The sequence below is a fragment of the Helianthus annuus genome, chromosome 7 (assembly GCF_002127325.2).
Source record: "Helianthus annuus cultivar XRQ/B chromosome 7, HanXRQr2.0-SUNRISE, whole genome shotgun sequence".
NCBI lineage: Eukaryota > Viridiplantae > Streptophyta > Magnoliopsida > Asterales > Asteraceae > Helianthus > Helianthus annuus.
Window position 1 is genome coordinate 1,368,186 of NC_035439.2, and position 72,089 is coordinate 1,440,274.

General features: G+C 40.2%; 1 protein-coding gene and 1 long non-coding RNA gene across 2 annotated transcripts; one reads left to right on the forward strand and one right to left on the reverse strand.

Moving 5' to 3' along the window:
• Window positions 1-23,468: 23,468 nt before the first annotated feature.
• On the reverse strand, window positions 23,469-25,090 carry LOC110867569 (F-box/kelch-repeat protein At2g43270). Its single transcript, XM_022116543.2, has 2 exons — window positions 24,980-25,090; window positions 23,469-24,884 (listed from the first exon to the last, which is right to left on the reverse strand). Exon 2 carries the CDS (start codon window positions 24,874-24,876, stop codon window positions 23,740-23,742), a length of 1,137 nt encoding a protein of 378 aa, XP_021972235.2. The 5' UTR covers window positions 24,877-24,884; window positions 24,980-25,090; the 3' UTR covers window positions 23,469-23,739.
• An 8,517-nt stretch (window positions 25,091-33,607) lies between these two features.
• Window positions 33,608-33,997, forward strand: LOC110866134. Its single transcript, XR_004861782.1, has 2 exons — window positions 33,608-33,695; window positions 33,771-33,997. It is a non-coding gene; the product is annotated as an uncharacterized LOC110866134 (long non-coding RNA).
• The last annotated feature ends 38,092 nt before the right edge of the window (window positions 33,998-72,089 follow it).

Genomic DNA, 72,089 nt, shown 5'->3' on the forward strand with positions numbered 1-72,089 from the left:
ATGCTAAGAAGTGTGATCCTTGTCAAAGACACAGCAATATCCTTCATCAGCCGGCTGAATTTCTACATCCTATACCATCCTCTTGGCCATTCATGAGATGGGGGATGGATATAGTTGGCAAGCTCCCTAAGGCACCTGGTGGAAAAGTATTCATGCTGGCTATGACTGACTACTTCTCCAAATGGATAGAGGCTGAAGCTTTTGCCCAAGTCAGAGAGAAGGAAGTTGTATCCTTTATTAAGAGAAATATTATAACTAGATTTGGCATTCCTTCTGAAATTGTATGTGATAATGGTTCCCAATTTTTTAGGAGTAGGACTACTAACTTTTGTGACAGTTGGGGGATTAAGATGATAACATCAACACCAGTCCACCCACAAGCTAATGGTCAAGAAGAATCATCCAACAAGATCATCATCAAAAATCTGAAGAAGAAACTTGGATCCAAGAAGGGGAAATGGGCAGAGGAATTGCCTTATGTGCTTTGGGCTGATAGGACAACTCCCAAGAATGCTACTGGTCAAACACCCTTCTCTTTGGTGTTTGGGGCAGAATTAGTGATCCCAACAGAAATGGTAGTTCCAACTGCTAGAACAAGTAACCGTGATCCTGAGGAAAATGATGCAAACCTGGCTCAAGACTTGGATACTATTGAAGAAATCAGGGATCTGGCTAGGATAAGGATGGCTAGCTACCAACAAAGAATGGCTGGTGCTTACAACAAAAATGTCAGGATAAGGAAATTCCAAGTTGGAGATATGGTATTGAGAAAAGCATTCCAAAATACCACCAATCCTGCTGATGGGAAACTGGCACCAAAATGGGAAGGCCCTTATTTGATCGAAGCCGAAGCAGGAAAGGGGGCATATAGATTGCTTACCATGGAAGGTAATCTGTTACCAAGAGCCTGGAATGCTGTCCACTTGAAAGAATATTTCATGTAAGCAGGATCCTTCTGGCATGAGTGATCCTCACATTGGAAGTATCCTTCAAGGATCCCTGAAGCATCAATGATCCTTACTATGGTAATGTCCTAAGCCTGAACTCTTATTTACATATCTTCTTATTTAAGGATAAGGATCATGTATCCTTCATCCTTCTCTCACGAGATTTTGAGTTCTGATAAGTTCAGGTATCCTTAGCATAATGTCAACAATCTTCAGAAGCAACTCAGATCCTTGGGCTTGTCCCCAGTTATCCTTGAGCTTGTCCCCAGTTTTCGCCTGTAGCGCACGATGATCCTGGTACAGTTCACGTCTTTGGGACCAACACTCGCTTTAGGGGCTGATAACCTCATCGTACTGGCTATACCTAGGATCCTACGTATAATGGTAGACGTACCATACATCCGTTCCTAAGGTTTCTAACCTTTTTCACGTTAGCTAAGGTTTTGGCATTTTCATGTCACTAAGTTTGGATAGTCGCCAGTGAGGGCCATACTCCAGTTTACATACGATCCTTGGGCTTGTCCCCAGTTATCCTTCGGGCTTGTCCCCAGTTATCCTTCAGGCTTGTCCCCAGTGATCCTTTGGGCATGTCCCCAGTTACTAACTTATCTTTTATATTGGCTTAGTCCCAAGTTATGTTCTATTTTTCAGGTTTTCGAAGTTAAACAATTAAGGATCCGTAATCCTTATTATCCATTAAAGTTTCATTTATGGTTATCCTGATTAAAGGTTAGGATCCTAACTTGGATCCTCAGGTATGATCCTTAATTATTTTCAATTTCATTCATTATTTGTTTGAATAACCCATAGACTTTGACAACTGAACCTATGATCCTTAAAATAAACTACTTTGAAAATTTTCGATTATAGGATATTTGATCCAGGATCATGTATCAAATATCCTGAGCCTCCATAGCCATCTGCAGCTGGATCTTATACATGGTTATTGCAGCAGAGACCTTGGCATCCTGGGTGATCTCATGCTTCTCATAATCAAAGTTGATCAGCATTTTGGCAGCATCATCCTTGGTGGCCCGCAGCTCCTTCTCAAGATCAGCAATCTTAAGATCCTTCAGCACACCCATTTGTTGGAGGTCAGCGATTTAGCGGTCTTGATCCTCGACGTGGCCAACATAAGTCTCTATCTCAGCAAATTTCTGCAAGGAAGACAAGGCATAACATCATAAACAAGTAATCCTCAAACACCAAAGGATACACAAACAGGGGCAGTGATCCTTACCTCGTTGACGTAATCCAGAAACTGTTGGCGGAGCAGGGGCAGACCTTGGAGATCCTCGGCTTCAGAGGCCTTCCTCTTCTTTCCTTTACCCCTGATAGGTGCTTTAGGGGCTGAAGCAGTTGGGCTAGCAATAGGAGTCTTCTTCCTTGAGGATTTGACATTTGTAAGATCATCAATGCCAAACTTTGAAGCAGACTTAGAGGATTTCCCAGCATCTACACAACCAAAATAAGATAAGTATTCTAATTAAACTTGAAAATCCTACATAGAATTACTTTTCAAATGAGGATACTTACTTGACATTGTGACAGAGGCAGAGGATACTTCTTGAGAATCCTGGATGGCAACCTGAAAAATTCTTGTCTCCGGATCAAGCTTCCTAAAGGCCAAGAGTCTCTCTTTTGCAGCAGGAGTCAACCTAAGATGAGCAACGGATATAGCTGCACAATAAACAAGAAAGTGTTAGTGATCCTTATCCTAAGGAAAAAGTTCTATGGTGATCCTTCCAGGATCCTCTATCCTACCATGGGTAGCCCACTCCTTGGGCAAATCCTTCCCATTAGGGATGGAATCTCTCCTAACAAAAAAGAATCGCCGCTTCCAGTTCGTGTCGTTTTTTGTCACTTTGAAAACAGGGTGATCCTCTCCAGCTTTTCGCTTGAATAAATATCGGTGGGATCCAAAAGTTGTAAGATCATACATCTCACCCAACTCTGCCATACCGAGGTCAATACCCTCTTGCTCAATGATCTTCTCAAGGGTGTATAACACCCTCCAGATCATCGGCATAGCCTGGATGTAGCAGATGCCGGTAAGGGAGAAAAAAATTGGGTGAATTGAGGAAAAGGATACGAGTATCCTATCAAGAAAGGAGTGACCGGGAAAGCTACCCAAGTCTCAGAGATACAATCACTCAAAGCGGTAGGACTAAAAGACTTTAAAAGGGTTTCCGCCGGGAAACAACGACGGATTTTATCGATTTGAGGGTCGGTGAAGCAACACCTCTCGGAGGGGGAATCTTTGATGATCCCTTGACCCTTTAAGGGGCTGTTCTTCTTAGGATCCTTGCAGGGGGAGTTCCGGAGCAACATCTTTTACAGAAGAATAGAAGAAGAAGAAGAAAAACAGAGCAAGAGAGAAGAAGACGAAAAGGAGAATACCTGGTTGATCTTCTGAATACGGTTATAAAGAGAGTTGCTTCGAATTTAAATGCATTCGATCCTATCCCTATTTCTATTTATAATCATGATTGTGCAGGGCTGTCACCTCCATGACGTCAGACCATAACGGATAGTTCCACCTTAACGGCTATGTATCCGTTGAGTTAGTTAGAGATAAGATTCAGCAAAATATAACTCGTTTATATTACATAAATACTCCTTATATTTTGGGGGCAATTGTTAGGGCTGGATTTTTATGACCTGTGATCCTCACATATGATCCTAACATGTGATCCTAACAAGTGATCCTTGTTTCTTTGGCAGATAGTGATCCTCAGAGGAGCTCCAGGATCAGGATCACGGATCATTCCAAGGATCCTCATACTAACGACTGTTCTCTTTGGACTTAATATTATCTTGCAGGAATTACGAGTTGGATCCGGTCTTAGCAACGTAAACAAGGAATCTGTCACGATAATCTCGCACATGCATAATCAAAGATGGACGTTATGGCAAATAAGGAAACTCAGCACAATTCAAGGGCGATTATTTAGGCTAAATTTACTTCTATTTCTAAAGGGGTAACGAGCTAGTAGTTAGGTGATTTGCCTAAAATAGAACCACACACACTTGTATAAATGGCACTCTTGAACATTCGGAAGACACAACACACTTCTCACACGCTTTAGCATACGATACTATAGTGATCCTCGTACCTAGCTCATTACCATCCGAAGTTGTAACCATTATTTGTTATATTAAAGTTTTGTGATCGGTAGTTTCCATCACCCGAGGTTTTTTATGCCGGAGATCCTTCATTGATCAAGGGCTTTTTCCTTGTATAAATCCCTGTGTCACTTGTGCATTTTACATTTGAGTGATCCTTCATTTTGTTCATCATACCAAGCATCATTCCCCGTTTACATAAAGTTTGGTTGCATTATCTTTAAGTGATTTTTGACCAAAACACTACATACTGACGGATCCTCAAATGTTAAAGGCACGGGGCTTGGTATACTACTAAAATCGCCACAAGGGGACATAATACCCCACTCCATAGCTTGTGAGTTGCAAGCCACTAATAATGAGGCTGAATATGAAGCCTTAATTGCTGGTTTGCAAATTGCTAAGCATATGGGGGTCAGGTATCTTGAGGTATACGTGGATTCATTGTTAATCACTAATCACTTTAATGGATCCTATGCTGTTAAAGGTGAAAAACTAACCAAATATTTAGAGATAGTCAAAGAATTGGCACTCTCCTTTGCTTTCTTCAGTTTGACACAGGTACCAAGGGAAGAAAATACAGAAGCTGATGCACTGGCCAATCTAGGATCATCTTTGAAGATCCCAGAGGAGATAAGTATCCCCATCATCCATATCCTGGCTCCTGCTATTGAAAATCAGGTGGCCATGGAAATAGAAGAGGATTCTGCAATGATCCCTAGTGAGGATACTCAATCTTGTTCAGGATCATGGATCTCACCAATCATGAGATACTTACAACACGGAGAGATTCCTATGGGAGAAAATCCTAGGGCTTTCAGAATTAAGGTATCTCAATTCACAATCTTAAATAACATGCTGTATAAGCGATCTCTTGCATGACCATATTTAAGATGTATCGAGGATCCTGAAGTTCAAGAAGTGTTAAAAGATTTCCATGAAGGAGATTGTGGAAACCACACTGGGGAAGGGCATTGTTCTCAAGGATCTTAAAGACAGGATACTACTGGCCAACTATGAAAAGGGATGTTGTGGAGTATGCTAAGAAGTGTGATCCTTGTCAAAGACACAGCAATATCCTTCATCAGCCGGCTGAATTTCTACATCCTATACCATCCTCTTGGCCATTTATGAGATGGGGAATGGATATAGTCGGCAAGCTCCCTAAGGCACCTGGTGGAAAAGTGTTCATGCTTGCTATGACTGACTACTTCTCCAAGTGGATAGAGGCTGAAGCTTTTGCCCAAGTCAGAGAAAAGGAAGTTATATCCTTTATTAAGAGAAATATTATAACTAGATTTGGCATTCCTTCTGAAATTGTATGTGATAATGGTTCCCAATTTATTGGGAGCAGAACTACTAACTTTTGTGACAGCTGGGGGATTAAGATGATAACATCAACACCTGTCCACCCACAAACTAATGGTCAAGCAGAATCATCCAACAAGATCATCATCAACAATCTGAAGAAGAAACTTGGATCCAAGAAAGGGAAGTGGGCAGAGGAATTGCCTTATGTGCTTTTGGCTGATAGGACAACTCCCAAGAATGCTACTGGTCAAACACCCTTCTCTTTGGTGTTTGGGGCAGAATCAGTGATCCCAACAGAAATGGTGGTTCCAACTGGTAGAACAAGTACCCGTGATCCTGAAGAAAATGATCAGAACTTGGTTCAAGACTTGGATACTATTGAGGAAATCAGAGACTTGGCTAGGATAAGGATGGCTAGCTACCAACAAAGAATGGCTGGCGCTTATAACAAAAATGTCAGGATAAGGAAATTCCAAGTTGGGGATATGGTCTTGAGAAAAGCATTCCAGAATACCACCAATCCTGCTGATGGGAAATTGGCACCAAAATGGGAAGGCCCTTATTTGATCGAAGCCGAAGCAGGAAAGGGGGCATATAGACTACTGACCATGGAGGGTAATTTGTTACCAAGAGCCTGGAATGCTGTTCACTTGAAGAAATATTTCATGTGAGCATGATCCTTCTGGCACATATGATCCTTACATTAGAAGTATCCTTCAAGGATCCCTGAAGAATCGACGATCCTTACTCTGGTAATGTCCTAAGCTTGAACTCTTATTTACATATTTTCTCATTTAAGGATAAGGATCATGTATCCTTCATCCTTCTCTCACAAGATTTTGAGTTCTGATAGTCCAGGTATCCTTAGCATATTGTCGACAATCTTCAGAAGCAACTCAGATCCTTGGGTTCAACCCCAGTTTACACACGATCCTTGGGCTTGTCCCCAGTTTTCGCCTGTAGCGCACGATGATCCTGGTATAGTTCACGTCTTTGGGACCAGTACTCGCTTTAGGGGTTGATAATTCCATCGTACTGGCTATACCTAGGATCCTACGTATAATGGTAGACGTACCATACATCCGTTCCTAAGGTTTCTAACGTTTTCACGTTAGCTAAGGTTTTGGCATTTTCATGTCACTAAGTTTGGATAGTCGCCAGTGAGGGCCATACTCCAGTTTACATACGATCCTTGGGCTTGTCCCCAGTTATCCTTCGGGCTTGTCCCCAGTAATCCTTTGGGCTTGTCCCCAGTTACTAACTTATCTATGATATTGGCTTAGTCCCAAGTTATATTCTATTTTCAGGTTTTCAAAGATAAACAATTAAGGATCCTCAATCCTTATTACCCATTAAAGTTCTTCCTATGGTTATCCTGGTTAAAGGTTAGGATCCTAACTTGGATTCTCAGGTATGATCCTTAACTGTTTTGATTACATTCATTATTTTGAATAACCCTTACACTTTGACAACTGAACCTATGATCCTTAAAATAAACTACTTTGAAAATTTTCGATTATAGGATATTTGATCCAGGATCATATCCTAAATTTCTTAAACATAATTTGCTTAACCTTTCTTACTTAGACAAGTATAAATCAAAACAATTGAAAGTCCAAAAGATATACAAGGATAACATCACAGGATAAGTCAAAAGTTAAAAGTTTTATTCATTAAATAACCCCTTTTTAAGTTGTCAAAATTGCCAACCCACATTTCTACCAGCAAAACGTGGCCCGTCCACATGGGTTGGCAAAGGGTGTCCATGGTTTATGCGGCCATAGCAAGTGCAGGAAATTAAAAGCGGCAGGATCACAATGGCTTCATCCCCCCAACAGAGGATCCCTCCACCATATGTAATCCTACCTATTGTTCACAGGATCCTAGATCCTCTACCCTAAACCTATTGTTCAAATACAGACCATAATTGTTTGAAAACATCACAACCACCAAACAAAAAAATTGGGCTCCGGCTAAGTCTCGAAATTTCCATCATTGCCCAATCCTGCAGCTCAATCCTTCGCTGCACCATCAGCACCGGCTCCACTTGCCTCTCCACCCTGATCCTTGCCAATGTCTCCACCCTCAAGCATCGGGATCTCCTCAGCCTCCTCATCATCCTCCAGTTCTGCCAGCCTAGCCTTCCAGCCTTCGACATCCCAGGTGCTCTTGTCAAAAGCAGGATCCTGAGCCTCCGTAGCCATTTGCAGCTGGATCTTGTACATAGTTATCGCGGCAGAGACCTTGGCATCCTGGGTGATCTCGTGCCTTTCATAGTCGAAGTTGATCAGCATCTTGGCAGCATCGTTCTTGGTGGCCTGGAGCTCCTTCTGAAGATCGGCTATCTTGAGATCCTTCAACACCCCAACCTGTTGAAGGTCAGCAATCTGGCGATCCTGATCCTCAACATGGCCAACATATGTCTCTACTTCAGCAAATTTCTACAAGGAAGACAAGGAATGATGTCAGAAACCAAGTGATCCTTAGACCAGCAGGATACTCAAGCAGGACAGTGATCCTTACCTCGTTGATGTAATCCAGACACTGTTGGCGGAGCAGGGGCAGACCTTGCAAATCCTCAGAGGCCTTTCTCTTCTTGCTTCCTTTTCCCCTGATAGGTGCTTTAGGGGCTGAAGCAGTTGGGCTAGCAGCAGGAGTCTTCTTCCTTGCGGATTTGACATTGGTAAGATCATCAATGCCGAACTTCGAAGCAGACTTAGAGGATTTTCCAGCACCTACACAACCAAAATAAGATAAGTATTTTAACTTAATTCGAATTCCCACATAGAATTACTTCTTAATAAGGATACTTACTTGACATTGTGGCAGAGGCAGAGGATACTTCCTGAGAATCCTGGGTGGTAACCTGGAAAGTTCTTATTTCAGGATCAAGTTTCTTAAAGGCCAGGAGTCTCTCTTTTGCAGCAGGAGTTAACCTAAGATGAGAAATGGATATAGCTGCACAATAAGGAAACAGAAAAAAGTCAGTGATCCTTATGCTAAGGAATAAGTTCTATGGTGATCCTTCCAGGATCCTCTATCCTACCATGAGTAGCCCACTTCTTGGGCAAATCCTTCCCATCAGGGATGGTATCTCTCCTCACAAAAAAGAACCGCCGCTTCCAGTTCATATCATTTTTGGTAAACTTGAGAACAGGGTGCTCCTCTCCAGCATTTCGTTTGAACAAGTATCGGTGGGATCCAAAAGTTGTAAGATCATACATCTCAGCCAACTCCGCCATACCCAGATCAATCCCTTCTTGTACGATGATCCTTTCAAGGGTGTATAAAACCCTCCAGATCATCGTCATAGCCTGGATATAGCAGATGCCGGTGAGGGAGAAAAAGGACTCGGTGAACTGAGGGAAAGGATACGAGTATCCTATCATAAAAGGAGTGACCGGGAAAGCTACCCAAGTCTCAGAGATATAATCGCTCAGAGCGGTAGGCTTAAAAGATTTAAAGAGGGTATTCGCCGGAAAACAATGACGGATTTTGTCAATTTGAGGATCAGTAAAACAACACCTCTCGGTGGGAGAATCCTTGATGATCCCTTGACCCTTCAAGGAACTGTCCTTCTTAAGATCCTTGCTAGGAGAGTTCCGGAGCAACATTTTTTACAGAAGGATGGAAAGAGAAAGAAAAACAGAGCAAGCAAGAGAGAAGATAAAGGGGAATACCTGTTCAATCCTCTGGTCGCGATTATAAAGGGAAGAGTTCTTGAATTTAAATGCAAACGATCCTATCCCTATTTCTATTTATAATGATGATTTGTGCAGGGCTGTCATCTCCATGACGTCAGATCGCAACGGATAGTCCATTCTTAACGGCTATATATCCGTTGAGTTAGTTATAGATAAGATTCGGCAAAATAAAACTCGTTAATATTACATAATTACTCCTTATATTTTGGGGGCAATTGTTAGGGCAGGATTTTAATGACCTGTGATCCTTACATAATATCCTAACAAGTGATCCTTGTTTCTTTGGCAGATAGTGATCCTCAGAAGAGCTTCAGGATCAGGATCATGGATCATCCTAAGGATACTCATACTAACGATTACTCTCTTTGAATTTAATATTGTTTTGCAGGAATTACGAGTTGGATCTGGTCTTAGCAACGTTATCAAGGAATCTGTCACGCTGATTTCGCACATGCATAACCAAGAATAGACGTTATGAAGAATACGACCACACACACTTATATAAAGGGCATTCTTCAGCATTTGGAGGACACAACACATTTCTCACACGCTCTAGCATACGATACTATAGTGATCCTTGTACCTAGCTCGTTACCATCCAAAGTTGTAAACATTGTTTGTTATATTGATGTTTGGTGATCGGTAGTTTCCATCACCCGAGGTTTTTTATGCCGGAGATCATTCATTGATCAAGGGCTTTTTCCTCGTATAAATCCTTGTGTCACTTGTGCAATTTTCATCTAAGTGATCCTTATCTTTGTTCATCATACCAAGCATCTTTCCCCGTTTACAAAGAGTTTGGTTGCATTATCCTTGTGTGATTTTTAACCAAAACATACCTCAAGGTACCTGATCCCCATATGCTTAGCAATTTGTAAACCAGCAATCAAGGCTTCATACTCAGCCTCATTGTTAGTGGTTTGGAACTCACAAGCTATGGAGTGGGGTATTATGTCCCCCTGTGGCGATTTTAGTAGTATACCAAGCCCTGTGCCTTTAACGTTTGAGGATCCATCAGTATAGAGTATCTAAGGATCCTTGGTCTCTTTTAGTTGCTGGACTTCTAACTCAGCTTCTTTTTGTAAATCACTACTGAAATCAGCCACAAAGTCGGCCAATGCTTCGGATTTGATGGCTGTCCTGGGCTCATATCTTATATCATAGGCACTAAGCTTCACTACCCACTTAGCTATCCTTCCTGACATCTCTGGTTTCCTGAGGACATTCTTAATTGGAAAATTAGTTTTAACAACGATAACATGAGTTTCAAAATAATGTCTCAACTTCGTGGATGCCATAATTAATGCAAGAATAAGCTTTTCAAGGTGTGAATACCTGGATTCGGCATCAAGTAAACTCTTACTTACATAATAGACAGGACAAGGACTGCACTTACTGCTTTTGAGGATACTGCAAGATATAAGGATAACACATCTCCTTTCTCTGGTTTCATCAAGGCTGGGGCTGAGGATAGGTAATCTTTGAGAGCTCGTAAAGCACTCTCATGCTTCTCAGTCCACTCAAATTTCTTGTTCTTCCTTAGGATATCATAGAATTCTTTGCACTTTTCGGAGGATTTAGATATAAATCTGTTCAAAGCTGCTATCCTGCCTGTTAGTCTTTGGACATCCTTAGCATTGGCAGGAGATTTGATATTCACTAAGGCTTTGATTTGTTCCGGGCTAGCTTCAATGCCTCTCTTGGTCACCATATATCCTAAGAATTTACCTGCTTTAACACCAAAGTGACATTTTAAAGGATTAAGTTTCATATTATATTTGTCAAGGATATCAAATGCTTCCTCCAAGTCCCTTAGGTGATCCTCAGCTTTTATGGATTTTACCACCATATCGTCTATGTAAACCTCCATTGTTTGTCCAATCTGATCCTTGAACATCATATTCACCAGCCTTTGATATGTTGCACCTGCATTCCTTAATCCAAACGGCATAGCAATATAACAATATATACCGGTTGGAGTCATAAAAGCCGTATCCTCTTGATCAGATGGTTCCATCTGAATTTGTTGGAATCCAGATGAAGCATCCATAAAAGTCAACAGTTCATGACCCGCCATTGCATCCACCATGGAGTCAATGTGGGGTAATGGGAAAGGATCCTTGGGACATGCCTTATTTAAATCTGTAAAATCGACACATACCCTCCACTTTCCATTTTTCTTTTGAACAACAACCACATTGGCCAACCATCTTGGATACTTGACCTCTCTAATCATACCTGCCCGGAGCAATTTCTCTACCTCTTCCTGGATAATGGCATTTCTTTCCGGTGCGAACTTCCTCCTTTTTTGATGGATCGGTTTGAATGACCTGTCAATGCCAAGTTTATGAGTTATAATATCCTTAGATATACCTGTCATATCCTCATGCTTCCATGCAAAAGTAATCTTTCTTCTTTTGAGGAAGGATACAAGATCTTCTTTCATTTTGCCAAGGATCCCTGATCCGATATAGATTTTGGATTCAGGATCATCAGGATCCATGAGGATTTCTACCACATCCTGCTCTCTTGCCTCCAAGACATCCCTTGGAGGATACTTTGATTGCTATTGCTCCCTTGATTTCGAGGCTGGTTTCATTGATGAAGTGTAGCAATCCTTAGCCTCCTGTTGATCACTATCAGTCTTGACTATTCTCCAAGGACTAGGAAGCTTCACACATTGATGGTAAGTAGATGGGGCTGCCTTCATATCGTGTATCCAGGGCCTGCCAAGGATAACATTACAACAAGATAAACAGTCAATAACACAAAATTTTTGATAATTATGTAATCCTTCAACATAAACTGGGAGTTTAATGTCCCCCAGGGTGTTCTTGGTTTCGCCACTAAATCCTACGAGCACGGAGGATCTTGGTATGATATCTGATTCAGGGATACCCATTTTCTTCAGAACATCTAGCTAGATAATGTTCACTGAGCTTCCTCTGTCAATAAGGATCCTGCGGACAAAATGGTTAGAAATAAAAAGAGTAATAACTAAACCATCGTGATGAGGATCCTGGATGTCAACACGATCATCCTCATCAAAGGTTATGACTTTTCCTTCAGAGACACTTGATGTTCGAATGGGTCTTTCTCCATTATCCATTTTAGCTTCCTTTGCATACCTTTTAGCTGCTGAGAAGGATGTACCACAGATGTCTGATCATCCAGAAATAAAGTTTATCACTTGTGCATCTGCTGGAGGGGCCGGAGCTTTTTCAGGGATCCTTTCAGGATCTTGAGTCCTTGACTTTTTTCTACCCAGCAATTCTTTTAAATTCCCCTTGCTCAATAAGTATCCAATTTCCTTTCTCAATGCAATGCATTCCTCTGTTAAATGCCCAAAATCCTCATGGTATGCACACCACTTTGATTTGTCTTTGGTTGCAGCCGGTCTGTCATTTTTTCTAGGCCATCTGGCTTTATCTCCTAGATTCTGCATCGCAAGAATTAGTTCATTGTTATCAACGGAAAAACAATATTCAGAAATTGGAGGATAATCCTCATCATCCTCTTCTTGATCAATAGCATGCACGTTCTGGTTATCAGATCTGTTATAGGATTTGAATTTATTGTTCTTGAACGAGGATCCTTGATTTTCTTGTTTTGAGGATCCTGCTAATCTCTCCTGGATCCTTTTGTCATCCTCTAGCCTGATGAACCTGAGTGCCCGGGTTCTTACCTCATCTAGGTTCCTGCATGGTGTCATAACAAGATCATCATAGAATAATGAGTCCCTGAGCAATCCCATTTTGAAGGCCTCAACAGCCGTGGCTATATCCAAGTTGGGAATGTCTAAGGATTCTTTACTAAATTTGGTTATGTAATCCCTTAATGATTCATTATGACCCTGGGTTATCCTATATAGATCACTAGTTAATCGCTCAAATTTTCTACTACAAGAAAACTGATTATTGAATAAGTTAACTAGATTAGCAAATGAGGTAATAGAGTAAGGGGGAAGACTTAGCAGCCATTTGAGAGCTGATCCAGTAAGAGTGGATCCAAATCCCTTGCATAGGCATGCTTCCTTTAACCTTTCTGGAATTGGATTGATCTCCATCCTCTCCCTGTATTGTGCTATGTGTTCCTCAGGATCCGTTGAACCATCATACAGCTTCATAGTCGGAACATGGAATCTTTTGGGTACCTCAGCATCACAGATTGGTGGTGCAAAACGAGATATCCTGTGGCTTCCATCTGCAATCTCCGGGATAGGTTTGACCACTCCTGGAACACTTGATATCATATCCTTCAGTTTTTGCAACTCTCTGGCCATAGCATGGTTGATACCTATATCCTGCATGAATCCATGGTTAGTGGTAAGAGGGTTATTAAAAGTGTTACCTCCCATTGGGTTCAAGTTAGGAACACCGGATGTGAATCCATATTGCTGGGACTCTGGGATTTTGGAGGGACCAGTGGAAGCAATGGTCTGCATCGGAATAAAATCTCCCTGATGGACATCTGAACTTCCTGTTTGCAAACTCCTCAAGGATCCTGGCATCTGGAAGGGTCCCTGAAACTGGGATGATCCTGGAACAAAGGAGGATCCTTGAACCTGGGATGATCCTGGAACAAAGGAGGATCCTTGAACCTGGGATGATCCTGGAACAAAGGAGGATCCTTGAACCTGGGATGATCCAGGAACACAGGAGGATCCTTGAACCTGGGATGATCCTGGAACAAAGGAGGATCCTTGAACCTGGGATGATCCTGGAACAGAGGAGGATCCTTGAACCTGGGATGATCCTGGAACAAAGGAAAATCCTTGAATCTGCTGCGCTCCTGAGTAGGCTCCTGAATTCATGAATTTCCCATATGCCGAGGATAGGATCCTGCTGGCTGGAAATATGAACCTGATGCCTGAGTCACTATTGCTGAACCGTAGTGCACTCCTTTTGGTCCACCCACATATTGAACATCTGGAACCACCGATGGCTGAGAAGTAATCACCGGAGTGTCAAAATTAAAAGATCTGGGCACCAGTGGGGAATGATCCCTTGCCGCTTTCTTTTGTTTCTTGAGATCTCCGATTTCTTTGAGGATCCTATCATTGGTCTTATCCTGTTGTTGTATATGTTCCTTCATCTGCAAAATCAAAGTAAACATGTCACTAGTAGTGGGAGTGTAAGGAGCAGAAGAAGTTGGAGGTTTAGAGAAAATGGGAGTTGGTTTCTTCTCAGCATTTTTCTGAGATCCAGCAGGTGCCTGAGACGAATTGACCGCAGACATTGCAGTAGAGGTATTCTTCAATGATGAAGCCATGTACTTGTATGCAATGAACCGGAATGATCACCAACAGAAAACTTTCTAGGAATGAAGCACCAATTGCCCCACGGTGGGCGCCAAACTGTTTTGGTTAAAAATCTAATGAGGATAATGCAACCAAACTCTTAGTTATGGGGAATGATGCTTGAAATGAAGAACAATAATAAGGATCACTTCGATGTAAATTGCACAAATGACACAAGGATTTATACGAGGAAAAAGCCCTTGATCAATGAATGATCTCCGGCATAAAAAACCTCGGGTGATGGAAACTACCGATCACCAAGCTCAAATAAATCAATAAAAGTTTACAACTTCGGATAGTGACGAGCTAAGTACAAGGATCACTATGGTTAATCGTATAAAAGTGTGAGATTTGTTAAGTGTTTGCTGAGAGCTTTGAGACTGCAATTGTACGAGAGTGTGTGTGTAATCGAAAAATGGCTAAGTGTTCTAATTTTAGCTCGTCACCCCTTTAAAAATGAAAGCTGACTAAGCTAACTAATTGTCCGACTTTTGTGCCATGCTCCCACGTTCTCCACAACGTCCATTTCTATTCAAATGTGTGCGAAATACCCGTGGAATATTCCATAGTAACATTGCCAAGACCAAGTCAAACTCAATACTCCTGCAAAACAACACGAAACATAAACAGCCAATCGTTAGTATGAGGATCCTTAGGGTGATCCATGATCCTGATCCTAAGCTCTTCTAAGGATCACTATCTGTCACAGAAGTAAGGATCACTAATTAGGATAGCAAATAAGGATCACTAATTGTAAGAAAATCCTCCCCTAACAGGGATAACATCCTGAGGTTGTGAAGAAACTGGCATCCTTGGAGGAGGTGGTGGAAGCACCGAACCGGTAGTAGCAGAAGTCGTAGCGGACATAGTGGAGGAGCTCATGTTTGATCTCGAAGCCATTGAAAATAAGTTAGAAAAAAGTTTTGACAAGATAAAACCGAATAATGATTTTACTAAAGTTTTTAGCAAAAATAGCACCACTTGCCCCACGGTGGGCGCCAAATTGTTTTGGTCAAAAATTACCTAAGCAATTAAGTGATCAAATTAGTTTTGTGAGGTAGTGTGCTAGTAATACTTAGTAAGAAATATGTTGGTTTGTTAGTTTGCGAAAACAGTTTCAGGATACGGCTCAAGATATAAAGCTGTATCTGTGATCAAACAATGAGCAGAAAAGTAAAGGTTGACACGTGATGTACGAGGAAAGCCCTTGATCAATCTAGATCGCCGGCATAAAACCTCGGGAGCTGACAATCGCAGCTGCCTTGTTCTTCTTATTGCTTTAAACTTCAGGATACAGTGCAGGATGTAGAGCGAATCAACTAGGTGTTACAATGTGATTTGAATACAAGTGTTTGTGTGTAGTGTTTGCAGAGAGCTAGAGAGAAAGTGTTTGAAAATGTGAAAGTTGTGTGCCTTAATCTGATCTGCCCCCATCTATTTACAGTAAAACAAATATAACAAACTATCCTAAATAACCGGGATCCAACGAATATTCCTCACTCGAACGTTGTTGACCTAGTCTTTCGGGTTCAACGTCTTTCCCATAACAAACATGCCCGAGTCTTGAGGAGATGAAGTCCATCTGACCGTTAGCAAACCCCAGCCTTTAACCTGCACGTGGTTAATTCAATCAACCTCAGGATATCGCCCAGGATGTTAGCAATAACCCCGTCCAGTATCCTGGTCACAAATAAACAATTAGAAGCAGGATATTGATCAAGATATGTACGCTCAGAAAATGACCCATAACAATTGTCCCCAAATATATCTGTTGGTATACCAATCCAACGGATATATTTTAAAAATTTTATCTCATAAATTAAAGCAATTAAACCTAGACGACGGTCAAAATCACATCATAACCTCCAACGCGCTTTTAACTCGATGGAGATCCACAATGCCCCTATATCTTCTCTCTTCTTGTTTGAAAAGCAGATATCTTCAACAAAGTCTCCAGGTAATCCCCTACTTCTTGTTCATCTTTTATCAATCTTTCTTTCTTCATCTGCCATGGCCACCAGGACTTATTCCCAAACCGGTGAATCATCCGAGACTTTTACCCAACAGAATCTTCTCAAAATCCTGAGAAAGAAGTCTATGCCTTTGATAATGCAGACATTACGGCTTTGAGAGCTTCTGGTGCTTTTCCTGATAACATAGTAGTCAAGGCAGCTAGACCCCAAACCATAGAAGAAGCTGTAGAACTAGCCAACACATTGACTGATGAATTAGTGCGAACTAGAGAAGAAGACCAGAGGAGAAACCTATCCCAAAAACTTACTCAAGAATTCTGTTCTGGAAATTCCAACCGTAGGAACATAGGTTCTACCTCTGCACCATACTGCAGAATCTGCAAGAAGAAGCATTCTAGAAAATGCTCCACTCACTGCAATTACTGTAAGGCACCAGGACACAAGGAAGAAGATTGCAGGAGGAAAACCAGTAATGGATTGTGCTTCAACTGTGGAGAAAAAGGTCACATCAAGCCAAACTGTCCGAAATTGGCTCCAACTGCGAACAACAAGAACACTAAAAATGCTAGAGCATTTGTTCTAACTGCAGACGAAGCCAAGATGATCCCGTACGTGATAGCTAGTACGTTTTTAGTTAATGATATTCTTGCTAAAGTATTATTTGACTCTGGTGCAAACCAAAGTTTTATTAATACTTCGTTTTGCAAACTCCTAAATCAATCATTAACTAAACTACCACAAGAATGTCTAGTAGAGACCGCAAATGGAGAAACCGTTAGAATTGGTGAAATCTTGCAGGGAGAAAGAATAGAAATTTTTAATCAAAAGTTTATTGCAAATCTTTACCCGATGAATCTGGCTGGATTTGATGTCGTATTAGGAATGGATTGGTTAATATCCAATAAAGCCAATATTTTGTGTGATCAAAAGTCAATTCAAGTAAATTCACCAAGAGGTGAAAAGATCACAATTAAAGGAGATAAACCATCTAGATCCACTAAATTCATCTATGTGATGAAAACTGCAAGTTATATAAGAAAAGGATCTATAGTGTATTTGATTTCAATAATCACTAACACTAAAGGGAAAGAACTAAAGGACATTCCAGTAGTGTCCCAGTTTCCATATGTCTTTCCAGAAGAATTACCAGGACTACCGCTAGACAGGGAAGTTGAATTCAGAATCCATCTGCTACCAGGGACAACACCGATTGCCAAAGCACCTTACCGTTTGGCACCCGCCGAAATGCAAGAACTGAAGAGACAATTAGACGAATTGTTGGAGAAAGGATTCATACAGCCAAGCTCATCGCCTTAGGGAGCACCGATTTTATTTGTCAAAAAGAAGGACGGATCAATGCGTATGTGCATTGACTACCATGAATTGAACAAAGTCACGATTAAAAATCGGTATCCATTACCAAGGATCGATGATCTGTTCGATCAACTTCAAGGAGCTCGATTTTTCTCTAAAATCGATTTAAGATCAGGATATCATCAATTAAAGGTACAGGAAGAGGACATTCCTAAAACCCCATTTAGAACAAGGTATGGTCATTATGAATTTACTGTCATGCCATTCGGTTTAACCAATGCCCCATCCGCATTTATGGACATGATGAACCGAATATGTAAGCCATATTTGGATAAATTCATAATTGTCTTCATAGATGATATTCTAATTTATTCTAAGAGTAAAGAGGATCATGCAAAGCACTTGCACTTACTTTTAAGTTTATTAAGAAAGGAAAAGCTTTATGCTAAATTTTCAAAGTGAGAGTTTTGGTTAGAATAGGTACAATTTCTTGGACATTTAGTGAATCATGAAGGAATTCATGTGGATCCAACAAAGATCGATGCAATTACCAAATGGAAAACCCCTGAGTCACCAACTGAGGTTAGAAGTTTCTTAGGATTGGCCGGTTATTATAGAAGATTTATTTGAGATTTTTCTAGAATAGCCATTCCTTTAACCAAGTTAACCTGTAAATCTCTTAAGTTTGAATGAGGACCAAAACAAGAAGACGCCTTTAGAATCCTTAAGAAAAGATTGGCTCATGCACCCATACTAGCATTACCAGAAGGAACTGAAGACTTTGTAGTCTATTGTGACGCTTCTAAGTTAGGTTATGGATGTGTGTTGATGCAACGTCAAAAGGTTATAGCTTACGCATCTAGACAGCTTAAGAATCATGAAAAGAATGATTCAACCCATGATTTGGAACTGGGAGCCATATTTTTTGCGCTTAAGATTTGGAGACATTATCTTTATGGTAGTAAGTTTACCGTATTCACAGATCATAAGAGATTAAGGTATGTTTTTGGGCAAAAAGAGTTAAATATGAGACAAAGACGCTGGATGGAATTGCTTAAGGATTATGATTGTGATATTCAATATCATGTAGGAAAAGCCAACGTAGTGGTCGATGCTTTAAGTCGAAAGTATCATAAAAAGCCAAAAAGGGTATGTTCTCTTAAATTAAATCTACAAGTAGATTTAAACGATCAGATTAGAAAAGCACAAGAATCAGTAATCAAGGATGATACTGAAAAATTAAAAGGAATGATTAAAGAACTGGAACAAGGAACAGATGGAATTTGGAGGTTCCATAAAAAGAGAATGTGGATACCTAAATTAGGAAACCCCCGTCACCGTATATTAGAAGAAGCTCATAAATCTAAATATACGATGCATCCAGGAAGTGATAAAATGTACCAGGATTTAAGGAAAAATTTCTGGTGGATAGGAATGAAAAAGGATATAGCAGCCTATGTTTCCAGATGTTAAACTTGCTCACAAGTTAAAGCTGAACATCAGAAACCCTCGGGTTTGTTACAGCAATTAGAAATGCCAATATGGAAATGGGAATTGATAACAATGGATTTTGTTACCAAATTACCCAAAACACGAAAAGGTAATGATACAACCTGGGTGATTGTAGATAGGCTAACCAAGTCAGCTCATTTCCTACCGATGAAGGAAACTTTTAGTATGGAACAATTAGCCAAATTGTATGTAAATGAAAGTGTTTCATTACATAGAATTCCTTTATCAATTGTTTCTGATAGGGATAGCCGTTTTACCTCTCATTTTTTATCAAGTTTTCAAAAGGCAATGGGAACCAAGTTGAATTTAAGCACAGCTTATCATCCTCAAACGGACGGACAAAGCGAAAGGACAATTCAGACAATAGAGGACATGCTTAGAGCTTGTGTAATTGATTTCGGAGGTAATTGGGATGATCACTTACCTTTAATAGAATTTTCTTATAATAACAGTTATCACACAAGTATCAATGCTGCACCATTCGAAGCACTTTATGGACGAAAGTGCAGAACCCCAGTCTGTTGGGCAGAAATTGGGGAAAAGCAATTATCTGGACCTGAGATAGTACAAGAAACAACCGATAAAATTTTTCAAGTTAAGGAACGACTGAAAGCAGCACGTGATCGACAAAAGAGCTACGCTGATATCCGACGTAAGCCGTTAGAATTCCAAGTAGGTGATAAGGTATTGTTAAAAGTCTCTCCCTAGAAAGGAGTGGTAAGATTCATCAAAAGAGGAAAGCTAAGTCCCAGGTATATTGGACCTTTTAAGATTATTAAAAGAATAGGACCTGTAGCCTATCAGCTACAACTGCCAGAGGAAAAGGCAGGTATACATGATGTATTTCATATATCTAATCTCAAAAAGTGCCTAGCTGATGAGTCACTCGTAGTGCCTCTTAAGGACATAGAGGTAAATGAACAACTCAAGTTTGTAGAGAGGCCTCTACAAATTGAAGATCGGAAAATCAAGAATCTTAAGCATAAAAGATTAGTTTTGGTCAAAGTGAAGTGGGACTCCAAAAGAGGACCTGAGTATACATGGGAACTTGAATCTGGAACGCGAAAGAAATATCCGCACTTGTTCCAGTAGATCTCGAGGACGAGCTCTAAAACAAGGTGGGGAGGATATAATAACCCTAACGTAAACAGACACCCTTATAATTTTTCCGACACCATAATATATTTTAAAATGTCCTAATATGTTTTAAATATAACCTGTATGTGAAAACCGAGCCCAAAATACAAAATAACATTAAAAAATAAATAAAAACAAGAAATATTAAGTTGAGGCGGGCCGCGTAGGACCCCACCTCAACCTTACGCAGGCGGTATCAAGGTCGGAACCTGATCTCGTTAATTTCTTTAGTTCAGGCGGGCCGCGTAATACCCACCATTAGTTGACGCGGGCCGCGAGAGCCCCAAGTTGTGGCACAGCCCGGTGTTGACACGTGTCGTAACGCGTGTTGAACCTAGTGATGACCCGGATCAGCTACGCCTAGACCCCTACGCCACGCGGGCCGCGTAAGCCCGTGTTGTCTTCTACGCGGGCCGTGAGAAACCCGGAAAACAGCCCTATAAATAGATTGCATCGGCCTTCAGTCTGTTTCGTTCATTTGCTTTTCTCAATCTTTAATTTTTGAATAGTGGACATTATACCCAAGTCTAATACCCCCCTAAATAGTGAGGTTCTGCTACGATGTAAGTATCATAACCCCTGGAGACGTATTAGATACTCTGCCCGATTGATCTAGGGTTCCGTAACGGCTGTCGTGGTTCTGCCCGACGTAGTCGTTGGAATGCCGTCTCGGGGAGGGTATTACTAAAGTTAAAATGGGTTATTATACTAACACACGTGCATTTGTGTAATTTATAGATTATCACCAGGAAACCCTAAAGGATAATCTAACACAGCAATATGAGTAATCCTCTTTTTGTAAACCTATTTTGTGAACTGTTTTACAAAACCTTAAATACCTTTCCATGCGAATAACAGTTATTGAGTATTTGTAAGAATACAATTATCTTGGGTATGTTGGGGTTTTGTATACAAAATTTGTTACCACCTGGTCAAGGAGTAACATTTCCACAAGTCAGGTCTGACAGTACCAACGGGTGATAATTGATATAACTTGGAAACAAATGTAATTGCGGGATCGCCCTCAATACTGTTCACTGTGACTTTTTAGTTAAACTTGATTAAACTGGGATTCACTCACCAGTATTTCCCACTGAAAAAATGTTTTTAAAACGCGTTTCAGGTAACAATATGTGAAAGCCAAATAGAAGTCAGCTGGCAGCACTGAAGGCTTGGAAAAGTGGCAATAAAGTTACCTAAGAATAAAATAGATGTTTTTAAATAAAATAGGGTTTATTCCTATGAAATGTGTGTACTGAAAACTTGGGTTTTACCCATGTGTTTAATGTTACAGAAAATGTGGTGGTTTACTCTGATAAAATATTTCCAAACTACGGTCCTGATGAAAATTTCCACTGCCAAATTAGACAATAACACGATACCACCGAAACTGGCTTGTGGCCGCCCGTTCCCGGGGATTTGGGATCGGGGGCTGTGACATATATGGATTAAAAATATAGCAAACGTAGTAAGGCTAAAAAGGCTCGTGTGGTGTAACTTTAATATTGTAAGCTTCCCCTATCCATGACAAGGTGGGGGCATGTTTTGTGGTTTGTATGTATATTGTTCCAGCCACAAGGCTACTGATCTTTTTTATCATATATAAAACTAGGTTACAACCCCGTGTATTACACGGGTTTATAAATGTAATGTTATATAATTAATAATACAAAACAATATCTTAAATAAAACAGATGAATTGCACTGGTAAATAATAACTGAATAAAGTATAATGTAATTTGTTAACATATAAATTTGTCAAGATATGTATTTAAAAAATGAACATTGATGTAACAATTATAAATTTTGTTAAGATGCATCAGCCCAAGAGATTGTTTGTCGGCAATATATCGGTGGTCGTAACGTTTGCATCGGTTTCAGAAGGGATTCTTTAATTTTTTTTTGTTTATCCTCCTTTAAAAACAGAACAATTACAATTACAAAACTAATAAGGAATCTTCTTAAAGTTTTTTAAGTATTGTTAATGGATTAGGTATAATGCTTGAGACTCGGATAGTTAATTAAATGAGTTTATTTTGGTTATATGTTACTAACAAACGGAAGGAAAATAAATAAGTAAAAAATAAAATACAGTCAATCAAGTTATATAAAATAAACATTATCTACAACTTATGGAAAGTTTATATATTTCTTTTTTTTTGAACGGCTAATTTCTTTAATCCCCTATCGTTTGTGTGACTTGAACCCAAGAACCCTCTTCCCAACCTTCATGTTTTAAAGGCTTTTCTAATCATACCAATCTGCCAACTTTCATAACCAACTTAAAAGAAAAGAAAATTAGATATATTTAAAATAAAATAGTAAATCCTTATCTAAATAAGTAAAATACAGTCAATCAATTTATATAAAATAAACCTTATCTATAACTTATGGAAAATTTATATATTTCGAATCATACCAATCTGCCAACTGTCATACCAACTTAAAAGAAAAGGAAATTAGATATACTTAAAATAAAATAGCAAATCCTTATCGTCACTAACCAACTGTTAGGTGGATTTTTTTTTATTATTTGAAAGTTAAAATCAACTTTGGAATTTGTATGAATTCTTATTAGATTTGATTAAATATTATTGATAATAAAAATTTGTATCAGATTAGATTTTAGATTTGATTAAATATTATTAATAATAAAAATTTGTATTAATTTAGATTAAATATTATTATTATTAGTATTCTTAATAATTTTAATCAATTAAATGAGAGAATGACAAGTGTCCCAAAACAGGTTTCTTTTATTATATAGTATAGATATAGATGTTTATTTCTGCCATTAAAAAAGGGGCAAAAATGATTGAATTCTGTAACGTTCAACACCTTTTTTTTTACGTATTCAATATTCTTCATGGTTTGAGAAGACGTCACCTTAGATTAGCATTGCAATTGAAAATCAGATGAAACGAAATTAAGCACACAAGGGCGGATCATAGTAGAGCCGGGGTCACGGCCCTGGCATGTTTTTCGGCCGTAGTGCTAATTTTTCGCATTTCGATCGAAATTTTGTATATATACTATGTTCGGCCCTGGCAAGTTTTTCGGCCGTAGTGCTAATTTTAGTGCCCGTGTCTTTCGGCCCTGGCAGGTTCAACGGGCAAGATCCGCCGTTGTAAGCACATACTACATATATATCGCAACCAAATATCCAATAGACAATAAGGAAGTATTAATTATACAGATACAGATTTTAGATATGAAAGAAAGCCAACATCCAAACTCTAGGGCTTTTGAACAAAATAAAAAGATAACAGAACAATGAACAAGTAACGCATGTGTGCCCTAATTGAGCTATAACCCCATACATAGCTTGCTTACTACAAAAGATAGTTGTTACAAGATCCATGCCCCAAAATCTTGCCATCATATTTGTAATTCACGTCAAAATATGGGCTACCATCTCAGTGATCTAGCAAAAGCAATGTTTCCATGTAGGAACAAGCATAGTGTGGAAATCCATTCGCACAAATCTGAGTATGATTGATGTGTTCGGAGTGGACTTCATGAACAAAGACATCACGTACATTGTAATCAGCACTCATTGCAAATACAGGTTCATTATTCTTCCTAAAACCAAGTACCGCTTGTATGGATGCATCTGGTGAGTTTATGGTGAACAGCTTTGTGAATGAGTTTGAAACACCATGTTCCATCATCCATACACCATACACTTGTTTCTCAGCCTCTTTAACTATTTCAACAACAAGGAGAGACTCTTTTAGCTTAGATATAACAACATTACTGGTAGGGGCACGGGCTAAGGTATCAGGTAGTGATACTTCCTTAAATTCTTCACTTGTCATATTAAATGACACAATCAGATTAAACCCCTGAAATTCAGTCGGCAAACCATCAATAGCAAGCCAATAAATAAACTCATCTATAACAACCTGACCCCGCGCCAATTGAATTGAGTTACGCGGTTGATTGATAGTAGGGATACTTCTCCAAGCCCTTGAGCTCAAAGTATAAACCTCAACTTGCCATGGGGTGAAAGTTATAGTGCCCAAGTTTGACAAACTATGACTAAAGTTAATCTTGACAATCATAGGATCCCTGGTGTGAGGACAAAGCCCAAAACCAATAGCAGGATTAGAGCCCCGCTCTAACACATAAGGCACATCAACAGCAACCGACTTTCTAATAGAAGGGTTCCAAAAAGCAGCAGTGCACATAATTCTTCGGAAATTATGTGGATCTACATGAAGAGTGTAAACAAAGAATAAGCCTTGAGAGCTACCGAGTATTGTGGGTTCACCAAGTTGGACTGTGGGAGGAGGAAGGAAACACCTGTGTTCCGGGAAAGTTTCATCATCGACAATTGAAACATAGTTTTCTTCTTGAAAAGCTTCCTGTGAAGTGTAGCATACTAACAAATGCTGCTGGTGAGTGTGGTTGCGGCTATAATCAACAATAAATTGAGAACTATCAATCAAAGACTTCCATTGTTTTGAAACCGATCTGAACTGCATCAGAGATCTTGTTGGAAGCCTTTTCATTATTTCTGATTGGAGTGCAAAAGGTATGTAGTCTGACATTTTGCTTGCTGAAATACGAAGATAACAAAAAAGACTGTTGATTGTTTCTCTGATGGCAAGTGGCTAATTAATTAAATATGACAATCAAAGTGAAGAAATGTACCTGAATCTGACAATCTTAGAGAGATGTAGCACCGTGGATGGCAATTGGCTAGTCTGTGTCTGTGTGCGAACGCCAACTTCCAATTTAGGGTTTCAAGTTTGCACGATGAAGTGAATCCGTCACCAAGTTGTGGTTTAGGGTTTCAAGTTTGAACCTGAATTCCTCTTACGGTCTGAGCAACTGAATATATATAAAAGCTAGGTTAACAACCATGTATTACACTAGGTTAATAAACCAGGTGGACCCATTAAGACGGTAACCCATTACTTTTGTTTGTTTAAGATGCATATAAACTAGGTTAATAACCTATGTATAATGTCCAAATAGCTAGCTCCTTCAAACCTCTCTTGATACCCGCTCCGAAAATGCTCATTTATCAATAGCTTTAGTTTGGTTTGTAAACGAACCAAGTATATACGAGCATAGGTACACTCGCTTGTTTTGCTCAAATCATTATTTTAGTTTATATATAGCCATTATAAGTTATTTTCTATAGTTATTTTTAGCCCGCCATATAGTTATTTTTAGCTCAAAGTTCAGGCCAAATGCCCAATAAAAAATTCTGGGTGTGAGTTGCTTTTCTTTAATATATAATAATTCTCTAGTTAAACACTAACCACAAACCCCCCTACTTACGCTGTCTACTTAGTTCAATTAGGTTTTTGTATGACCTTTACAACAGTCATTAGAAAGCAAGCGAACGGGACTATAAACAAAATGAAAGATAACATATCAATTCACATGTAATGGTATTACTTTTTCACTAAATTTACTCGATACACGCTATAACTGCACTTAACTCCATTCCCATAGCTTGTCTTCTACAAAAGTCTGTTGTTCTAAGATCCATGCTTCACAATCTTGCCATCATATTTGTAATTAACATCAAAATAAAACTGACATCTTAATGAGCTAGCAAAAGCAGTGTTTCCATGTAAGAACCAGCATAGCATGAATATCCATTGCAAGAAATCAGAGTACAATTGATATGTTCCGAGTGGAGTTTATGAACAAAGACATCATGTGCATCTTGATCAGTATTTTTAAATATAGGTTCATCATTGTCTCTAAATCCAAGTTGTTGGTGCACTTGTGTCTGTACTTTGTCTGTATTCGGTCTCTATGTAAAACGATGTCCTTGTTAGTCATGTAAGTTTGACCAAGTCAACTGTCCTCCTAGTTTGACTTGGCCAAACAGTTAGAAATTGGTTGTATTGTCTGTGTCGAAGGATAGCTCATCGAAGGATAATGTTGATCCTTCGATGAACTCCAAAGATGAACCTTCGATGGATGATTGATGGACCTCGAAAGATCATCCTTCGAGGTCCCTGTGAATCCTTCGATAGAAGTCTGATCGAAAGATGACCTTTCGATCAGTAACCCTGATCCTTCGACCAGACCTGCTGTGCTGGGTATATACCCATGCAGTGTGTTAGACAGAGAGAGAAGCACACAGACAGACACGAGAGATAGAGAGCTTTCTGTCAAGAACACACACACACTTAGAGAGTTTGCAAAACTGATTTGTAAACATAGTGCTTGTAACCGGAACCTTTCATTCGCATTAATACAAGTGGTGTTAATCGGTGAACTTTGTGTGTTGTGTTTGTGCTTGTTTCAACTCGGTTTGCTCACTAGCTTGGATTCCGCACTTGCTAGTGGGTTAGTATAACAAGGTTAAGGTTGAACCTCATCCTCCGAGAGGGACCTACAAGTGGTATCAGAGCCGTGGCTCTTTACCTTGTTTAAAACCGGGTTTGTTCAAGTCTTGGTGTGTTTGGACACTTGGTTTAGTACCCGTTTTTGGTGGTTTTCTTGCATTTGTTATCATAAAAACGTGTTCTAAACCAACCGGGTGTGTTAAAAAGCGGGTTGGGTAACTTAAAATTTGTTTTTAAGAAACTTGGTGTTTTTCCGGCCAAAATTCCGGCTTATCTCCGGTGACTGGGTTCTGGATAAGGTTATTCCATTTTGGGAATATTTTATTATTCAAAATCAAAGTTGGTAGAGAAGGTACAGTCTGACCATCCCTTTTGCCGAAAGTTGACTCTACCAACCCATCACCTTTTCACCAACCTATCCCATCAGTGTCAGTTGTGTCAGTGTGATCGAAGGATATCCTTCGAAATCGAAAGATCATCTTTCGATCAAGGAGGCTTCGATAGATAACTATCTTTCGAGCAATCTTTCGAAGTCAGAGACCTATCCTTCGATCCAGGGAATCTATTCGAAGGATACTTATTCGAAAGATAAGGATATATATTCGAAAGATAAGGATCTTTCAAATTGTGAATCTTTCGAGTTTGTGAATCTTTCGAAATCATTGTTCGAAAATCAACAGTGATCCTTCGAACACTGTTGATCCTTCGAACAAGATTTGATCCTTCGATTGTGGTCTGTTTAGATTTAACAAGTTGGTGCTTTTCAGATCCTTCGAGCTTGGATCCTTCGGCTGTTGTCATCTTTCAAGATATTGATATAGAATTTATTTTTCTTATCAATCATGAATCCGAGTTGGTGGGGAAATCCAGCTCCAGACAGTGGAAAATATACAAGTTCAGGTTCCACTCCCTCATGGTGGGGTACACCGGCTCCCGATAGTGGAAAGTACACAAGTACAAGTCTATCACCTTCACGGGCCGAGTCTCCGGTGTCGACATCTTCGCAGGCAAATCAATGGGCATTAGTATCGAATCAAACTCCGAGTATCCAAAGTATCTTACTGAGCGAAAGCGAAACAGGAAGTTTGAATCGACCTCCGAAGTTGATGCACTTAAACGAATATCCGGGTTGGGCTGACAGATTTCGTACATATGTTCTTGGTCAAAATACAGAGCTGTGGATACGTTTCACCACAGATTTCGATCAAGCTATAGAGGTTGCTGCTTCGTCGACTGCTACTTTTGCCGACCTTCCAGAGGATCAGAAGAAAACATATGATCTGGAAAAGAAAGCTTACGCCATTCTCACTCAGGCTTTAAGCAAGGATATTTATCACCAGTTTGTCAGTTTCAAGACAACAAAGAAGTTGTGGGACGGGTTGAAAACCAGAGGAGTAGGGAATGAAGCAACACGCCAATTGCGTCATGATCTCCTCAAGAAGGAATTTGACGGTTTCACGTGCTTAGATAAGGAGTCTTTGGGAGACATGACAAGTCGGTTTTATCATTTGCTTACTGAGTTGAATTACTTTGGTGTAGCGACAACTCAAACAGAAGTGGTGAAGAAGTTTGCTGATGCACTGCCACCCCAATGGAGTAGTTTCTTGGAGATTTTAAAATATAATGGGGTTTTGGCTACTACAAACATCAACGACTTCGTGCAGCTTTTGGAGAACAAGGATTAGGAAGAAACATTGAAAGCAAAAAGAGTTCCAGTGCCACAGAATCCTGAAATGTATTACGGAACTTCAAGTACCTCTTCTGCGAGATCCATTGTGCCAAGCAACCCTGGTTCACATGCTCCACTGCAGACGGCTTTTGTCACGAGCACGGATATGTATGGCAATACAGTACAAGTCCCTGTTAAGCCTCCTCCCACCACAGACATGTATGGAAATCCAATTCAACCACCTCCTCCTGCTCAAGCTTGTTATGGAGGTACATCATCTGCTGGTCAGCAATCAAAGCCAGACACAGTGTGGCTCAACACTTCAAGCTTCTCAAAAGTGAGTGTGGAAGTAGCTAAGGAACACATGGAGCTGCTTAACACTTTGGTGAGCGCGTACTGCGGGCTAGTGGAAGGTCAGATTGGTAACATTAATCTGACACAAGAAGACTATCAGCAGATCGATAAGGAGGAGATGGAGATGATGGATATCAAGTGGGCCTTTGCCAGTGCTGTTAGACGAGCAAAGGATTTCATGGAGAGAATAGGCAGAACCAGCTTGGAAAGCAAGAAAGACACCAAGTATGGGTTCGATAAGCAGGCTGTGAAGTGCTTTAACTGTGGAGAACGTGGCCATTTCAAACGTGAATGTACGAGGCCATCTCAACATGGGAACCAAAATCCTTTCAGAGGTCAAGGGAACAGGGCAAATCAAAACCAAGCAAGGAACAATGAGCGCACATTGGTACCGGTTAACAACCAAGCAGTACCATCAAATGCCAACCAGGCACTTGTGGTTCAAGTTGATGAAGGTTGTGATTGGTCAATCCAACTGAGTGGTGATGCTCCAGATGGAACAACATGCTTTGCCAAAGTTGTGGAGGATCTAGTTCACACCAGTGGTGGAGAATCTTCCGTCAATGATGGTGAATCTTCTGAGGATGAAGACTCCTCCGGTTATAGCAGGAGTTCCGATGAAGAATCCTCAGGTTCAGGCGATGAGAATGTGGGTGAGACATCTAGTGCGTCGGTTGATGCAAATATTGATGAGCTTTTGGAGGAAGCTGCAGCAGAAACTCAAAGAAGATCTATCTTGGTGGATCAAGCTGCATATTCTTTGTCTTCTCTCCATTCAGCCTTTATGGCTAATGTCGACAGTTCATCAAGTCAGGTATGTGTCGATGAACCCACTGCTATGAATTGTGTTGACTGTGATAGTTTGCGTGTTAAATGTGATGATTTAGAAGCAAATATGTCTGAGTTGCAAGGCAAACATGATGCTTTACAAGCTAGTTTGTTTGACTTGCAAGACAAACATGTTTCTCTGAAGGATGAGTGGTGTAACTTGCAAAGCAAGCACGAAGCTTTGCAAGAGAAATATGATGTGACATTCATCCACAATCAGAAATTAACTGTGGATCTTTCCAAATGCACTGAAGCCAACATGTTTTACGAAAACCATGAAAAGGAATTTAAGTCAGTAATTGAAACGTTAAAGAAAGATAAAACCGAACTGACAAAAATGGTTTCAAGAAAACAAACTGACATTAATTTGTATATATCTCGTCTTGAGATTATGCAAAAAGAGATGGCTTGTGTGAAAACCGAAAGTGATGCGATTCAACTTAAGCTAGACAGTTATTTGAGCTCTAGCTATGTGTTGGATCACATCATTGACGTTCAGAAGGAGAAAAGGGATGTCACATGCATAGGCTATAAAAAATGTCCACCACCAGTTAGACACAATTATGATGCCATGCCTGATGAGGAGGATAGAGTGTTCTTTGAACCATCTGTTCCTCTTGATGTGAAGGAGTCTGCCACACACTACAAGAAATTAGGGTGTTTACCCACACATAATTTACCTACACATGTACATGTGTGGGTATTTACCTACACATGTTTGTATATGTGTGAGTAATGGTTGATAATATATTTTCATAATGATTAACACTTAATATGTGTTGGTAATGAATTTTAGCCACACTTGGTGTTGGTGGGAAAATTTCCCCCCAAAATTTGCAATCGATTAAATATTAAATTACCTACACATGTGGCAAATTTTCTTCATGTGTAGGTAAATTATCTACACATACGTAAAAAACTAATATATGTGTAGGTAAATGATTATGTTTGCCAACACATAATTTTTTTTAAAATATGTAGATAAACTAAGTTAATATGTATTATTTTATTTTTTTTAAATGACGTGGCAAATTAAATGCCTACACATGTTTAAATGTACAATATATGTAGATATTAGATATATATAAAATAAGTAAATATATATTTTTTGATGACGTGGCAAAACAAATATCTACACATATTTAGAAATGTACAATATGTGTAGATATTGAATGCATATAAAATACATATTTAAATCTTTTTTATAAGGTGATGTGGCAAAACAAATACCTACACATATTTAGAAATGTACAATATGTATATATATTGGATACATATAAAATAACTTATGAGGGCTCCAAGCTCCATTTAAAGCTCAAGCTTGGTTTCTTGGTAATTTTTCAAGTCAGGCTCCGACTTGGCTTCTATTTGATTTATTAATTTATATTAAAGTAATTATAATTATATATTTTCCAAACTTTTATATATAATATAATATATATACATATATATTACTAAATATAACATTTCACTTAGATCTTATCTTTGGTACCGGACGGGAATTGATAACACTACCCTTCATCCACATGGCAGACTTTGGTTGGTACATGTTTGATACAACCTTTTTTGTTTCTCTCTAAGAGAAAGTGGCGTGCTTAGGATTGATCGTAATAAGCACAACTGATACAAAATTTTATGGAGTCGTAATGGTGGTGTGATAGGTGCACGATGATCCAGTAGTAACAACATTAGTGACAGCTTGCTGCCTTGCTCTGGCAGTGATGGTAGGCACTGTCATGCTGACCATAGACGACAACGAGTGATTTGGCAATCAAATTCGACGAATTGACGACATCCACTACAAGAAATATCTCCTTTAGGGACGACTTCTTTAGAGGGGACAAGAGCAATTAGGGGTGATAAATTCAGTCGCGACCAAAAAACATGACACGAACCTAACACGAAATTTGCGTGTTAAGTTTAATATAAACGGGTTCGGGTCAGTTTCAAGTTGAACCCGTTTAGGTTAACGGGGGTCGGGTTGGCGGGTTGACCTGTTTAATACATTTATATTATATTATATTATATTTTTGTACAATATGTTTTATGCCATAAATAAATGAGGTGTGTATTTTATGTTATAAGTATAATTTAAAAAGAGAAATTAGGATAAGATTTTATAATTCAAATATAATTGTATTATATACATTTATGTTTTTTTAAGTAAAATTTTATTTTAATATTCTAATTTCAAATAAAAAAAAATTAAAAAATTTGGGTTGAACGGACCGTGTTCGGGTCAACCCACAAAATTTTTTGTCGTGTTAGGATTCATATGATTGAGACGATTTTCGAGTTCGGGTTGGACCCGTCAACCCGACCTGTTTATCACCCCTAAAAGCAATAGGGCCGACATGGGTTGATCCATGTGCACTTTTAATATAACCATTGATAAGTGATACGATCCACCGGCCAGGCTTCTATCTTACGTAGAGTTTAATACCTAAAAAAAGGCGGGCTATTTCCCTCCCTCACCTTTGCTTTTCTCCCCTCAAAACCCCAATTACACCAAAAAGAAAACTCCCACAGGTACTTGGAAACAATTTCTCCCCCACGTCGCTCTGAAACCTCTTCAAAACCCCCCCACACACTCTCTCACTTTCTCTTACTACATGTTTCTTTCTTCATTTCGCGGAAACCCAAAGTGGTGACGACTAGGGTTTTCGGGAGATTCGCGCTCTAATTACTCTCCATCGTCTTCAAATCTGTAAGTAAAGTTCCGATTTTTGGATTCGTTTCTTGGTTCTGGATCCATTGATTGTTTTCTCAATCGTTTTCGTTGAAGAAATCGATTTCAGATCTCTTGGGGTTTCGTTTGTCGGTATTTTCGATTTGTTTTTGCTATTGTTTTTATAGATACACATCGAGTAAACATCATGATCTGAGCTATCTGTTTGTTTGATTTTGATGCTTGATTTTGTTGTTGTTGTTGTAAGTTTATATATTTTCTGGGTGGGTTTTATGATGCATCTTGAATGAAGTTGTGTAATGTTATAAAAACCTAAACCTTCAGTGTTTGTGTGGGTGAATCGCTGTGGTGGGTGTGAATTTGGGATAAATTTAATGAATTTGAATTGGGTTTTGTCGATAAATGTAAAAGCTTTTATCTTTTTTTATTTATTTTTTTAGTGGGAGCGGCTGGGTAAAGAAAACCCTAAGACGATGGGGTATGGGGCTTGGGTTGGGGCGTGGGTTGGCTGAAAACGCCCAAGCCACCACCCCGGGGGCTTGGGTTGGGGCGTGGGTTTGGGCGTGGCCCCATTGGCGTGGGTTTGAAGCCGGGCGTGGGGCGGGCGAGTAAGTGACATGGCAGGCTCTCAATGGCCAAACCAAACTCATGCCCCCAACCCAAGTCCTACCATACCCCATGGGCGTGGGTTTGAGTGGTGGGGGGCTCCCATTCCACGTGTCAACAAATGCCCCAACCCAAGCCCAACCCAAGTCCCACCATACCCCACGACCTAATTGATGGGTAACTTGATGCATTTTGTTATCTATGTTGGTGTTTTTTGTCTCTACTTAGCTGTGTAACAGTGTATCTATTGTTGTAGATACAGATTTAATTTTCTAGCTTACCATATATATTTTGCTTTGATGATAGGGTTTGTTCATTCTTTTGACTATTGGAAATTTAATGTTAAGTTTTGGAGTTTTTTATTATGTTTAGTAATTAGTAAATGAGTTTAACATATAATTACAGTTTAAATACATGGGTTGGGTGTATGATTAGTGAGAAGTCTATGGTTTTCTTGACTCATAGGGTTCCAAAAAATGTATGCTATATAGGTGTTGTACACGTGATAGGTCAATTTGCTACAAGGATGAAGGATGCGAAACACTAAGACGGTAGGGAAATAGCATATTTGTTGTTTTTTTGCTGGTAGGTTATATATTTGCCGCGGCTCAGTTTTGAATTTGAATACAGGAATATGTCTCTTGCCCTTCTTGTGGTAGAACTCGGTTTGATCTTCAAGTGATAAGTGCAGAAATTAGAGAAAAAACGTCACATTTGCCTGGTGTTTCGGTAATCACTAAGTTCCTTGTAATATACTTGACTTTGTAATACATCTCGCTTACTTTTGTCCTTTTATGGCAGATTGCAATCACGGATGGTTGCATAGTAAATGGAGCAGGGGAGATAGCCGATGCAGATTTTGGATACGTCGGTGGTGCTCCTGGAAAGATTGATCTTTATGTTGGAAAGGTACACGACTTTTATAATTTACACCTGAGCTGAGTTCAATTTGCGCATTTTCTAATGATGTGTATATGCTTATAGACGGTGGTACAAAGAGGAATTGCAATGGAGAATGCAACGGATGCATTGACTCAACTGATCAAAAGATAACGGATGTTGGGTGGATCCTCCCGCGGAGGAGTAAGAGGTTGATTCAAGAACATTTAAGGTTATTGTATTAAATAAAATAGTGATGATACTGGAAAGTGTTGTTATATTGTTATGACATACTGTAGGTGTAACTATATTAATGTTTTATCATTTAGAAATTGGCACTTTGTTTCATGTATTAATTAATGGTGACGTTTGTGACATTATGTATGATTTTAATGCCTTTTAGTTTACATTTGTTTCAACACATATTAAGATCAATACCAACACATCTTCAACATTTACCTACACATAATATTACTTTTACCTACATATAAAATTACTTTTACCTACACATATATTTATGCCACGTCATCTGCCATGTCGGATGCCATGTCACCTGCCACGTCGGATGCCACATCACCTGCCACGTCAGATGCCACATCACATGCCACGTCACATGCCTGGTCACTTGCCACGTCAAATGCCTTCTAAACAAATTGTTGTACTTTTAACCACACATATAAATGCCTTTTAGCCACACATATATGTGTAGGTATAGCTTGCTATATACCTACACATAACTTATGTGTGGGTAATGGCCTATATCCACAGTCATGAGTCTACACATCATTACACTTAATTTATGTGTAGGTAAAGACAACAACCAACACACTATATGCTTTTTCCTACACATATTTTGTGTTGGTAAAGCACCAAATTTCTTGTAGTGACAGGACTTGGATATAAGAAAGAAGTATCACCAGATTCAGATACTCCAGCAGATACATGTGTGTCTTCTGCTGAACTGAATCAGGATCCTCCTGTCATTATTGAGGATGCTAATTCTTCTGATGATGAATCTGATGATACTATCACAGCAAAGTCTGATGCGGTAGTCAAAGATGAGGACATACCTCTCGAGAATTACATTCTATGTGATCCTCCTGCAAAACCCGCTAAGACTGTTGCGATTGAGTCCTCTTCTGAGAAGGAGTCGGAGAGTGAGAATTTGCTGTACACGTTGGTTGGGGATGATAAGATTTATTCAGACAAAGATTTTCCGATTAAAAATGTTAATCAATCCTTAATCAGCAAAGTCTTTGAGAATTCGACTAGTAAGTTTTTGGGAAAGACAGGACCACATGTTACAGTTACACAGTGTCCTCCTATTCCAAAGGCTGAAATTCGAAAACAATTTGGCAATAAGAAATTACCAACAGTGCCAAAACAGCAAAATCTCACCAAGCCAAAAAGAAAAACACCGGCTCAAGTACAAAAGAAGCCGAATCAAAAGAAGAAGAAAAATGTTGACTTTGTGAAATCGACGGGAACAGACAAAATTGAGACTTTTGAAAACAAATCCAAGTTAGATTTTGTCAAGAAAGCTATTGTACAGAAAAGAAATGAACCAAGCAGTTCAAAACCTAGTACCTCGGGTTCACAAAGTTCATCATCATCGGCTAGACGAACACATGATTCTTCGGGGATGGTTGAACGAAGATCATGTTTTGAGTGTGGAACTATTGGACATATAATTCGAAATTGTCCATATCTTCATAAGTTGAAAGAAAAGGTTAATGTTCCCCGTGACCAAACTGACCGTAAGCGATCTGTTTCTGTAAAACAAGATCCCCGCCTTGTAAAAGAAAGGGTAAAGAAACAGAAACGCCAACAGGTCAAGAAGATTGAAAAAGCAATTAAAACCGATGTGGTTAACAAAACATCTGTTTCTGTAAAACCAGAAAATTCAAAAACTTCAAATAACCATGAAGTTAAAATTTTAAAGAAGAACACTGGTGAAACAAAACAGACTTGGAAACCAAAAACGGTTAATGAATCAGGGGGACCATCACAATTCTCAAATCATCAAAGACAAGAGGTTATTGTTATTGATGAAAATGGAAGACCCAAGACCACAATGGCTTGGGTCCCCATCTCCAACTAATCATTTGAGTTCATGTGCAGGGTGTTCCAGGAGGAACTATCAGTAGTCATTGGATTGTTGATAGTGGGGCATCCAGGCACATGACGGGCGACATGAAGCTTCTCTACGACGTAAAATCTATTAGAGGAGGTTATGTTGCTTTTGCTGGAGATAAGGGTGGTTATATTACGGGTGAAGGAATGATATCCAACGGGATTGTGAGCTTTGACAAGATCAATTTCGTGCAACAACTTGATCACAATCTTCTTAGTGTTTCTCAAATTTGTGACAAGAAATTCTCAGTACACTTTGATGCTAATGGATGTTATGTGCTGAAACCCGGCTTCAAAATTCCAAAAGAATGGATTCTCTTGTCTGCTCCAAGGATAAATGATTTGTACGGCCTTGATATGAGCCAGGCAATTACTACGTCTGCACAAGCAACATGTTTCGTTTCCAAAGCCACAGAAAAAGACTCTATCTCTTGGCATAGACGTATGGGTCACATTCACTTACGCAAAATTAATCATTTGGTTTCAAATGAATTGGTGAATGGTGTTCCTCTCAAAAATTTCCATCTTCAAGACGTCTGTGTTTCGTGCCAAAAGGGTAAACAAACAAAGAAGAAGCACCCTACAAAGAAGATCAACACGGTGGCAGTTCCCCTTGAACGGTTGCACATGGATTTGTTCGGTCCTGTCAAGCACAAAAGTATTCGGGGTGATCAATACTATCTCGTGATTACTGATGATTATTCAAGATTTTCTTGGGTGGCGTTCATGGCACACAAGAGTGAAACCTTTGGAATTATCAAAAACTTGATCGTTCAGATTGAGAATTTGTACAAGCTAAAGGTTAGGCGGATACGTAGCGACAATGGTACTGAATTTAAAAATCATGCCATGGCGGAGTTTTGCACTTCAAAGGGTATTCTTCATGAGTTTAGTGCAGCTTATACTCCTCAGCAAAATGGCGTCGCTGAACGTAAGAACCGCACATTGATCGAGACTGCTAGGACAATGTTGGTAGAGTCATAGTTGCCCATTCCATTCTGGACTGAAGCTGTGGCCTCGGCATGCTATACATTAAACCGAGTCCTTACAGTCAAAAGGCACAACAAGACCTGCTTTGAGCTTATTAACAAACGGAAACCAGATTTGTCTTATCTTGAACCGTTTGGAGCTCCATGCACAATGATCGATCCTAATGGAAAGTTTGGGGCAAGATCAATTGAGGGATACTTTCTTGGGTATGCCACCCCTAACTTACGAGTCTGGAATCTAGAGACTAAAAGGGTCGAAGAATGGTTTGAGGTCAGAGTACAAAGGCACACATTGCCAGTCAAATGTCCTGGTCAGCCTTGGATGTTTGAGTACGATGACTTTTTCAATTCGATCAATGTTGAAGCCGTTGAAGAAAATGCTGCGGCAAGGATGTTTTTCGAGAGTGACAATGCAACAGTTTCACCGGTGGTTCGTCCAATTCTTGTTAATCAAGAACCATCTTCTTCAGTGAACAATAATACTCTCGGCAATGAGGATTTTCATGATGCAACCGAATTGAACGAATCTTCAGAGGATGATGAATTTCTAGATCAGGAAGTCCCCACAACAGCAGTTCACGGTACTTCAGAGGGTACTCCTCCAGTGGATGCCCATAGAACAGCTGAAGCTACTGCATCATCCTCTTCGTCAATTCCGGGCCTTGATTTGGTTGTTGATTTTAATCTCAACAACCTGGGTATAAATATTCCAGTTAGAGATAATCCTGAAACAAGGATTCATAATACCCATCCTCAACAAAACATCATAGGAAATGTGCAAAGTGGCATTCAAACAAGAAACATGTTGCGGAACAACAACAATGCAGGCCTGTATGCAGCAATTCGAGAATCCGGGCAACAAAACGATTGGTCTTTCGCGTGTTATGTTTCACAGGAAGAGCCAAGAACTTGGAAAGAAGCCATGAAAGATAACTCTTGGGTGGAAGCTATGCAGGAAGAACTGCAACAATTCCAGAAGCTGGGTGTCTGGAAACTCGTAGAGAAACCTGCTAGATACAAGAAGATTGGTACCCGTTGGGTGTTTAAATGCAAAAAGGATGACCGCGTAGTTGTTATCCGGAACAAAGCACGTTTAGTCGTTCAAGGTTTTCGTCAGATTGAAGGGATCGACTACAACGAAGTGTATGCACCAGTGGCACGTCTCGAAGCAATTCGAATCTTTCTAGCCTATGCGTCCTTCAAAGGATTCAAGGTTTATCAGATGGACGTAAAAAGTGCATTTTTACATGGTGTGGTTGAAGAAGAGGTGTACGTCGAACAGCCTCCAGGTTTTGAAGATCCTATCTATCCCGATCGGGTTTGGTTGCTCAACAAAGCTCTCTATGGTCTTCATCAAGCACTGCGAGCTTGGTACGCAACCTTATCTAATTATCTGCTGGAGAACGGTTTTCGAAGGGGCCTTATCGACTGTACTCTTTTCATCAAGGAACAAGATGGAGATCTTCTACTGGTACAGGTATATGTTGATGATATTATTTTTGGTTCTACTAATGATGTCTTGTGTAGGAATTTCGAGCGCATTATGCAGGATAAGTTCGAGATGAGTGATATGGGGGAAATGAACTTTTTCTTGGGCCTACAAGTGCAACAAACGGTGTCTGGGATATTCATCCATCAGACTAAATATGTTGGTGACATCTTGAGCCGGTTCCAGATGTCTGATGCAACGCCCACTGGTACCGCATTGCCAATAAATCACGGAATTACTCCAGACTTGAAGGGTGAAGCTGTTAGTCCTTCATACTACCGCGCAATGATCGGATCTCTTATGTACCTCACAGCATCAAGACCAGACATAATGTACCCAACGTGCCTGCTTGCCAGATACCAAGTGAACCCGAAGGCCTCACATCTTGCAGCTGTAAAAAGGATTTTTCATTATTTGAAGGGTTACCCTGACACCGGTCTATGGTACCCTAGGGATAATAACTTTGAATTGGTCGCTTTCAGTGATTCTGATTTTGGCGGATGCAAAATCGACGGTAAATCCACAACGGCTGGATGTCAGTTTTTAGGAAATCGCCTAGTCACATGGCAGTGCAAGAAGCAGACATGCGTCGCTACATCAACATGCGAAGCTGAACACATTGCTGCCTTAAGTTGTTGCTCCCAAGTTCTGTGGATCCAACAACAATTGCGGGACTACGGTTTTGAATTCCTAACTACTCCTATTTACGTTGATAATTCTGCTGCACTACAGATCACTAGAAATCCTGTGCAGCATTCAAAGACCAAACACATCGAAATCAAATATCACTTCATACGTGATTGCTTTGACAAAAGGCTAATCGATGTTGTTAAGGTCCACACCGATGACCAACGTGCCGACCTTTTTACCAAGGCTTTTGACAAATCAAGATTTGACTTTTTATTATTGGTAAACGGCATTAAGGTCAAGCCAGAGTAAAACCAACATCGGAAAATCATTTTTGTAAATACCTTTGTGTTTTAAATTTTATCTTAGTTTATTGATTTTAGGGGGAGTAAATTCAAAAATATAAAAATCCAAAAACATCAAAAAAAAAAAATTTCAAAAACACAAAAATAATAGAAAATCAAAAATGAGTTTCCTGGCGCGCAAAAGAGAAAATGATAGTACATCAGTGGTCTATCCAAGCCTCTTTAAACCTTAAATGAAAAACGATAAGCAGCTCTATATAAGATGTATCGGTAGGCTCACAATCATTTTAAAGTGTGCAGGGTGATATAAACTTAAATCGACTGAAGATCAGGTGGGAACCATTCATTGGCATGTGGTCTTAGTACCGAAATTTCGTTTGATAGATTGCCGAGGTTCTGAGATATTCGGTCTTTATGCTGCTTATCATCTGGGCATCATGGTTGTATCTTTTACCGAAAAATAACGGGGACGCAAGTCTAGATCTTCCATGATACCATACATACGTGTACATAATACATACTGCATTCTACCTCAATAAGTGATAAACAATCACATGTCCAAACAAATAAGTGATAAAATATCACATTTATCCGGGAGTCAAGTTCGTCTCTCTACTGTACGGAAGTACTGACCTGTTCACGGACTTGCTCCTGTGCCCTCATGCATATGAAAATCAAGTTCCTTATCAATAAGTGATTCTATCACATAGGGCTTGTTTTCAAATCAAAATAAGTGAGAATCTCACATCATATACGGTCAAACAGATGATAATCGGTATACTCACCGGTAAGATGAACCCTCGTGCATACCTTGATACGGGAATGTGTCGTGATGTGGATGAACACCGGTCGGTAAGTATAAATCATACCTTAACGTATCCCCTAAACATGATTACATCTGATAAGTTGAGCTTAAGTGGACAACAATACCGATAATTGTTATAGGATGCTTATCTTAATGTTAATTAACTGAACAACAAGAGCGTTTTGGCATGACCGTACACTGATATGATTCTCTTACACTCGAAACTCGCAAAAAGAATGTCTGTATATATTTATTTATTGCTTTCAGTCTTTACATTTGAAAAATTCAAAAATATCAAAAAGATTTTATTTCTATTTTATTTTCGATCGTACGATGTTGGAACTCGAGTCTTCGTTGCCTGAAACCTGAACGAAAACCGAATTGACTAAATCTTCATAAACGGTCGAAATTTGCAAGTTTTGAAAGTTGGAAACTAAAATTGATAAATCTGTAAAACTTTCAAACTGTCGGACGGTGTTTGATTGTGACATGGTCATACGTGTGTCATTTGTTTATGCTAACTACATTCCAAGCAGTTGTTCTCATTATCCGTTTAGATTTCTTGCATGTGCAGATTCTAAAGGCAAGGGGAACATAGTCGATGACAAAGCTTCGGAATGAAGACACGACGTGAAGGCACTCAAGAGATGAAAATGATCGAGTTGCCGCTGGCCATCATCAACACCACAAGGATTTCACTTCATAAAGATCAAGTATTTCACGGGCATAACTCAAGGGGGAGCTTATGTTAAGGGGGAGTTTGTCAACACACTTCCTACATGATACGGGTAGTTTGTTGATACACTCTCTGCTTTCAAGACGTGAAGACTTTGAAGATCCTCCGACATTGAAGACTTTAAACGACATCAGAGTCTTGAAGACTCGAAGATCAAAGATGATCAAGATCAAGACAAATCTACAACCATCGAAGATCGAGACAAAGCTACAGCCAAGGGGGAGTTTGTTGGTGCACTTGTGTCTGTACTTTGTCTGTATTCGGTCTCTATGTAAAATGATGTCCTTGTTAGTCATGTAAGTTTGACCAAGTCAACTGTCCTCCTAGTTTGACTTGGCCAAACAGTTAGAAATTGGTTATATTGTCTGTGTCGAAGGATAGCTCATCGAAGGATAATGTTGATCCTTCGATGAACTCGAAAGATGAACCTTCGATGGATGATTGATGGACCTCGAAAGATCATCCTTCGAGGTCCCTGTGAATCCTTCGATAGAAGTCTGATCGAAAGATGACCTTTCGATCAGTAACCCTGATCCTTCGACCAGACCTGCTGTGCTGGGTATATATATACCCATGCAGTGTGTTAGACAGAGAGAGAAGCACACAGACAGACACGAGAGATAGAGAGCTTTCTGTCAAGAACACACACACACTTAGAGAGTTTGCAAAACTGATTTGTAAACATAGTGCTTGTAACCGGAACCTTTCATTCGCATTAATACAAGTGGTGTTAATCGGTGAACTTTGTGTGTTGTGTTTGTGCTTGTTTCAACTCGGTTTGCTCACTAGCTTGGATTCCGCACTTGCTAGTGGGTTAGTATAACAAGGTTAAGGTTGAACCTCATCCTCCGAGAGGGACCTACAAGTGGTATCAGAGTCGTGGCTCTTTACCTTGTTTAAAACCGGGTTTGTTCAAGTCTTGGTGTGTTTGGACACTTGGTTTAGTACCCGTTTCTGATGGTTTTCTTGCATTTGTTATCATAAAAACGTGTTCTAAACCAACCGGGTGTGTTAAAAAGCGGGTTGGGTAACTTAAAATTTGTTTTTAAGAAACTTGGTGTTTTTCCGGCCAAAATTCCGGCTTATCTCCGGTGACTGGGTTCTGGATAAGGTTATTCCATTTTGGGAATATTTTATTATTCAAAATCAAAGTTGGTAGAGAAGGTACAGTCTGACCATCCCTTTGGCGAAAGTTGACTCTACCAACCCATCACCTTTTCACCAACCTATCCCATCAGTGTCAGTTGTGTCAGTGTGATCGAAGGATATCCTTCGAAATCGAAAGATCATCTTTCGATCAAGGAGGCTTCGATAGATAACTATCTTTCGAGCAATCTTTCGAAGTCAGAGACCTATCCTTTGATCCAGGGAATCTATTCGAAGGATACTTATTCGAAAGATAAGGATATATATTCGAAAGATAAGGATCTTTCAAATTGTGAATCTTTCGAGTTTGTGAATCTTTCGAAATCATTGTTCGAAAATCAACAGTGATCCTTCGAACACTGTTGATCCTTCGAACAAGATTTGATCCTTCGATTGTGGTCTGTTTAGATTTAACAAGTTGGTGCTTTTCAGATCCTTCGAGCTTGGATCCTTCGGCTGTTGTCATCTTTCAAGATATTGATATAGAATTTATTTTTCTTATCAATCATGAATCCGAGTTGGTGGGGAAATCCAGCTCCAGACAGTGGAAAATATACAAGTTCAGGTTCCACTCCCTCATGGTGGGGTACACCGGCTCCCGATAGTGGAAAGTACACAAGTACAAGTCTATCACCTTCACGGGCCGAGTCTCCGGTGTCGACATCTTCGCAGGCAAATCAATGGGCATTAGTATCGAATCAAACTCCGAGTATCCAAAGTATCTTACTGAGCGAAAGCGAAACAGGAAGTTTGAATCGACCTCCGAAGTTGATGCACTTAAACGAATATCCGGGTTGGGCTGACAGATTTCGTACATATGTTCTTGGTCAAAATACAGAGCTGTGGATACGTTTCACCACAGATTTCGATCAAGCTATAGAGGTTGCTGCTTCGTCGACTGCTACTTTTGCCGACCTTCCAGAGGATCAGAAGAAAACATATGATCTGGAAAAGAAAGCTTACGCCATTCTCACTCAGGCGTTAAGCAAGGATATTTATCACCAGTTTGTCAGTTTCAAGACAACAAAGAAGTTGTGGGACGGGTTGAAAACCAGAGGAGTAGGGAATGAAGCAACACGCCAATTGCGTCATGATCTCCTCAAGAAGGAATTTGACGGTTTCACGTGCTTAGATAAGGAGTCTTTGGGAGACATGACAAGTCGGTTTTATCATTTGCTTACTGAGTTGAATTACTTTGGTGTAGCGACAACTCAAACAGAAGTGGTGAAGAAGTTTGCTGATGCACTGCCACCCCAATGGAGTAGTTTCTTGGAGATTTTAAAATATAATGGGGTTTTGGCTACTACAAACATCAACGACTTCGTGCAGCTTTTGGAGAACAAGGATTAGGAAGAAACATTGAAAGCAAAAAGAGTTCCAGTGCCACAGAATCCTGAAATGTATTACGGAACTTCAAGTACCTCTTCTGCGAGATCCATTGTGCCAAGCAACCCTGGTTCACATGCTCCACTGCAGACGGCTTTTGTCACGAGCACGGATATGTATGGCAATACAGTACAAGTCCCTGTTAAGCCTCCTCCCACCACAGACATGTATGGAAATCCAATTCAACCACCTCCTCCTGCTCAAGCTTGTTATGGAGGTACATCATCTGCTGGTCAGCAATCAAAGCCAGACACAGTGCGGCTCAACACTTCAAGCTTCTCAAAAGTCAGTGTGGAAGTAGCTAAGGAACACATGGAGCTGCTTAACACTTTGGTGAGCGCGTACTGCGGGCTAGTGGAAGGTCAGATTGGTAACATTAATCTGACACAAGAAGACTATCAGCAGATCGATAAGGAGGAGATGGAGATGATGGATATCAAGTGGGCCTTTGCCAGTGCTGTTAGACGAGCAAAGGATTTCATGGAGAGAATAGGCAGAACCAGCTTGGAAAGCAAGAAAGACACCAAGTATGGGTTCGATAAGCAGGCTGTGAAGTGCTTTAACTGTGGAGAACGTGGCCATTTCAAACGTGAATGTACGAGGCCATCTCAACATGGGAACCAAAATCCTTTCAGAGGTCAAGGGAACAGGGCAAATCAAAACCAAGCAAGGAACAATGAGCGCACATTGGTACCGGTTAACAACCAAGCAGGACCATCAAATGCCAACCAGGCACTTGTGGTTCAAGTTGATGAAGGTTGTGATTGGTCAATCCAACTGAGTGGTGATGCTCCAGATGGAACAGCATGCTTTGCCAAAGTTGTGGAGGATCTAGTTCACACCAGTGGTGGAGAATCTTCCGTCAATGATGGTGAATCTTCTGAGGATGAAGACTCCTCCGGTTATAGCAGGAGTTCCGATGAAGAATCCTCAGGTTCAGGCGATGAGAATGTGGGTGAGACATCTAGTGCGTCGGTTGATGCAAATATTGATGAGCTTTTGGAGGAAGCTGCAGCAGAAACTCAAAGAAGATCTATCTTGGTGGATCAAGCTGCATATTCTTTGTCTTCTCTCCATTCAGCCTTTATGGCTAATGTCGACAGTTCATCAAGTCAGGTATGTGTCGATGAACCCACTGCTATGAATTGTGTTGACTGTGATAGTTTGCGTGTTAAATGTGATGATTTAGAAGCAAACATGTCTGAGTTGCAAGGCAAACATGATGCTTTACAAGCTAGTTTGTTTGACTTGCAAGACAAACATGTTTCTCTGAAGGATGAGTGGTGTAACTTGCAAAGCAAGCACGAAGCTTTGCAAGAGAAATATGATGTGACATTCATCCACAATCAGAAATTAACTGTGGATCTTTCCAAATGCACTGAAGCCAACATGTTTTACGAAAACCATGAAAAGGAATTTAAGTCAGTAATTGAAACGTTAAAGAAAGATAAAACCGAACTGACAAAAATGGTTTCAAGAAAACAAACTGACATTAATTTGTATATATCTCGTCTTGAGATTATGCAAAAAGAGATGGCTTGTGTGAAAACCGAAAGTGATGCGATTCAACTTAAGCTAGACAGTTATTTGAGCTCTAGCTATGTGTTGGATCACATCATTGACGTTCAGAAGGAGAAAAGGGATGTCACATGCATAGGCTATAAAAAATGTCCACCACCAGTTAGACACAATTATGATGCCATGCCTGATGAGGAGGATAGAGTGTTCTTTGAACCATCTGTTCCTCTTGATGTGAAGGAGTCTGCCACAGGACTTGGATATAAGAAAGAAGTATCACCAGATTCAGATACTCCAGCAGATACATGTGTGTCTTCTGCTGAACTGAATCAGGATCCTCCTGTCATTATTGAGGATGCTAATTCTTCTGATGATGAATCTGATGATACTATCACAGCAAAGTCTGATGCGGTAGTCAAAGATGAGGACATACCTCTCGAGAATTACATTCTATGTGATCCTCCTGCAAAACCCGCTAAGACTGTTGCGATTGAGTCCTCTTCTGAGAAGGAGTCGGAGAGTGAGAATTTGCTGTACACGTTGGTTGGGGATGATAACTGCACTTAACTCCATTCCCATAGCTTGTCTTCTACAAAAGTCTGTTGTTCTAAGATCCATGCTTCACAATCTTGCCATCATATTTGTAATTAACATCAAAATAAAACTGACATCTTAATGAGCTAGCAAAAGAAGTGTTTCCATGTAAGAACCAGCATAGCATGAATATCCATTGCAAGAAATCAGAGTACAATTGATATGTTCCGAGTGGAGTTCATGAACAAAGACATCATGTGCATCTTGATCAGTATTTTTAAATATAGGTTCATCATTGTCTCTAAATCCAAGTTGTTGGTGCACTTGTGTCTGTACTTTGTCTGTATTCGGTCTCTATGTAAAACGATGTCCTTGTTAGTCATGTAAGTTTGACCAAGTCAACTGTCCTCCTAGTTTGACTTGGCCAAACAGTTAGAAATTGGTTGTATTGTCTGTGTCGAAGGATAGCTCATCGAAGGATAATGTTGATCCTTCGATGAACTCGAAAGATGAACCTTCGATGGATGATTGATGGACCTCGAAAGATCATCCTTCGAGGTCCCTGTGAATCCTTCGATAGAAGTCTGATCGAAAGATGACCTTTCGATCAGTAACCCTGATCCTTCGACCAGACCTGCTGTGCTGGGTATATATATACCCATGCAGTGTGTTAGACAGAGAGAGAAGCACACAGACAGACACGAGAGATAGAGAGCTTTCTGTCAAGAACACACACACACTTAGAGAGTTTGCAAAACTGATTTGTAAACATAGTGCTTGTAACCGGAACCTTTCATTCGCATTAATACAAGTGGTGTTAATCGGTGAACTTTGTGTGTTGTGTTTGTGCTTGTTTCAACTCGGTTTGCTCACTAGCTTGGATTCCGCACTTGCTAGTGGGTTAGTATAACAAGGTTAAGGTTGAACCTCATCCTCCGAGAGGGACCTACACAAGTACCACTTCTATTGATTAGGGTCGGCTCAACCATTTTGTTGGGCCAAAACATGTTACAAATTCAGGGCCCTTACTCTGGATTAAAAAAAAAACCACACAAACCTGCTGTAGAATATAATGTTACACTTTCTCTGGATTAATTAACTAGCAAATTAATTTCACATAAGGCCTTTTAGCTTACTATATCACAAGCCTGTTGTAGACTTCCAGCCCAATGTTACACTTATAACTTTTTTTTTAATTGAGGTCCTATAGATTTTGGGGCCTGAAGCCCTAGCCTAATTTGGGTTGGGCTTGGGCCGGCCCTGCTATTGATGCATCTGGTGAGTTTATGTTGAATACCTTTGTAAAGAAGTGTAGGTCCGTTTGCGGATCGCCGGACAACTACGAGATCTTGTTTATAATACCGTAACGAGTGCGGAATCCACGTTACGATACAAACCGAGCGAGAGACAAACACAACACAAAGAATATACCGTTTAACAATTGTATATTGATACCGATCGAGTTTTGTTACAGAAAGATAATACAAGAAATACAAATAAACTCTCGGTTCTCTCTCACTTGTCTCTACCTTCACTCCTGTGATATGCTCTGTTTATATAGGCTCAGCAACACAGTAATCGACGAAACGGAATGATCTCGACGAAACGCTTGGGCAAGCGACGAAACGTAAATGCAGTCGACGAAACAAGATCATGGTCGACGAAACAGGTTTGTTTCGTCGACTCTAGCGTTTTTTCGTTGATATGGGCTTTGGCCCAAAACTGTTGAAGCCCATGTTGTGTTCTGATTGGCCCAAGTGAAGTTGTTCCATGCATTCTTTACGTGAAATTCATGGCATCCATTTCTAAATGCATTTGGTCAAAGTATATGACATCATCATGACATCATCATGATGATGTCATGATGATGTGGCGTCGGGAACCAGCTCGCGGCGCTCCGGGCTTCGCGTGTCGAACTCTGGGGCGCACGACGGAGGAATGTCGTGACGTCGGGCTTGAGCCGAACCTAACCAAGTCCAAACCAAGTTGAACCGAAACGAGTCGCGTCCACAAAATATGTATCAACAAACTCCCCCTTGGACGCTACTCGTGAGGTTTCATCTTCTATGTCTTCCATGTCGGAGGATCTTCAAAGTCTTCACATGTCGTAAGTAGAAAGTGTATCAACAAACTCCCCTTTTCATGTAGGAAGTGTGTTAACAAACTCCCCCTTATCATAAGCTCTCCCTTGAGTTATGCTCGTGAATCTTTTGATCTTCAATACTTGAGATCCTTGTGGTGTTGATGATTGATCAGCGGCAACTCGATCATCTTTATCTTTTGAGTGCCTTCACGTCGTGTCTTCATTCCGAAGCTTGTCATCGAACATGTTCTCCTTGCCTTTAGCATCTGCACATGCAAGAAAGCTAAACGCGTAATGAGAACCACTGCTTGGAATATAGTTAACATAACAAACGACACACGTATGACCATGTTCCAATCAACTACCGTCCGACAGTTTGAAAGTTTAATAAATTTATCAATTTCAGTTTTTAACTTTCAAAACTTGCAAATTATGACCATTTATGAAGATTCAGTCGATTTGATTTTCAATCAGGTTTCAGGTAACAAAGACTCGAGTTCCAACATCGGGCAATCGAAAATAAGATAGAACTAAAATCTTTTTGGCTTTTATAAAGTTTATATTAAAACACACCTAAAATCTTTTTGGAATTTTAGAATATGTGAAATGTAAAGACAAAAAGCAGTAAATAAATATTTACAAACATTAATTTTGTGAGTTTTGAGGGTTAGTGAATCATATCAGTGTACGGTCATGCCAAAACGCTCTTGTGGTTCTTTTAGTTAACATTAAGATAATCATCTTATAACGATTATCGGTATTGTTGTCCACTTAAACTCAACTTATCAGATGTACTCATGGCGAAGGGATACGTTAAGGTATGATTTATACTTACCGACCGGTGTTCATCCACACACGACACATTCCCGTATCAAGGTATGCACGAGGGTTCATCTTACCGGTGAGTATACCGATTATCATCTGTTTGACCGTATATGATGTGAGATTCTCACTTATTTTGATTGAAAACAAGCCCTATGTGATAGAATCACTTATTGATGAGGAACTTGATTTTCAATGCATGAGGGCACAGGAGCAAGTCCGTGAACATGTCAGTACTTTCGTACAGCAGAGAGACGAACTTGACTCCCGGATAAATGTGATATTTTATCACTTATTTTGATGGACATGTGATTGTTGATCACTTATCGAGGTCGTATGCAATATGTACACGTATGTATAGTATCATGGAAGATCTAGACTTGCGTCCCCGTTATTTTTCGGTATAAGATACAACCACGATACCCAGATGATAAGCAGCATAAAGACCGAATAACTCAGAACCTCGACAATCTATCAAACGAAATTTCGGTACTAAGACCATATGCCAATGAGTGGTTCCCACCTGGTCTTCAGTCGATTTAAGATTTATGTCACCTTGCACACTTTAAAATGATTGTGAGCCTACCGATACATCTTATATAGAGTTGCTTATCGTTTCTCAGTTTAGGTTTAAAGAGGTTTGGACAGACCACTGATGTACTATCATATTCTCTTTTGCTCGCCAGGAAACTCATTTTTGTTTTTCTATTGTTTTTGTGTTTTTGAAATTTTTCGATGTTTTTGGATTTTCAAATTTTGGATTTACTCCCCCTAAAATCAACAAACTAAGATAAATTTAAAACACAAAGGTATTTACAAAAATGATTTTCCGATGTTGATTTTACTCTTGCTTGACCTTAATGCCGTTTACCAATAATAAAAAGTCAAATCTTAATTTGTCAAATGCTTTGGTAAAAAGGTCGGCATGTTGGTCATCGGTGTGGACCTTAACAACATCGATTAGCCTTTTATCAAAGCAATCACGTATGAAGTGATATTCGAGATCAACGTGTCAGGCCAAAGAGTGCTGTACGAGATGACATAATTCATAAAGCAGCTTAAATATCGACAAGTATAGGAGAGATTAGAAATTCAAAACCGTATCCTGCAACTGCTTCGTGCATTGCCAGAAATCTGAGCGCTCTCCCAACTGGATATCCATCCGGTGTGGATTTCAAGGTCGATTTTTGTAGCTACTTCACTTAATCCGAGAAAACTCTTCACAGCAACAAGATCATAAACCTTCGGGTCCGGCTGGTCTTCCACATTGCGCCAGCGAAGGCCTTTGTCTTTCTCTTTCAGAAGTAGTGTGCGGTTGTTCAATCCACGCCAAGGCATCCGCACACCAGGTTGGGGTGTTCAACAAACACATTTTCTTCAATCACATCGCGAAGAAATGTACACTGCACGTTCATTTTGTTGATTGTGAACTTCAGACGTGCTGCAGGTGTGTACATTTCATTGGAATCTTTCATGAGGACCCGATCAAAAACCATAACAACCAAATTTTGGCACATTTTTCATCTGGTCGAATTTTTCAACTTCATTCCTTTTTCACCAGACATTCCTTCATCAGAATTTTTGGTCTTCTTTTCCCTTTCCTTTCTCTCCATCAATGGCAACGATATTCTCCTAGATGTAGCAATATTTTGGAGCCTTATGTCGCCGATCTTGTGCATGGACGCTCCACTATCAACAATCCTAAGACTATCAATAGTTCCTCCCGGAACATCCTGCACACTCATTCAGAGATTAGTTGGAGAGGGGGACCCAAGCCTTCACAGACTTGGGTCGTCCGTCATCATCGAGAATTGTCACATCCATTTCCCGATGATTCGGAATAATTGTAGCTCCCCCTGAAACAATTACCGATTTTGGTTTCCAAATCTGTTTTTGTTTTTCATGTTTAACTTCTAACTTAACAGACTGTGTTTGGATAACCTCTGGTTTCAAAGCCTTTTCAGCTTCTTTTCTTTGTTTCTTTTTCTGTTTCTTTTCTCGTTGTTTAACAAGACGAGGGTCCTGTTTTGGTGAAACAAATCTTTTATGGTAATTGTTACCATGGGGGGCATCAACCTTTGCCTTTCCTTTCGTGAGATATGGACAGTTTCTAACAATGTGCCCATACTCACCACATTCAAAGCATGATCTCCGCTCAACAAACCTCGGAGTATCATAATTGTAAGAGCTTGATGATGAACTTCGTGATCTTGAGGTACTTGGTCCTACATCACAAACGTTTGTGTGTTGTGTATAGATGTTTTGACTGTTTCTTTTCAAAATTTTACTTTGTTTAATAAAATCCGTGTTGGATTTGTTTTCGAAAGTTTCAATTTTATCAGTCCCTCTGGATGTCACGAAGTTTATCTTCCGAACCTTTTTCTTGTTTTGGCTCTGTTTGCCTTTTCCATTTCCTTGGGCAACATGATTTTGCTTTCGTTGATTGTCTTGTTTTTGCAATTTTTGATTCCCATATTTCTTTCTAACTTCGGATTTTGGGATAGGAGCACACTGAGCTACTACAACTCCTGGTCTCGACTTTCCCAAAAACTTACTGGTAGAATCTTCTAAACTTTATCAATCAAAGATTGATTGACATTGTTGATTGGAAAATCATTGTCTGAGTATATTTTATCAGATCCAATCAACGTGTAAAGCAGTCACAAACAGTTTTGCAGGTGGATCACAAAGAATGTAATTTTCGAGAGGTATGTCTTCTTCTTTGAGGGCTGAGTTAGTATCATCGGATTCGTCATCTGAAGAATCAACATCCTCTACAATGACTGGAGGATCCTGACTCTGTTCAGCAGAAGACACACTTGTATCTGCTGATACATCCGAATCTGATGGTACTTCCGGTTTGTATCCAAGTCCGGTCGCAAATTCCTTAATGTCTAAAGGAACAGATGGCTCAAAGTGAGTTCTATTCTCCTCATTAGGCAGTGCATCGTAATTGTGTCTAACAGGTGGTGGACATTTCCTTTATCCAATGCATGTGACATCCTTTTTCTCTTTCTGAACATCAATGATGTGATCCAACACATAGCTAGAGCTTAAATAGCTATCTAACTTGAGTCGGATCGCCTCACTTTCAGTTTTAACACAGGCCATATCTTTTTGCATTAACTCGAGCCTACTGATGTAAAGGTTTATTTCAGTTTGTTTTCTTGAAACCATTTTCGTTAGCTCAGTCTTATCCTTTTTTAATGTTTCGATTACCGATTTAAACTCCTTTTCATGGTTTTCATAAGCCACTTGTAGGTCCGGCTAGGGAATGATCTAGTCGCCTAATCCTTGTATACAAACCACCCCGGTTGTGCGGAATCCAACCGAGATAGCAAACCGAGATAGAACATGCAAATAAACGACACACAAGATTCACCAATTAACACCTCTGTATTAATACGTATGAAAGTCAGTTACAAAGCAATGTTTACAAATGTATTTTGTAAACTCTCTCAAAGTTCTCTTGTGTGTGTGTTCTCTATGCTATGTGTTCTCTCTGTTCTCAGTGTCTTTCTTTTTGCTCTCTAAAGTTTATAGTCTAACTTCAGTCTATATATATAGCAACAGACACCACGAAACGAAATCGGCGAATCAGAAACACGGCGAAACACAACTACATCGACGAAAAGGAAACAAAGTCGACGAAACATGTCTGTTTCGTCGACATCCCTATGTTTCATCGTCTATGGGCTTAAGCCCAACAGTTGTGGCCCATTTTTGTGTTTCGCCAACTTGTTATAAGCCCAAGTCTTGTTTCGCCGTCTTGTCTCATCCCAAGGACTAAGGTCCAGTCCTTTGTTCTCTTGGCTCGCTTGAAGGCTTGAAGCACACGACGGAGGAATGTCGTTGCTAAGCCGAGTCGCGTCATGTAGAGTCGCGCCCACATATCATGTATCAACAAACTCCCCCTTGGACGCTACTCGCAAGATTCACCTTTCATGGTTTTCATAAAACATGTTGGCTTCTGTGCACTTAGAAAGATCAACGGTCAACTTTTGGTTATGGATGAATGTCACATCATACTTGTTTTGCAAAGCCTCATGTTTGCTTTGCAAGTCACACCACTTAGCATCTAAATCAACATGTCTGTTTTGCAAGTAAAACAAATTAGCTTTTAAAGCATCATGTTTGCCTTGCAACTCAGACATATTTGCATCCAAATCAGCACATTTAACGCTTAATCTAGCACAATTATCACAATTAACAGCAGTGGGTTCATCGACACATACCTGACTGGAATCACTCTTAGATGTTGGCCTTTCTGCATCAGAATTAATAACCTCCCTTGATGATTCACATTCAGATCCATCCTCGCTTGAACTTGAAGTTGTATCATCCTCAACTGAAGTTGAAACATCTTCATCTGAACTACTGTCATGTTCAGAACTGCCATTATTTCCCGAGGATTCACCATTGCTGGCATCTTTGACAATTTCAGCATACAACGCCGTTTTTGTCTGACTACAGTTCCTTGGATCAAGAGATGATGGTGCTACAGTAGAATGATGGCGTTGTGAAGCAACTGGTGGTAATGGATTTCCATACAAGTCTGTTGTTCTTTCTGGTTTGGGAACTGATTGTATTGGATTTCCGTATATGTCTGTTCTCATTTTCGGTTCACTTTGCTTTTGATTGGTAACCGATGCCCATTGTTCTGCCGTAATTCGAGATCATGTGGGAGATTCGGCCCATGATGGCGACAAACCCGTACTTCTATACTTTCCTTCATCCGGAGACGGATTACCCCACCAACTCGGATTCATGTTATATATGCAAAGGAGAATTTCACTTTAAATCACACAAAACAGACACTTAAAACAATTTTGCAACCCTTCTGATAAAACTTGACAACACCCACGACGAAACGGTTTCCACTAAACGAATTTTGTTTCGTCGATGAAACAGGATCCCCTTTTGGGCTTGTGAGAGACGAAACGGCCCAAATATTTATCCACGAAACAAGCCAAACCCAATGTTCGACGAAACCGGCCCACTTTTGAGAAGCCCAATTCTTTAATTCTTTAGTAACGAAACAAAACTTGTGATTCGTCTCCGACGAAAGTGATTTGTCAACGAAACCGGCCCAATGAATTACGTAACAGACTAAGGCCCAAAATGCGACGAAACAGATTTAGACCTATTTTTGGACTCTCTTACGACGAAACAGGCCCAAAGGAGAAGCCCACTGATCGACAAATCAATTTGGCGATGAAACAGGTTGCCTTTTGATGATGATCGACGAAACAAATAACAGCGACGAAACAAATAACAGCGACGAAATGGATGTTGCTTAAGATAAACGATGAAATGCCTTTGTTTCGTCGATTGAAGTGTTTCGTCGAGGTACAAGATGTCAACGAAGCTGAATGGATAAGATTGATGTGCCTTCTAGAAAGAGTTGGTGAGTTGGTAAAGTCTGACACAAGAGATAAACTTTTCAACTTAACATCATTTTTGAGCTTACCAACCGGTATGGTGTGCAAATTATTTTAATCAAATTCCAATTCACCAACAACTTAACATGTACTTTGACTAAGATCAAAGATTTGACAATCAAGAACACTTTAAAGGTTACTAAAGAACACCGTGAACTTGATGAAGTTTCCGGTGAACCGAAAAATTTCCGAACACGAATTTTTGCTAAGAACCACGACACAACTTGTACCTATAAAGATCTCCAACCTTTTTAACAAGTTTTAAACCAAACAACATCAAACAAACACAGATTTTCGAGTTTAAAATAAGAACTTGAATAACACAACTGGGTTTTTGACTTTTAACCATAAAAGAGACTCAAAACCCACTCGAAAATGCCACCGGAACCTCGGTTTTCAACAAGAAATCGAGCCTTACGCTCTGATACCAATTGTAGGTTCGTTTGCGGATCACTGGACAACTACGAGATCTTGTTTATAATACCGTAACGAGTGCGGAATCCACGTTACGATACAAACCGAGCGAGAGACAAACACAACACAAAGAATATACCGTTTAACAATTGTATATTGATACCGATCGAGTTTTGTTACATAAAGATAATACAAGAAATACAAATAAACTCTCGGTTCTCTCTCACTTGTCTCTACCTTCACTCCTGTGATGTGCTCTGTTTATATAGGCTCAGCAACACAGCAATCGACGAAACGGAATGATCTCGACGAAACGCATGGGCAAGCGACGAAACGTAAATGTAGTCGACGAAACAAGATCATGGTCGACGAAACAAGTTTGTTTCGTCGACTCTAGTTCTGTTTCGTTGATATGGGCTTTGGCCCAAAACTGTTGAAGCCCATGCTGTGTTCTGATTGGCCCAAGTGAAGTTGTTCCATGCATTCTTTACGTGAAATTCATGGCATCCATTTCTAAATGCATTTGGTCAAAGTATATGACATCATCATGATGATGTCATGATGATGTGGCGTCGGGAACCGGCTCGCGGCGCTCCGGGCTTCGCGTGTCGAACTCTGGGGCGCACGACGGAGGAATGTCGTGACGTCGGGCTTGAGCCGAACCTAACCAAGTCGAAACCAAGTTGAACCGAAACGAGTCGCGTCCACAAAATATGTATCAACAAGAAGTTTGGACCACCATGCTCCATCATCCACATACAATAAACTTGTTTCTCAGTTCAACTATTTCAACAAAAGTGAGGGACTCTTTTAGTTTAGAAATAACCAAATTATGGTTTTTAGCACAGGCTAAACTATCAGGAAGTGATACTTCCATAAATTCTTCACTTGTCATATCAAATGACACAATTAGATTATACCCGCCAAATGAGTTGTCATCATGCTAACACTAACAAGAAAAACAGCATGCCAATAAATAATACCATCTATAACTACCTGATTCCGCTTCAAACTAATTGAGTTACGCGGTTGATTGATGGTAAGTATACTTCTCCAGGCCTGTGAGCTCAATGTATAAATCTTAACTTGCCAAGGACTGTAAATTATAGTGTCCAAGTTCGGCATACTATAAGTAGAGTTAATCTTGACAAGCTTAGGATCACTAGTGTGAGGACAAACCCCAAAACCAATAACCATAACAGAGTCCCCATGTAACTCATAAGGCACATCAATAGCAACCGATTTTCCAATTGAAGGGTTCCAAAAACAGCTGTGTTGATGATTCTTCCAGATTCATGTGGATCTCCATGAGTAGTGTACAAACAGAACCTGTTGGATATTTATGTCCGGTTCGATAAGTCAACGCTGCCGACCGGGTTTTGACCCATAAGAGTTGCACCGTGATCAACGAACTAAAATCCACTTAACTAATTTAACTGGTTATTACGAACGATACGCGGGTATTGAACTGAGAGACGAGTTCGTAAATCGGGTGGGACAAGAATTCTCGTGCATCGCCATTTAGTGCGCACCTAGATTTCGGCCAATGGGATTTGATCGGAGGGTCGCGCTCCGGTCAAAGATAATATTTATATGCCCAAATTACCCTTAACAATGTGTTAGTGGTAGTAAGGGGTCGATCCACGAAGAGTATGTGGTTTGTGTATGGATTCGAATGAATTATAAACGATTGTCACAATTTATGAAGCTTGCTAAAGTATTTCTGGGTTTTCGTTTAATTGAGAGAAATGATTTTTAACTAAATGGATTTATGAGAATGATTGACAAATGCTACTTAACGATTGCAATAAAAACGGTTGTTAGAACAATAATAATAAAAAGGAATCACACCCGGTTTCGGTAATTACTAACCTAGGATTCTACAAGTTAAAGTTTCAACTCAAATGCATTTGATTCACGGATTTAGTGTACCGTGACTTAGGTGCTACTAACTATCAACGCCCCGAAGAACGGACAAAAAGACACTTTGTAATCAACACAAGTAAATCCTAACAATGACAATGTACAATTACATATCACCGTTTCGCGAAGTCATAACTTTTAACATCGCTCGACAATTCACGAATTCGTAACAAATGTAATACTATTGTCAAGAGTTTCAAAAACCAAATACAAATTGTCACTAAGTTAAAACAAGAACAATTCAAAACCCTAGAATTAACAACTACCTACACCGCGGTGAAACCGAGATGATTAGCCGCTCATGGTTGAAGAAGCTTGATCACCGGATGTTTGGAACGCGGAAGAATTCATCTTTGAAGCTTGCTTGGATGGAGAATTGATGGATGATTGGGGTTTGTGGGTGAAAATGGTGAGTGTGAATGAAGGATGAAGAACTAGGGTTTAGGATGGTCAATTGGGGATTTGATGGTGATTCGGTTGTGTAGATGATGATGGTTGAATGGTGGGTGGTGGATGATGATTAGGGGCTCCCCAAGATGATATTCAAACTTCAAAAAGATGTAACTCCCAAAAAATGATGTCCCACCAACCATTTTGATTGTTCCAAACCCCCCTAAACGAGAAAAACCCGTCGCCAACATTTAGAAGCCGTCGCCGACGGCTTGAAGCCCCGTCGGCGACGGTGCCTGCTTGTTTGTTTTGATTCGATGGCTTATTTCCCTGTCTACGGATGAAATTGGGCTACGGACATATGTGCAAACCGTCGGCGACGACCCTTATGGGCGTCGGCGACGGTGCCTAGATGTTGAGTTTTCTGTTTCGTCCCTTTCTTGAGTCCGGTTGACCCGTTTCGCATCCCGGTGGTCCCGTTTTCACTCCGGTGACCCGTAAAGCTCCCGAAAAGCTCCTTAAACTCCACTAGACCTGCAAAACATAAATCTAATCAAGAGTAGGCAATTCGAAACTAAAACTTGTGTAAAAACATCAAATTAAACAATTACAAGCACCGGTTTTCAACCACGTATCACATCCCCACACTTGTCTTTTGCTTGCCTTCAAGCAAATCTGTTTTTCACTTTCACGTGGGTCGAACAACGAATATACATCCCTTTCCCGAGACAAAGGTTAAGGTCTAATGTCATGCTAAAGTTCAAACTCTTTACAATATTCAATGTATTTAACGGTAACATGCTTTTAGATACACAAATGGTTACCCAAGATTAACCCGCCCGTAAAACTAACAACTCATGCATATCCCTCACAATGTGCTCTCCACTCGGCTTAAAATTTGCTAACATGTATAATGTATTAGCATTTCAACAATTAATCGCTCAAAACCGATTAGAACACGTACCCGCATAGGCTTGCAACTCAATCATTCTCCACTATCGAACACAAATACTAAGCACAAGTCAAAAGGCCTTTGAGGGGTTGTAACGGGGCTAGGTGAAGGGTAGGAAATAGGATATTTTTAAGGTGGCTAAAATGATGGAAATTCGACTTTTTATTACAAAAGACTATCCTAAGCAAAAGCAAACTATAAACATCCACTATGGGCAATAATCTTTCACCCTTTTATTTGATAACTACTAACGCTTCTTTTTGTGTTTTTCTTCCACAATTTTCCATTCTTTTTCACATCCTTTTTTTTTGAACGAGACATAACAACTATACAAACTTAAGCTCCTATAATCGAATTTTCATCACACGGGTTTAAAAAGAAAAGGTTTAAGGTTTATGGGCTATAGGGTGGTCAAACAAAAGGTTTAGGCTCAAAATGGGCGACTAAGAAATTTGTTCGGGTAAGGATAGAAAAATGGTTTAAAGAGAAAAAGGTTTACCTAATGCCTTAATCATTCTCGTGCTTGTATTTGGTCTGTAGTCTCAAACGTATCAAAAATTGCAAGTTCTACAATACGCGACTAACTGTAGGTCCCTCTCGGAGGATGACGAACCTAAACCTTGTTATGCTAACCCACTAGCGAGTGCGGAATCCAAGCTAGCAAGCAAACCGGGATGAAGCAAGTATAAACACAAACACACAAGGGTTCACCGATTAACACCACTTGTATTAATACGAATGAAAGGTTCCGGTTACAAGCACAATGTTTACAAATCTGTTTTGCAAACTCTCAAGATGTGTGTGTGTGTTTCGGACAGAATGCTCTCAACAATCTCTCGGGTGTGTGTGTGTGCCTGTTCTGTCAACATACACTGCATGGGTATATATATACCCAGCTCAGGTTGCCATGTCCGAAGGATCCGATAGATGATCGAAGGATCATCTATCGATTACAAAGTCTTCGAAGGATCTGCATTAACCTCGAAGGATGATCTATCGAATCATCCATCGAAGGTTCATCTTTCGAGTTCATCGAAGGATCAACATTATCCTTCGATGAACATCCTTCGAGCCAGACAAATGACAACCAAATATCTAACTGTTTGACCAAGTCAAACTAGGAGGACAGTTGACTTGGACAAACTTACATGACTAACAAGGACATCGTTTATAACGTGACCGAATACAGACAAAGTACAGACACAAGTGCACCAACAAACTCCCCCTTGGCTGTAGCTTTGTCTCGATCTTCGATGTTTGCAGATAAGTCTTGACCTTGATCATCTTTGATCTTCATGTCTTCAAGACTCTGATGTCCTTTCAAGTCTTCAATCAATGTCGGAGGATCTTCAAAGTCTTCACGTCTTCAAAGCAGAAAGTGTATCAACAAACTACCCGTATCATGTAGGAAGTGTGTTGACAAACTCCCCCTTAACATAAGCTCCCCCTTGAGTTATGCTCGTGAAATACTTGATCTTTATGAAGTGAGATCCTTGAGGTGTTGATGATGGCCAACGGCAACTCGATCATCTTCATCACTTGAGTGCCTTCATGTCGTGTCTTCATTCCAAAGCTTGTCATCGACCATGTTCTCCTTGCCTTTAGAATCTGCACATGCAAGAAATCTAAACGCGTAATGAGAACAACTGCTTGGAATATAGTCAACATAAACCAATGACACACGGATGACCATGTTACAATCAAACACCGTCCGACAGTTTGAAAGTTTTACAGATTTATCAATTTTAGTTTCCAACTTTCAAAACTTGCAAATTTCGACCGTTTATGAAGATTTAGTCAATTCGGTTTTCGTTCAGGTTTCAGGCAACGAAGACTCAAGTTCCAACATCGTACGATCGAAAATAAAGTAGAAATAAAATCTTTTTGGCTTTTTGAATTTTTCAAATATAAAGACTGAAAGCAGTAAATAAATATATACAGACATTCTTTTTGCGAGTTTCGAGGGTAAGAGAATCATATCAGTGTACGGTCACGCCAAAACACTCTTGTTGTTCAATTAATTAACATTAAGATAAGCATCCTATAACAATTTTCGGTATTGTTGTCCACTTAAGCTCAACTTATCAGATGTAATCATGGCGAGGGGATACGTTAAGGTATAATTTATACTTACCGACCGGTGTTCATCCACATCACGACACATTCCCGTATCAAGGTATGCACGAGAGTTCATCTTACCGGTGAGTATACCGATTATCATCTGTTTGACCGTATATGATGTGAGATTCTCACTTATTTTGATTTGAAAACAATCCCTATGTGATAGAATCACTTATTGATGAGGAACTTGATTTTCATATGCATGAGGGCACAGGAGCAAGTCCGTGAACAGGTCAGTACTTTCGTACAGCAGAGAGACGAACTTGACTCCCGGATAAATGTGATATTTTATCACTTATTTGATATGGACATGTGATTGTTTATCACTTATTGAGGTCGAATGCAGATGAATTATGTACACGTATGTATAGTATCATGGAAGATCTAGACTTGCGTCCCCGTTATTTTTCGGTAAAAGATACAACCATGATACCCAGATGATAAGCAGCATAAAGACCGAATATCTCAGAAACTCGGCAATCTATCAAACGAAATTTCGGTACTAAGACCATATGCCAATGAATGGTTCCCACCTGGTCTTCAGTCGGTTTAAGATTTATATCACCCTGCACACTTTAAAATGATTGTGAGCCTACCGATACATCTTATATAGAGCTGCTTATCGTTTTTCATTTAAGGTTTAAAGAGGCTTGGATAGACCACTGATGTACTATCATTTTCTCTTTTGCTCGCCAGGAAACTCATTTTTGATTTTCTATTGTTTTTGTGTTTTTGAAATTTTTCGATGTTTTTGGATTTTCATATTTTTGGATTTACTCCCCCTAAAATCAATAAACCTAGACAAATTTAAAAACACAAAGGTATTTACAAAAATGATTTTCCGATGTTGGTTTACTCTTGCTTGACCTTAATGCCGTTTACCAATAATAAAAAGTCAAATCTTGATTTGTCAAAAGCTTTGGTAAAAAGGTCGGAACGTTGGTCATCGGTGTGGACCTTAACAACATCGATTAGCCTTTTCTCAGAGCAATCACGTATGAAGTGATATTTGATTTCGATGTGTTTGGTCTTTGAGTGCTGCACAGGATTTCTAGTGATCTGTACTGCAGCAGAATTATCAACGTAAATAGGAGTAGTTAGGAATTCAAAACCGTAGTCCCGCAATTGTTGTTGGATCCAAAGGACTTGGGAGCAACAACTTGAGGCAGCAATGTATTCAGCTTCGCATGTTGATGTTGCGACACACGTCTGCTTCTTGCACTGCCATGTGACTAGGCGATTTCCTAAAAACTGACATCCAGCCGTTGTGGATTTGCCGTCGATTTTGCATCCGCCAAAATCAAAATCACTGAATGCGACCAATTCAAAGTTATTATCCCTAGGGTACCACAGACCGGTGTCTGGGTAAGCCTTCAAATAACGAAAAATCCTTTTTACAGCTGCAAGATGAGAGTCCTTCGGATTGACTTGATATCTGGTAAGCAGGCACGTTGGGTACATTATGTCTGGTCTTGATGCTGTGAGGTACATAAGAGAACCGATCATAGCGCGGTAATATGAAGGGCTAACAGCTTCTCCCTTCAAATCTGGAGTAATTCCGTGATTTATTGCCAATGGGGTACCAATGGGCGTTGCATCAGACATCTGGAACCGGCTCAAGATGTCACCAACATATTTAGTCTGATGGATGAAAATCCCAGACTCAGTTTGTTGCACTTGTAGGCCCAAAAAGAAGTTCATTTCCCCCATAGCACTCATCTCGAATTTATCCTGCATTATGCGCTCGAAATTCCTGCACAAGACATCATTAGTAGAACCAAAAATAATATCGTCAACATATACCTGTACCAGAAGAAGATCTCCATCTTGTTCTTTGATGAAAAGAGTACAGTCGATAAGACCTCTTCGAAAACCGTTTTCCAGCAGATAGTTAGATAAGGTTGCATACCAAGCTCGCGGTGCTTGATGAAGACCATAGAGAGCTTTGTTGAGCAACCAAACCCGATCGGGATGGATAGGATCTTCAAAACCTGGAGGCTGTTCGACGTACACCTCTTCTTCAACCACACCATGTAAAAATGCACTTTTCACGTCCATTTGATAAACCTTGAATCCTTTGAAAGACGCATAGGCAAGAAAGATTCGAATTGCTTCGAGACGTGCCACTGGTGCATACACTTCGTTATAGTCGATGCCTTCAATCTGACGAAAACCCTGAACGACTAAACGTGCTTTATTTCGAATAACCACTCCACGTTCGTCCTTCTTGCATTTGAAAACCCATCGAGTGCCAATTTTCTTGTAGTTCTCAGGTTTTTCAACAAGCTTCCAAACACCAAGCTTTTGAAATTGCAGCAATTCTTCCTGCATGGCTTCAACCCAAGAGCTGTCTTTCATAGCTTCTTTCCACGTTCTTGGCTCTTCCTGTGAAACATAACACGCGAAAGACCAATCATTCTGTTGCCCAGATTCTCTTATAGCTGAATACAAACCAGCATTCCGGTTGTTTCTCAGCTGATTACGCGTCTGCACACCGCGATGGACATCTCCTATTATGTTCTGCTGGGGATGGGTATCATGAATCCTCATTTCAGGATTATCTGGCACACGAGCATTGATACCCAAATTGTTAAAATTAAGATCAACAACCAACTCCACACCAGGGATGTGTGTAGAGGTGGATGCATTCCCTTCAGCAGTATCCACATTCTGCACATGAGGTGTATCAACAGAAGCACCTTGAACAGGAGCAACTGGAGCTGAAGATCCTTCTGCTGCATCATGATATTCATCATCTTCAGAAGATTCATTATAATCAGCAGCATCTTCATAAACCTCATTTTGAACCATATTATTGACAGACGAAGAAACTTGTGGGTCAACAACAATAGGTCTAACCAAAGGCGAGACAGCAGCGTTGTCACTTTCCAACAACATCCTAGCCGCTGCTGATTCTTCGTCAAAGGTTGGCAGATTGAAGGAGTCAAAGAGTCCATCATAATCGAACATCCACGGATCACCCGGAGCCCTAACAGGACTTGTGTACCTTTGAACCCTCACCTCACTCCATAGCTCAATCTTTTTGGTAGCCAGATTCCAGACACGAAAGTTCGGAGTTTGGTATCCAAGGAAGTATCCCTCGATAGCCTTTGCTCCAAATTTTCCATCTGGTTCAATCATGGTACAAGGACCACCAAAAGGTTCTAGGTAAGAAAGATCCGGTTTCCTTTTCTGAAGGAGTTCGAAGCAAGTTTTGCCATGTCTCTTTACTGTAAGAACTCTGTTTAATGTGTAGCACGCAGTCGACACAGCCTCCCCCCAGAATTGAATAGGGAGTTCCGACTCAACTAACATTGTTCTTGCAGTTTCTATTATCGTTCGATTCTTCCTCTCCGCGACACCATTTTGTTGTGGAGTATAACGAGAACTGTACTCATGAAGAATGCCTTTAGAAGTACAAAACTCATCCATAACTTGATTCTTGAATTCGGTTCCATTGTCGCTTCGGATCCTTTTCACTTTCAACGAATAGAGATTCTCCAACATAGTGAGAAGGTCCTTGAGGATGCCAGGAGTTTCACTCTTGTGTGCCATGAAGGATACCCAAGAAAATCTAGAGTAGTCATCAGTAACTACTAGACAATATGCATCACCGAACATTGTCTTGTGTTTCATAGGTCCAAAGAGATCCATATGAAGACGTTCAAGCGGCATGCTGACCGTGTTGATTTTCTTCAAAGGATGGGATTTCTTCGTTTGCTTCCCCTTTTGGCACGAGACACAGATATCTTGTAAATGAAAACTTCTTACAGGCACACCATTCACAAGATTGTTTTTCACCAAATGGTTCATTTTCCTCAAGTGAATGTGCCCCATTCTTCTGTGCCATGATATTGACTCCTTTTCAGTGGCTTTAGAGACAAAGCAAGTGACTTGTGCAGATGTTGTAATCGCCTGGCTCATGTCGAGAATGTAAAGATCATTAACTCTCGGAGCCGATAAGAGAATCCATTCTTGTGGAATTTTGAATCCGGGTTTTAGCACATAACAGCCGGCATCATCAAAATGCACGGTGAACTTTTTATCGCAGATTTGCGACACGCTCAGAAGATTATGATCAATTTGCTTAACATAGTTGATCTTGTCGAAACATACAATACCATTGGAGACACTTCCCTCTCCAGTGATATATCCGCCTTTATCTCCCGCAAATGCGACATAGCCTCCTCTAATATTTCTCACGTCGTACAGAAGCCGTAAGTCGCCAGTCATGTGTCTAGATGCTCCACTATCAACAATCTAATGACTGTTAATAGTTCCTCCTGGAACACCCTGCACATGTCGTTCAAAGATCAGTTGAGGATGGGGACCCAAGCCTTAGTGGTCTTGGGTCGTCCCTGAGCATCACGAAACGTGATATCAATCTCTTGATGGTTTTTAAGAACAACTGCTCCCCCTGAATTGTCACCCGCCTTAGGTAACCAAGGTTGTTTTTGCCTACCAGTTTTTGAAGATTCTGGTTTTGCAGGTTGTGACACACTTGGTTCCCTTTGAACTGTTTTAACTTCAGATTTCAAAGCTTTTTCAACAGTTTTCATGTTCTTACGTCGTTGTTTAGTTTCTTGTTCTATTACAGTTCGTTTATCATGTTTAGGTGAAACTGACCGACGTTGAGGATGAATTGTTTCAGGTGGAGCTTTCTCAACAAATTTGTTCTTTGGAGCATTTGGGCAGTATTTGATGATGTGCCCAATTTCTCCACATTTAAAACATGTTCTCCTTTCAACAAACTTAGGAGAACTTGATTGACCACAAGATGTCGAAGTCGTGGATCCTGAGGTACTAGCCTTTTCATCACACCCATTGTACGTTGAGTGTAATTGTTATCACTGTTACGTTTTAAGATTGTGACTTGTTTTACAAAATCTGTGTTAGATTTGTTCTCAAAAGTTTCAATCTTATCAGTACCCTTGGATGACACAAACTTGACATCTTTTGCTTTCTTTTGAAACCGAGCTCTTTTTGTTTCAGATTTCATTTGAGAGACATTAGGCTTTTGAGCTCGTTTGACTGGTTGTTTACCATTAGAAGCACTAGGTTGTTGAGTGGTTGGAGATTTTTGATTACCGAACTGTCTTCTAATCTCAGCCTTAGGAATTGGATCACATTGTGTTACAACAATTCCCGGAAGTGTTTTTCCCAAAAATTTGTTTGTGTTGTCTTCAAATACTTTATCAATCAAAGATTGATTTACATTTTTAATTGGAAAAACGTGATCTGAGTAGATTTGATTATCTCCAACCAATGTATACAACACATTACTGCTTTTAACAGTAGACACCGACTTCTTTTCAACTTTAACAGGATCTATCACTTGTTTCTCGACTGATGAAACAGTGAGAGTATCAGGATCACACAGGATGCGATTCTCAAGAGGAATAACTACTCCTTTCATCTTGTTAAGTGATTTATCCTGTTCACTTACATCCACTTCTAATTCATCATCCGATGTCTCATAGTCCTCGATGATTGGAGCACTTTGCTTCATGGATGATGAAGTTTCTTGTTGCTTAGAGGATGTGTTTGAAGAATTGTCCGGTTTGAACCCTAGGCCAGTAGCAAATTCCTCAACATCAAGAGGCACACTGGGTTCATACCGAGGCATTTCCTCCTCATCAGGCATCTTGGTATAATTGTTCATCAAAGGGGGCGGACATTTCTTATACCCTATGCCTTTCTGATTTCCCTTCAGTTGTTGAACATCGATGATGTGATCAAGCACAAATCGGGAGTTAGAATAACTTTCCAATTTCTGTTTGATCGCATCATGCTCACATTTGGCAATGGCTAATTGCTTCTTAGTTTCTTCCACAATGTTAATATATTCATTTATACTTACTTGCTTGTGGTAAACTACTTTGTTCACTTTGGACACATTTTTCTTTAAAGTTTCAATTACTGATTTAAAATCTTTTTCGTTCCGAGTTAAAGCCATGTTTGCCTCTTTGCATTTCGATAGTTCAATAACCAAATTTTGATTATGACTATGAAGCTTTTCTGATTCAAGCTTCATGTCAGCACATGATTTGCAAACACTAGGAGCAGGAGGTTCAGAATTTACCTGACTCGAATAGGCTGAGACGTTTGCCATAAGGGCAGTTTGAAAAGAAAAAGCTCCATCTTCAGAAAAGAACTTCTCCATTTCCTTTGATGCAGTAGCAGCCTTCCTAATCAGAATTGATTTCTTACATTTCAGCTCATCAGCTTCACTCAATAACTCCTCAATACCAGAACCAGCTTCCTCCTTCACATCAGACTCAGACTCTGATTGATTATCCCCAGAAACAGAGCCTTCTTCATCAGAACTTCCAGAATAACCAGAACTGTCATCACTTTCAGATGACCTTTGATTGATGATCTTTGCATAACAAGCTGTTCCACTTCCTTGATCACCTTCACCAAACTGCACAGACCAGTCACATCCCTCATCAGCTTGAACTGTCAAAGCCCGATTGGTATTTGATGGTCCAGGCTGGTTCTGATTGTTGTTGACTGCCACAATCCTCCTGTCTTGGTTTCTAAATGGGTTATGATTGCCTTGTTTTCTTGGCCGAGTGCACTCACGTTTGAAGTGCCCTTTCTCGCCACAATTAAAGCATGTGACTGCATTAATATCAAACCCATACTTCGTGTCTTTCTTTCCTTCCAACGAAGTTCTACCAGTACGAGCCATGAAGTCTTTGGCCCTTCTAACTGCACTAGCAAACGCCCACTTAATATCCATCAACTCCATTTCATCCTTGTCAATCTGTTGATAATCTTCATGTGTCATGTTGATGTTTCCAATCTGACCCGCAACTAACCCGCAGTAGGCACTGACCATAGTATTGATAAGTTCTACATGCTCCTTTGCTACTTCAATACTAACTTGGGAAAGATTTGAAGTGTCAACACGAACAGTGTTAGGGTTTGGAGGTTGAGAATTGTTTGTGAAATGAGCTTGTTGTTGTGGTGGTTGAACTGGTGGCTGCGATGGAACTGGAATATAAGATCTCGGATCAAAACCCGGAGCAGGATTGGATTGAGGAAAAGGAAGAGAACTGGTGTTGGACACGAATGCAGTTTGCAGTTTAGGTTGCTGAGCTGCAGCGGATCTTGCTAAGGTGTCGAAGCCCGGAAGATACATTTCTGTATTCTGAGGAACGGGAGCTCGCTTTGCTTTCCTGATTTCTTCTTCATTTTTATGTTCCAGATTCTGAATGAACTCATAGATGTTAACCGTGTCTAGAGTTCCAGTGTGCTTCAACAACTCAATGAAAGAACTCCACTTTGGAGGTAAGGCGTCAGCAAACTTGTTCACCATGTCTTGTTGAGTAGCTATAACCCCGTAAGCACACATTTCACTGATCAGATGATAGAAACGTGTTGTCATATCATTTAGAGTTTCGTTTTCCAAAAACTGAAACGAGTCAAACTCTTTCTTCAACAAATCATGACGAGACTTTCGAGTAGCTGCATTGCCTTCTCCTCTAGCAACTAAGGCATCCCACAATGTTTTCGTGTTCTTGCAGTAGGAGAACTGATGATAAATATCTTTATTGAGTGCTTGTGTAAGAGTAGCAAATGCCTTTTTCTCCAATTCATAAGCCTTCTTGTCATTTTCGAGCATGTTGGCATAACCTTCTGAAGTGGACGCTGCAACTTCAAGAGTTGCATTGAATGGATTGATGAAACACATCCAAAGATCGGTGCTTTGCCCTTGAACATACGTGTGAAAGCGGTTTTTCCATGATGGAAAGTCGTTCATATGGTTCAACTTTGGTGGACGATTGTTGCTGCCCGTTTCGCTTTCACTAATCAGAAGATTTTGAATACTTTGACTTTGATTGGATACCAAGGCCCATTGACTTGGACTGATTGATGGCGATGGAAACATACTTTTCGCCCAAGCAGCAGCAGAAGTTAGTTCTTGACTAGATTGTGAGTCCAAACTCCAATCCCAAGGACTTGTACAACTCATTTTGATGAGATACTAATTGGAAACCTTCACAAACACAAACTGTTAAATTCAAACAGACAAGAATTGAAAGATATAGACTTGTTCGAAAGATCAAGACTTGTTCGAAGGATCAACAGTGTTCGAAAGATCACTGTTGAGTTTCGAACAAAGACTTCGAAAGATTCACAATGAAAGATCCTTATCTTTCGAATAGTTATCTCGACAGATTCACACTTGAAAGATCCTTATCTTTCGAATAATTATTTCGAAAGATTCACAATTTGAAAGATCCTTATCTTTCGAATAGCTATCTTTCGAAAAGATTCCCTGGTTCGAAGGATAGATCTCTGACTTCAAAGGATGGGTCGAAAGATGATTATCTATCGAGCCTTCCTTGATCGAAAGATGGTCTTTCGATGTCGAAGGATATCCTTCGAATCCTTCTGACACAACTGAAAAAGGTGACAGGTTGGTGAGAAAGGTGATTGGTTGATGTACCAACTTTCGGCAGAAAGGATGTTCTGCCAACAACTTTTCACCAACTTTGACTTTCAAACAAAATATGCCCAAAAATGGCAAACCTTATCCAGAAAGTCCGGTCACCGGAACACACCGGAAATTGGCCAGAAAATACAAAGTTTCTTGAAAACAAATTTTTAAGTTACCCAACCCGACCTTGAACACTCCCGGATAGTTTAGAACACGTTTTAAAGTTTAAAAATGCAAGAAAACCACCAAAACGGGTGCTAAACCAAGTGTCCAAACACACCAAGAACTTGAACAAACCCGGTTTTAAACAAGGTAAAGAGCCACGGCTCTGATACCACTTGTAGGTCCCTCTCGGAGGATGACGAACCTAAACCTTGTTATGCTAACCCACTAGCGAGTGCGGAATCCAAGCTAGCAAGCAAACCGGGATGAAGCAAGTATAAACACAAACACACAAGGGTTCACCGATTAACACCACTTGTATTAATACGAATGAAAGGTTCCGGTTACAAGCACAATGTTTACAAATCTGTTTTGCAAACTCTCAAGATGTGTGTGTGTGTTTCGGACAGAATGCTCTCAACAATCTCTCGGGTGTGTGTGTGTGCCTGTTCTGTCAACATACACTGCATGGGTATATATATACCCAGCTCAGGTTGCCATGTCCGAAGGATCCGATAGATGATCGAAGGATCATCTATCGATTACAAAGTCTTCGAAGGATCTGCATTAACCTCGAAGGATGATCTATCGAATCATCCATCGAAGGTTCATCTTTCGAGTTCATCGAAGGATCAACATTATCCTTCGATGAACATCCTTCGAGCCAGACAAATGACAACCAAATATCTAACTGTTTGACCAAGTCAAACTAGGAGGACAGTTGACTTGGACAAACTTACATGACTAACAAGGACATCGTTTATAACGTGACCGAATACAGACAAAGTACAGACACAAGTGCACCAACACTAACGGCCCACTCAAACAAAGAAACATGTAAATGTGAATCTATGATATATAAGTGGCTCAAACCTCACGTATAAGGGTATGATATGTGATATGCATACATTGCTAGTTCCTTAGGAGAATTATTCTCAAATAACCACCCGCTAAATACCCGATATGCTTATTAATTTGAACTTGACCATGACAAAAGACCAAATGGGTTGTGACATCCCTCGTTGACTTAGTTACTTGTGCTTTTGAGATTGCTTTGAAAACAAGACATTTTGAAAAATTTTTGAAATTTTCCCCCATCCCCACACTTGAGGTAAACATTGTCCTCAATGTGTAGTGTTTAAATGAACGGGTCAAAATCGAAAAATTTTTATTACTCCCCCATCCCCACACTTGAGGTACATATTGTCCTCAATGTGTAGGAACTAGAGTTTTTCCAATGCACAAGGGATGTGACACGACTAACCTTCCCAACTTTTCACCCCGGAAATTAAAATACATATTACAATCCACTTATTCCTAACTAACAATCAAAGCAAAAAGAAACACATGCACCTGATTTTTATCGCTTGATGCTCATATCGTTCGTCTCTTCATAAAAATGGTTGTCTCGCGAACCCATCGTACCTACAAATTCTAATCCTTGTGTAGAAGCATGCTTCTCACAACCATCAAAATTTGTTAGTCACTTAGTTCTACCCTTTTTATGAACATATTACCAAGTCATGCATTATTTTACTTTGATTTTATGTGGAAAATATTTTACAACAACAACAAACCTAACTCACTTTCGTAGGAATCACGACGGCATTTAGCGTATGCACGCAAGCCCTTTAAACCTCCCGATAGCTCGGGAGGACGAGTCGGTCTCGTGAGGGTTATATAGGGAACACACCCACAAAGTTCATTTAACTAGGCAATAATTTAAATAATCAAAATGAGAAAAACGAAAATAAACTAATAATATACAGCAACAACAACAAAAAACGTACCTTGCCTCTACCGCTGATATCTCTCATTAGGGTTCACGGGCGGGTTCGGCTGGTACGGATAACCAGTAAGGGCCTCAAACATATCCCTATAGTTATCCAACGGGCTTGACTCTTGTTGGGGTGGCGGTTGGTATGGCATGGGAACGAAACTCGAGCCGACTGCTTCGGGCCAGTGAGGGATTGAATCGGATGGCCCTCGCGGATGAGGAAGGTTGGGGTAATCAGTCCACCCCGAATGTTCAGCATATGGAAGCCCGGCTTGATAATCTCGTTGATGGCGTTCTTGGTCATGGAGTACCTTGAAATTATTGATTGCCATCTGGTTGGAGAAAGCCATTGCCCCCCATCGGCGTTGGTCCAACTCCGCCTGTGCATTCCGGCGCCTAGCATCCTCTTCCTCCCACGCTTGTCTGTGGGCCCTTTCCTCTTCTTGCAGCTGTATCATGCGTTCCATTTGCGATTGTTGCATCGCATATTGCAGCTGCTGTTCCTCCAACTGTTTTTCCACCCTCTCGCGAAAGGATGATTGAAAACCCCATTGTTGTTGCGAGTACGCCTCTTGCGCCTCTTCCATTCCTTTCTACTAGCATGGTGCTCTCTTGCCTCACCAATACCCGCCGACACGTTGTCGTAGATCGCTTGATCCCCACGATTCCACAACCGATACGACGGTATTTGCCTTCGAGTCACAAAATTTGCAACCTCATCAGAGATTTCCCTATGCTGTTTTCTATACCTACGCCTCGGCCCCCGTGGACCGGAAGGGTCAATCTCCTCCTCAACATCGGGCATCTCCTCATCGCCCTCTTCTTCATCACCTTCCTCCTCATCACCCTCTTTATCATTAAACTTGTAGCTATCCCCTTGCTCGTCCTCGACCGTATGCAAGTGACCAAAAGCTTTCACTGTTATCTTCCAATGCCGCCTCATGGTGGCAAAGTTGAATTGGTCAATGGGCTTACACACCCACAATGAATCTGGAGGCAATGCATTCTGTTGAAGAATCATGGCGCTGATCAACCTTGCATAGGGAATCATCTTCCGCTTAAAAGATTCCCGCGTATCCCAAGTGTTGATCATAACAATCTGGCGCCACGAAATCTTGGGCGTCCCATATAGCAATGCATGCAAAACCCGGCAATCGGGTGCTTTCACTGTTCCCCGATCTCCAAACCTCACCATAATGTTCTCCAAGGAAATGCCTTGAACTATTTTTCCCATCAAGGACAAATGGGCTCTTTGATCGCCTACACCCCCAGAACCCGGTAGTGTGTCCTCCAAAAGAGTCACTGGATCAGCATCATTCCTCTTGTTATCCAAAAACTGATCATACCCATAATACTCGTACGCGTCGACCCCAAGCGAGTCAAACCTCGCTATAGCATTCATATGCTCAAAGGACATCACCATCTGATTTTTCCCGATGTTCCCAATCAACTTCCACCTATGAGCTGGTCTCTCGGAGTTTTCAAAACGAAGGGTGGATAGCCACTCACAAACTGCCCCCAAGTATACCCGATTGGTGATGTCGTCACACCAATCAATCACTCGCTCCCAACCGAGTTTCTCGAACCTTTGCACTATCCCAATCTTCCTAAACTCTTCAACATCCACTGTGCGCTCACAAACCGCCCGGTCCAGTACGGGTTTAGACACACCCGTAACCATTTTCATCCGCCACATCTTGGCTTCCAACCTCTTATTATTGTAACGAGAAAGAGCCTTTGTCTTCTCGTCCTTCCATACCGAAGCTGACCCACTGTTCTTAGCCTCCGTCCACTCCCAATCTTGCCTAATAAGTTGCCCATCTCCCTCTTCCACATTACTAAGTTGTTCCCATCGCCTTTGATAAACCCCAGAGCCCGAACCGGCTCCTGAAGATGACCCTTGACCGGAGGTCTTTGCCTTCTTGCTCCCACGAAACATGGCTACAATCATAAGACAAAGATAACAACAATTAGTATATTCCAACCTTCAACAATCTCAAACTTTGAATATGATATGTAATGTTGAACTTTAATCCAATTTTAGATGTAAAATCGCCTTTTTAAACTTCCAAAGCCGCTCATTTTATCATCTATATTGACTAACACGTTTAATCCTAAGATTTTTCAATAAAAAATCATGGTTCAACAATGTTCAACATCACTATTATGTTCAATCATGCCAAAATCTTAGTGTAATCTCATCACTAAAACTAAGCATGCTC

Bases quoted from the DNA above. Each gene is read 5' to 3' on its own strand.
- LOC110867569 (XM_022116543.2), bottom strand. From the start codon at position 24,876: ATGTCAGACTACATACCTTTTGCACTCCAATCAGAAATAATGAAAAGG.